General features: G+C 41.1%; 1 protein-coding gene across 1 annotated transcript; it reads right to left on the reverse strand.

Moving 5' to 3' along the window:
- Positions 1-2,037: 2,037 nt before the first annotated feature.
- On the reverse strand, positions 2,038-46,559 carry znf236 (zinc finger protein 236). Its single transcript, XM_079164989.1, has 32 exons — positions 46,476-46,559; positions 44,690-44,826; positions 41,936-42,100; positions 41,649-41,827; positions 40,564-40,694; positions 39,155-39,327; positions 34,475-34,597; positions 33,615-33,788; positions 32,301-32,478; positions 31,625-31,897; positions 30,675-30,878; positions 30,410-30,542; positions 28,658-28,918; positions 28,248-28,480; positions 27,507-27,593; positions 24,993-25,135; positions 24,081-24,184; positions 22,216-22,367; positions 21,444-21,620; positions 20,687-21,020; positions 19,564-19,667; positions 18,542-18,976; positions 16,677-16,822; positions 14,809-15,040; positions 14,529-14,720; positions 13,449-13,607; positions 10,557-10,714; positions 10,194-10,313; positions 9,515-9,709; positions 7,807-7,936; positions 5,372-5,545; positions 2,038-3,087 (listed from the first exon to the last, which is right to left on the reverse strand). The coding sequence occupies exons 1-32, from the start codon at positions 46,525-46,527 to the stop codon at positions 2,972-2,974; spliced, it is 5,574 nt and encodes a 1,857-aa protein (XP_079021115.1). The 5' UTR covers positions 46,528-46,559; the 3' UTR covers positions 2,038-2,971.
- Positions 46,560-58,660: the final 12,101 nt, after the last annotated feature.

Genomic DNA, 58,660 nt, shown 5'->3' on the forward strand with positions numbered 1-58,660 from the left:
TGGGACATGCTATATATACTATAACCTTTTTTACTTTTTTCAAATCGGTATAGTATGACTTAATTTTTTTGTATATACTATAGTTCAATCAGGAGTGACTTCATTAGAATTCAACAATAATTTATTACACATGCATAAAATATGAATGGTGCAAAGTCTTTGGTGATTGGACGCCATCCTGAAGTAGGATACTCGAGGGGTAGGGATGCTGGAGTCCATACGCTGGTTATGGTGGTGATGAAGGGAGTTGCTGCAATCCGATGAATGAGGAGCATGCCTGTGATGTTGACTGGGGTGGGGGAGGGTCGCATCCGATTTGAGCTGAAATAACTGACGGCAGCACAGAGGACATTTTTAAAGTTTGACAGCAACTATGTGATTGGCTTAAGAGTAATCAGAGGGAGAGAGACTGAGAATGAAAAGTGTAAAGAGTCGTCCTTACTGAACTTCCGCTTAAGCTTCATTTTGACTTTTTGTGAATTTATGTTACTTTCACTTTTTTGTGACTTTATTTTTTTGACATACTATACTATGACTTTTTTTCATGATTTTTTTCCAACATGCTATAAAAGGATTTCTTTTCGTTGCTTTTTCCCACATAGTAGCCTATACTGACTTTTTTTCCCCACATGCCATACTGTTTTTACAGTCTGTATAGTGTGTGTGTATATATACTATGACTATTTTTGACATACTATACCAGGGTTCACTAATGGGCGGACATGGTCCGGACCCAGACATCGTTGTATCTGGACCCTGGACCTAAAAAAAACAGAATCATTACATTTTGATGCATGCGTTGTAAATTATATCACGTGATGCTACTCGGCTAATCAAATATGTGTATTCCTATAATTATTGACCTCGACTTGAGTGCGATCAACACACACACACACACACACACACACACACACACACACACACACACACACACACACACACACACACACACACACACACACACACACACACACATGGCAGAGAGACCCAACAGTCGGAGAGAAAGTGAGTCAGAAGTTATTTCACATGGCGTTTTCCAAAAACAGAAAAGTGGACGACGAGACCAGATTAACCAAGAATGGATAGACTTTTATATGTTAATTCTTCCCACGGGCAGTTAAAAAACCGCACGTCTCATGTTCAGAGACCGTGATGATTATTATAAGCGGCGAGGTAAACCGCCACGAGAGAAAGCGCACATCTTTTGAGCAAACGTACCGACTCACATCCAAAATGAAGACACAGAAAAATAAACCCAAGAGCCCAATATGATCAGAATCCTAACGTAACATTTTTAAATGTCCAACATTGACGTTGACAGAGAATAGAGCTGAAACAAGTGGTTTCAATAACCAAATATGCACAATTTTCTCTTTTTAGAAGATGAGAATAATATATCGTGGCTTCTTTGGCGGACATCCCTTCACCTAAATGACCTGAATTTAAAGCTGCAGGACAATTCAGTTCATTTTTCGGAAATGATATACTTTATTTTAAAATGCACTCCTTGCAGTCCTTATTTTACTTAAATTGAGAGATTATTTATTATTAGTATGTAATATCTATAATTCATAGTTGAATTAAATCTGACATTACGTATTGTTGAAATATTATTCAATTTAACGTTCTATATTTGAAATGACATCCAGTTACTGATTACATACAGATGTTAATACAGCAAATTAGGCTAAATTATAGTGCAAATTAGGAATTGTGATGTTCCGGACCTTCGCATCAGGAAATTCTCTCTAAATGGACCTCGTTGAATTTTATTGAATGACTTTTTTAAACATACTACAATATACATTTTTTCGATATACTGTGACTTTGTATTTTTTAGACATACTATGACGGTTTCATTACTTTTTTCGATGGACTATACTATGTTTACCTTAACACACAGAATAGATTTGTATATCGACTCCTCTAACTGCATCTAAAGAAAGTGATTAAGCAGTTTTCTCAAATGTGAAACTATTCATTTATTAGAGGGGAATTCAGAGATACAGTAAAAACAGATGAAAGCTTAAATTAGTACAAAAATTACTTTAATCTTAATTTATTATGGACAGTAGAAAATACAACTGCAAAAAAAGCTTGTCTGTACATTGGCTTTGCTTCATTATAAATGTAACATTATGTTCAAATTACATATTTCCAACCAAACCATATTGTGGCGATTCATCAGAAAATAGATGCAATCTAGCTACACTATTTACAGAATGAACTGAAGTAAACGATAATGTCTGTACTTTTGAATCTAAATGACAAAAAAGCTAACGCTCGCACGTCAAATACCTCGTACAGCATAAAACCCAGGTAACAATTGACCTCAATCGTTTATTATTAACATGTTTGGAACACCACTCTGGGCACTGGTTTCTAAGTAAAAAAACATGTAACGAACGACATTTTCCTTCAAAATTATATACAGTACACATGTAACAAAGAAAGTGACATTTCTTCTAGACCCATAAAAAGAATGTTCTGTTATTGAAGTCATGACAGCAGTACAATTGTTTTCACCTCCACTTAATCCCCGTGGGCACAACGATAATGGACAAACACACTCGTCTCTTAGGAGTATTTTCGCAGAGTGCAGTTTCCTGTCTTTACAACAGGGTCAGCATGAGAGGGACCTGCATCTCCTGGAGAATTCCCTGGGATGCCTGTTGTTTATTGAGCCAAACCTCTCCGGAGGCTGTCAAATTGATGACGATCAGACGGTGGCAGAACAGATCAATCATTAAGCCAATCGCGGGGAACTAAACTCTCCTTACATCAATCCAAATTTGGATGAACAGCAGGCTGCTACTAGGTCAAAGCCCTCAGTGTACAGTGGTGCTGATCTATAGTCGCATCTTTCTAACCTAGTAAGCATTTCGAGAGGAGGAAAGTGTTTGGCAAAGCTTTGCTGCTTAGTTGTAAAACTCAACCAGCACAGTGCTTTCTGGCACTGGGACGTGTGTGGTCAGTGGAAGACATTGTGCCAGTCGCCGGATGGTTCAGGAACCACTTCCAGGTCGAGTTCAGGCGTTACTTGGTGCACTGATTCTTCTTGGCTCAGGGACACGTCTTGGATCTGACCTGAAGGGAGAGAAATGAAGAAATAGAGTTTGCATGAGCTAGGTAACAGTGTTAAACCAGAGGAAAAGCACATTAACATACATTTACAGAGCTGTGCCAGCAGCGGCTGTCATACAAATGAGACCATTCGTCAATGCTCTTGTCCATCACCCAAACTATAATAATACAACTTGACGGATGCAAATAGGCTTGTTGTGACTTAACTTGCACATAACGATAAGTCACAGGCTAAAAAGGTTCAAATGTGCTTTTTCCCTGCTGCTGCAGGCCACACATTGCATTGAGTCATTTAATTACCTCCCTCTACTTCTGCAGTCTATATCTGAGACACTTTAAAGTTGCAAGTGCTTGAATCAGCCAGCATTTTTCACAATCAAAATGACTAAGAGGGGGTCTTGAACAGCCCCACAAATAAAGAATTCATGTGATCTTTTTTTTTTTTTAAAGCATTTCAACATCATGATGCCAGATGGAATACTGGGATTTGAAACCCTGGGATTTCTCAGGAATTCTTGGTTCAGTTTCCAAAGAAGAATGCAAAACCTGTAAACTATGTAGACCGTTGCAGTCCTCAAACCGCCACATTTGCTATGTCAGACATATTTATTTCATTTCCGGACATTGCACGCAGTAAATACCTCAGGGCAGCTTTATGAAAGTGGTTTTAGGCTCTCATGAATGGTAAAGGGACTTGTTTTATCAACCACTCAAAACACTTTACACTACATGTCAACATTCACCCTTTAACCCATTCATTCATACACTCATGGCAGGGGTTCAAGGGCAACGCGATCTACCTGCCCATCAGACAATGTAATCATTCATACAGCCTATGGGAGCAATTTGGGGTTAAGTGTATTGCCCAAGGACATCGACTAGCGAAGCCGGGGATCGAACCAGCGATCCTTTGAGGGAAAAGCTCTACAACTGAGCCACAGTCGCCCCCATACATCAGGACAAAGAGGAAAAAATACCTAGTGATCGTATATAGTTCCAAACAGATCGCACATCATTTAATAGATCTTGCCCTGCACCATGTGGAGACATCATATTGCCTGAAACTTTACACTTTCTTCTAATATTTATAGTTCAATTTAACGAGTGTGTTTCAGACGCTTCTGTTATTTTCTCGTGAAAACATGTAGATGGAAGTCTAAGGATGGCTAGATCAGCAAGACCTCCGTCACAAAGGCTAGCGAGGGGTTGTCTTTTCAAAAAAAGGTCGACCGATAGTGGATTTTTAAAGGCCAATATAATAATAATTTGGAGCAGGATTAGCTGGTCGCAGATTAATTGGCTGATACCTAATGAAGCACTGATATAGTGTCGCATTATATAGTTGAAAGAAACTGAATACGGGTCAGATATGACTTGGAGCCCAGTTCTGCCGATAGCGATAGTGAGCAAAGCGTCCTATCGCCGCATATTAAATCGGTTCGACCTCTACTTCTCAATCCCACCTCAGTCGGCTGTCGCTCCGGGAGGTTTTAACATTGAGGTTTGTACTCTTCATTCAGATCCAAACACAAAGTGTGTGGACACAGCTGGTTTGTGTCTGGGTCAAAGTTATATTTAAAACTGAATTACTTTTCCAGATGTTAAACCGTATTTACACATTTCTAAAACATTATCCGACCTGGAAGCAAAGGTTTTGATTTCAACAGGTCTTCCAGGATTTGCATGGCTGTAGAAAACCATGAAAAAGTAAAGTCAGCGTGCCCGAACCTTTGCGAGCCTGGTGGGCCTTATCCCCAGCGACACAAGAGAGGCCAATGTTTCAGACACGACTTTATATATTATCTACATCCACCCAGCAGAGGGAACCTGAGTGGAAGCTTCTGTGGCAGTATTAACAGATCTGTCAGAATTGTTCCCCTCCTCACCAGCAGGTGCCTGCCGGGCTCCAGGGTTAGCTGGAATGAAGGAATAACAATGTGCGTCACACTCTTGGCCAATGATAACCAAAAGGGGTGCCATGGCCTTAACCAAGGACGGCAGGGAGATGTTGATTTTAAAATGCAGGACCTGCATCTGCTGATACCAAAGGGAACTGTTCTGACAGCTTCGAACAAAGTGCGTGTGCGTGCGTGCGTGCGTGTGTGTGTGTAAACTCCAGAGTGAGAGATCTAAGCTCTGATTAATCAGCCAAACCGACAAAGGCCTAACAGAAAGACAAGAGAGAGCTGATTACTGACGTTTGTTGCCCTGCAGCACAAACAGCTGGTTGTATGACCTCTGGCTGGGTTTTGCTTGTGCACTGGCGTGGTGCCCGTGAGCTGCTTACCGTAGCCGTGGGACCTCTTCATGTGGTGTTTCATGTTGCTCTTCTGGGTGAACCTGATGCTGCACACCTCACATTTGAAGGGCTTCTTTCCAGTGTGTTTGACCATGTGGACCTGCAGAGCACTCTTCTGGTTGAAGGCCTTGTCGCACTGGCTGCACTTGAAGGGCCGCTCGCCTGCACCAAAAACACAGAGCCGCAGGTCATTTGTAATTCAGTCTTGTTGCATTTCGTTTCTTCATGCATTATGATGATTAATTGTGATATACAGTATTGTACTTTGGGAGTAATTAGCGCAAATAAATGAAACTATGCTGGAGTTGAGGTTATTGGGCTCAATAATGCAATAAGTTATGTGGCAGAAAGATTTACCGGCAATCTGTAAATCAAAAGAAATTTCAAGCCATACGTTCCATGAGCCCCAAAAAAAATGGCGCTACGAATATATTATTTATTTATTCCATTGAGCAAATAGTGGCCTCCCATATGTCCATACCCACATGACTGTACAAACTAGGTGTTAATTGTGCTCTACCATTTTCATATCCATAAAAACATTATAATATGTATTGGCCATAAATGAACATGAATATTTTTCTATAAAAGGTCAATGTTGTATTTGATAAAAGTATTTGGAAAATCCTTCTAATGCCTAATCTTTTCTTTGAACCCTCGGCTAAATGGTATTGTCAGTATTATTCAATGTTATCTAAGCGTTTGATTTTACGGTTTTATGAAGAAGAAATATTGAAATGACTCAAATGTAATTCTCGATAAATCAGTTGCTGGAAGCTTATTGGTAATTGTCACGTAGTGGCTGTGCCCTGACAAGACAAATCATTATTAGTCCTTCATGCCAGGATATGTTAATATATTCTCACATTAAAATGACAAAGCAGGGACACACACACACACACACACACACACACACACACACACACACACACACACACACACACACACACACACACACACACACACACACACACACACACACACACACACACACACACACACACACACACACACACACACACACACACACACAGCAGAGATCTTCTCTAATTCAAGGATAAGTCACTTATTCCTATTCATGCGCATTATTTAAGCTATACATCTAGACATGAGAGAACAGGAAGCAACACACACTATGCAACACCTTGGAATAGACGGGGGATGGAAGATTTTTGTTCTTCAATGTTGCTTTGAGAGAAAAGAGAGAAAATGTTTCCCAGCATTCAAATGGTAATAGGATTGAACAAGGTCAGTCAAGGCATTTAGTTGCTTATTAGCTGAGTTTGTATGAATATATGAATGGGTGAGTTTCACTAATGAATAGGTTTCACATTGGGTTCTTTTTTCACTGTGTTGTTCAGGACTGCATCAGGACTCTTTATTGATTTTGACATGTAAATCTGCAGTCAATAATTATAAAAAATGATACTTCTGAGGTTTGAAATGATTATATAACAGGGAAGCTTATTGTCAGTTAAACATTTTTATTGTGAGCCTGTCAATGTAGTAATTCACTGTGGAATTTGTGACATGCAGTACACAGTTCATGGACCAAGTCACGATACACCCATGATGTAACGTATGCACGCAGAAGTCTAAAACATGTTTCCATGGTGCTCAAATGTTGCTCCTCATTCACACAACTTTCCTAAACTTCACCAAACCAGATCATGCAGGATAACCACCGCTCCACCCGGCTTCATCTTAAATAATGTGCTGGAAGTATCGAAAAAAGCTCAAACTGATAGAATAGATATCCGCACACTTAAATCTATGCAGAGAACACTTTAACCAGATTAAACCGGATTATGAAATGCTGTCCCTTCATATCCATAATAGCACAGGGGCCTAACAAGCTAAACTTAACTGACTCAAACAGCTATAATTATTCTTAAAGGAACAGTGTGTAGGACTAAGGGGGGATTTATTGGCAGAAGTAGAATATATAACATTCATGACTGTTTTCATAAGTGTATAATCACCTAAAAGAATTGTTGTGTTTGTGTTACCTCACAATGAGCCTTTCATATCTACAAAGGGAGGGGATGTGTCTCTGAGCACCGTCAGTCCAAAGAGCCACAGCCACATATGAGCACAGTCAAATATTGGCTTCTCGCTTCACGAGAGAAGAGGTAAGGTCTGCACAGAAGGTTGCTTCATTGGTCACTCATTGGGGCAAAAAAAGGGACTAAAAGGAGTCTTTGAAGTTGTCAAATTGAGAAAGACGGTGGCTAAGTTGGCAAGACTAGCCGCATCATTGTCATGAAAAGTGTCATCATCATGAAATGACATGTAAAAAAAATAAAATGAACAATACAACTTTGGGGTAGTGTGTATTTTTTTTATTATTATATTATATTATTATTATAAAGATAAAATACATTTAGATTTCGATCACAATGTTTTTGTTATAATCCTCTTACCCGTGTGTGTCCGGTTGTGTCTCTCCAGCTGGCTGCGCTTGGCGAAGGCCTTCACACAGGAGGAGCAGTTGAAGACTCTGGGTTTCTGGGAGCTGGGTGACGGGCCCGGCTGGTGCACTCGTTCGTGTTCCTGTGGACAGATCCAACACAGATTTGAACAGTCTGGCGCAATAAGTCCCTCTACTCGAACGTGGCTAGAACAGACGTGTCAGTTATTTTGGCCCTGGCAGAAGATGACACGTTGATTGAGCCACAAATCAAACGGATTCAGGAGAGTCTGGAAATGTTGGAATTATTCCTGTGAAAATGTCAGAACATCAAAGTTATTGTGTCATGGACAAGATAAGATGGGGATTTTAAATAACCAATTAATCATGATAGAGAGCCTAAGGCCATGGCTGCACTTGTCCAGCCTAATCGGATAGTGATCAGATATATTTCATGGACAAAGGAGCGGCTGTAATAATTCACAATTCTTCCGCATTAGTTTTGCTGCTTACTCTTCCTCCCTGCGGCATTAGTAGACTAGCCGCTAACAAATCCCCCATTATTTCGTTATTCAAAAGCTGTTATTTTGAGGCAGCATAATCAGGAAAAGTTGGGTTTTCTTCAGCAGTAACTTAACACGACTCAGACAGTGGATGTTGGAGCATATAGACTTTACAGCTGATGTGTCAGAGCATGATCCAATCCGACAGAAGTTGCATGTGTAACCGCTGTCTGATTCAAAGTGGGCTGATACACTAAATCCCCTTCATTTATCGCTCCGTTTCCCTCACTATGATGATTTCCCCAACCCATCCAGCACTGAACCGTCAAGCAGAAATGTCTGCAATTACTTCTAAAACTTCCTCCATAAATGCTTTTCCTCTGTTCCCAAATGATTAAGTCATGGCTTTTGGTTGTCTAGCTATAATTGAATGTCAAAAATATTATCCACAGGCCAACACCATGAAAAACAACAGCCCTACCGTTTTATCTCTCTAACCACTGGGGCTTTAAAAAATAATAATAATCTAAAAACAGCATCTGAGTTCTTGTTGCAGACTAATGAACAGCCTGGGGACCTGGAGAGGGGGAAGCTCGGTCACTCGCACTGTGACACCCACCTCATCTCAGTGTCATTACTTTTGTAAAAAGACAATTACTGCTCAGTATAATGAGGCACATTTACAGAAATAAAAGGCTTTGGCACAATGGTCTTTTCCCTTAACACATGGTGGGGAAAGAGCTTGTGTATAAAGCCATATCGTCCTCTTTCCTCCCGAGCTCGTGTGTCTCAACCACATGAAGAGGCTCGGCAGGAAAGAGCAGCACACATGCTCCTCTCCCTGAAACACATGCTCCTCTTCCTGAAAGGAACCTCTCAGTTTAAGTGCTTTGTTTTGCTGTTGAGGGTGACAGTTTAGAGGAGTCTCTCTGAAATGCTACTTGATGAAATACTCTTATTTTGGCTTCAAATAGTGAGACGGAACTTGTTTTTACAGCCTGAGGTACCACCGCGAGTATATTTATTGTATTCATAAAACATTTTAGTCATTCACATACAACGCTGATTTCTTAAAAGGAGTGTGCAGGTTCTAGGTGGATTTATTGTCAGAAAGGGAATATAATATTCATAACGTATTGTTTTCATTTGGGTATAATCAGAAGCTTGAATTGAAAGTTGTTTATTATCCATGTCTACTGTCTTTACGCGAGTTCTTACCTTCAGGTGTGTTGCTCGCTTAAAGGCCTTGTTACAGAGACTGCAGACGTGACAGCGGTCCTTGCCGTGAGCTTGTCTACAGTGGCGTCGCAGAGTGTTGGCATTCTGGCACACCTGGTTACAGTAGTAACACTGGTTCCGATTGTCAGCCTCCAGCTGGCCATCCTTCCCACCCTTATGGCCGTCGTCAGTAATCTGGATCAAACACAAAGATGAGTGAGTGACGTGTAGAGTTACTCCCAAAAGCTCACACCTACACAAGCGTCGTAAAAGTAATAATAAAAGCATGCTTTTTTTTTTTAAAGAATAGAGTACTTATGCTTACAATACACAATGGTCGTTTCGTTTCATGAACTTGGTTTAATCTCAAAACTGTCTTAAAGTCTTAAACTCACGGTGCACGTTTCCATAAAAATCCAGTCATGTTTATTGAGATTGGTGAATGTGTTTTTGCATCTTCCCGGCAGCCCAGTAGTACCATTCATGTTAATAATAACAATCGACTGGTAGATACTATTTGCTTGAGAGGGGTACTCCATCACAGTGGATTATTGTGATGCCATTTTAAGCATTTGCTCAATTCATCACTGTAGAACTTACACATTGCAACTCCACATTTGTTTGACAGTGCCTCCCCTGAACATCTTAAATAGCACAGGACACACACACACACACTCACATTGTATCCATTGTCAGACGCTCCGTTTGTGGATTGCGAATGGTGGCTGACCAGGATGACCTGCTGGCCTGAGCTGGCTGGCTGTCCTGGGTCACTCAGCACTGCGGGGAATGTCTGACCCTAAACATCAAAGGACACTCTGGTAAGGCAACTGACAAACTTCATGATGTCAGGTATGATCATCTCACGTGCTTAATGACGTCATTGTTCACATTGTATGTATCTGACAGTGTCGACAAATACTTTTTAAACCAAGCTCGTTTTTAAATCAGTCAGGATACCAAATAATGGCAATAGATGGCCTCTACATTTTGTAGCGCATGTGTCTTTGTGTGCATTATTGTCTTTTTTTTCTTTTTTTACCTGCGTATTGAGGTTCAGGGTGACACCATCCAGCATTCCCTGAGCATCTGCCAGAGTCAGAGTAACGCTGTCCTCGCTGGCAACACCCCCTGGTGACATCACTAGGCTCTGGGACACAGCAGTATGTGATAGGCTGGTGCTAGGTGGCAGGCTGGAGACTTGACAGGTGAGAGACAGACCACAAGGTTTAGAGTTCTGTGACTTTTGAACAGCCAGTTCCTAAACTGGTTTAAGGCTTTATTTTTCAACAACATCCAGAGTCACATTCCTTTTGTGGCAAATGTAGTAGAATGTATACAAAGTGTACTTGAATTGAGTATTAAACCACACTTGATGTTTAACATTTATGAATTTAGCTGCTAGTCGTTTACGTATCTTTTACATTAAGCAAAGGCAAATTTGACCTAAAAGGTTACAAAACAATGTTTCAACCATATTTGCTTCTTCCTCAAGTTAGACAGACCCGTGTACCTGTATTTGTTGAAGTGACTGCAACCAGCTGGCTACCAAAGCCCTTTTGGTGCTATGCTCCATGACAATAATAATAATAACGATATTTTCAATAGTTTTGGTCAAGGAGGAAACTCCATGATATTAGCGGTGAATAACACCAGACAATATTTCATTATAATAAAAGGGCCGATATGACCCCGTACAGTTTATCAGGCAAAGTGCAGGTTGAACCATATTAACATAGAGAGTGTCTGGAACGCTTCAGTCTAATCAACAAAAGCAGAGATGCTCTCGGTGTCTCTGTGAAGCGGTGGGAATGTTTTCCACTTGAGTTGAGAAGGGAGGGTAATGAAGAGAGAGATGAGAGACTGGAAATTTGATTATGCCTCTCGGTGACTAGCAAACCAGTAAACAGCAAGCCGTCTGACAAAACAAATCACGGTGTGTCATTTCCAGGCTTCTATACTAATTCTCTCTCATGAGATGACGTTCCGGAGCTAAAACGTGTGGCCTAGCTCAATTTTGTCCATTTCTCCTTATAAAAGAAACACTTTTATAGGGCCATATATATTTTAGAAATGGCAAATTGTGAGGAATACATAAACAGTGCATTTGGCTGCTCTGAACTACACTGCAAGTGTTTGCTGTAGGCAGTAAACTAGTTTGCCGGGCATGCTCAGTACTAACCTGGAATTTCTTTCAAAGTTTGGAGACTTTTTCCCTGGGACATGTAGCTTTACCCTCAGACTGTATTTATATCATGTAGGCCTATTACAAGGTTCTTAAATCAAATTAAAAAACAAACAAACATTAAGTCGTCAGCTAGAGACGCAGGTTGTAACTTACTCACAGTTGGCGTTAATTAGCTATCTAGCTAGAACTAGCTTACGAGTAGTAACCGGATAAAAATGAAAAGTCTGCTTCTGTTGACTGAACAGATTAAATAGAAACCACATTGTTTCAAAAATCACTTTGACTTTCGAGTGCACCACCGTTGTGTAAACAGCATATTGTGTGTGAGAGAATGGAAAGCTTGACATGGGGAGCGACAGGAACTAAGCAGGACGGGGCCAAGAGCGCAGGATCACCATGTGATTTGATATTTGGTGTCAATTTCCACTGCAGCAAATTTTTGCATTTCTGTAAGAAGCGTGAACCCGGTCACGTCTTATTCAACTATGAAAGTCTATCTGGCAGCTATTTCAGCCTCCCAGATGCCCTTTGGTGACTCCATATGTGAGGGACATGCACCTTAGCATGCCATTTCATGTAAAAGGGCATTTGACTGTTCGAGCCTCTCCATCAACGCTTTGGTTTTATCCTGAGATCTATCACTGGTAGTGGAGGCAAGGGCAGCTCCTGTTGAACCATTAAACGTTATTCAAGCTAAAGTTTCTGTCCCGTGGTGACATTCATGCTCCTCTTATGAACTACAAACACTCATTCTCTTGTCACGTTAACCCTTCGTATCTGAAGTAGCTACAGCTTACTGCCGTTTTATTTTTCTCTACTCTTCACCAGTCATATCTGACAAACACAGACGGCTTTGTGTCGAGTCACATGTATAGAGAGTGAGTTCAAGTCCTTCGGCCAATGTGATCTATTGTTTGTTGTTTAAACCAGCAGGTGAGAGGTGAGACTCGGCCTACGCAGTGTCTCATTCTTTTATCTGCTGGGAGCGAGTGCAATGGCTAACAGCTGTGCAAGGACGTCCCACTTGGTGTGCGCGGTCAATCTGTTAAATGGCTGGCAATTTAATCAGTTCTGTTCAAGTGAGTTATAGTGGTGCTATTTTTTGCAACAGCCAGTCGGGTATCTCCAACTTTGTTGCGATGCTATTGGCTTAAAGTGGTGGCCCCTGGGTCAAGTGGTGTCATGAGTGAGTGGAGCGGGTCACTAATGACGGCTTGGTGCAGGTCAACGATCCAGCTTTTGTCGTGTGGAATGAAGTTGACTGATAGAGAGGGGCTGGTTTCTTTGTGAAGTTTTTCAGAGGGCGATACAGTATATAATTCTAAGGAAGGAAGGCCAGCAGATCAGACAAATTAATTTCAATAAATGAGGGACTGAACTGTACTGATCCCCTCTTATTCACTTATCATTGAGTCCGATCTGATTGAAGACTAACTAACTGATGTCTGGCAAACTTGAGAGACAAGGTGGGATTCACTTCTTCTAGAGTAAGTTGTTATTCCTTGTATCCTTCTTTGTATGTAAATGCCTTGTAAAAGAAAACTAGTAGCAGACTGGAGATACGTTGCATGGTTGGCAGTGAGTGCAAAGACAAGGAAAAGCAGTCTGTAACCACTTTTTTGAATCGTTAATATAAAAAGTCTGCAAACATAAAAGCCACTTCAGGTTTGCTTTGAATACTCTGTAACTTTTCAGAACAAAGAAGTAACCTAGATACGAAACACATTCATCTATACACGTCCTAACCTGTCATCCCAGTGTTTGCGGGGCTCTGAGGTAGGAGGTGATCATTGGTGATAGTCAGGGTTGCGCTGGTGGGATGGCTGTTGAGTGGCGACGCCAGCCTGATGCTGCCAGTCATCTCAGCCCCATTAGGGTGGCTATGCTGGGGGAGCAGATCCTGACCTGGAAAAGTATAGAGAAAAGCCGTTTATAGTCCAGAATTGAATAAATGAGCTATATTTTTCACAGTTATTCACATTTCAAGCTCTTTTTGTTTTTTTCTTGTACCAGGGTAGGATAGAATGTAGAATGTTTTGGTCCATTTGTGTGTTGTTCTGAACATCTCCAGGGATGACAAGACATAAAATCTAATTTTGGATTAACTGAGAGAGTCATTTTTTTCTTGGAACCCATGCACTGTGAACCATCTTCAATTCTTTTCCACTGCCTAAGAAAAGAACAATCAATAACTTGTGGAAAGAATCTCCACTAAATGTCATGATGCAGCTTCAAGAGAAAGAAAAACAAAACATGAAGCTATATATAACAATAGCGTGCTTTTGCATTAACCTAATGGATTTCAATCGCAATACAGTAATATATATATCCGAATGTTGATTGAAAGATGGTCAAAGTAGTGCCTAGAGGAAACACTGGGACTGCTCCAGTGGTAAAGGCAGGGAATGATCTATCTGGATTCAAAGGGGCTCAGAGAGGCTCTTACCTCTACACTGTGGGTACAACATGTATCCACAGATGATTTACGACCAGCTGGCTTTGTGCTGGAGACGATGTGTGGTGGGGGAAATGGTTTGTGAAGAGGACATATCACTCATAACCTCTAATACTGTGGCTTTTAATCATTATTTGTGAAGCGGCTTCAAAATGAAGTTTGAGTTAATATTGCATCTGGGTTTCTTCTCTGCTTGCCAACGTGCTCTCCTGAGTGAGGAAATCAATAAATGTGTTCCAGATCCTTGAGGGGATTTCCATTTCATCTTTCCACACTTGTGAAGAGGACAAGGTAACTGTATACAGTAAACAGCTATGCATTTGTACGTTGTTGTTGTTTTCTTTGGACCTGCATTATTAGGTGCTCCATACCTGATATGGTGAGGGTGATCTCCTGAGGGTTTCCTGCTGCGTTGCTGGAACCAGAAGCTGAGGCCTGCGCATGAACATGGGCAAGGGCTTGAGTCAGGCTGGAATTGTTGATGGTCAATGTGATCTCCTGTCCACTGGTGCCTCCCGTTACCAGTCCAGAGCTGCCTATGACATGGCTTAGGTCCTGAGAACCTGCAGAATCCACAGGAAAGCAACAATCAGCTATTTCAGCTCATAACAGAGAGTGTCTTGTTCTGTTTTTGAGGCCACACACACATACCTGTGGCATCCTGCTCGGAGAGGCTGGCCATTGTGACCTGAGTAGATGTGATGGCGGAGGGCTGCAGGGCCAGGCTGGTCAGCGGGTGGATAACAACATTGGCAGACACTGAGGGGTCAGTGACGGACATGAGGTGGTTGCCAGAATGGGTGACGAGGCCAGCGTCGACGGTCAGGGGTTGAGAGAGGAGGCCGCCTTGTTGTAAGGTCTGCTGGAGGAGGGCGTGGTCAATCTGGAAGAGAAAGCACTACTTCAGATGAAGAGGAAGGGTGATGTCGAGGAGGAAAAGGAGAGAGAGACTTGTAGAAATGTATGGCCACAGCCTAAGGATGGTTGCTTCAAAAATGTTTCACGGTCATTGGGGAAAATTCCACCCTATGATACTTCTACTTTTGGACAACTTAAATCTGTGATTGACAATATATTCCAAGAATAAAGAGGAAAATTGGCGATATAATTTTTGGTCTACACACTAAGGCTGGGAGGCTTCTGTTGCTCTATCCTAGAATGAAACGTATAGACGCGTCTGAAAGGATATGAACACTATCTGAACTAATTTCAATATCCAAATCATATCAGTCGACCACACACAAAAAAAAACTGATTGGATAGGAACCCCAGATCTGATACGTTGAAAATATTTATTTTAATTAATTTTACAGCCGACTGAATAAAACTCATAATGCGCTCCCAGCACAGCAGCTTTGTTTAATCATGTTCTGGTGCTCTTGTGGTATTGTAGGATTTCTCTTCTACTAGACTGCTCATTTGGTTTAGTGCATATATGCTCACAACACATATTATGGTAAAAAAAAACACCCAATCTTCCATTGTACAGCTACTGCCAAAAGATGCCCCGGACAAATACAGGGGCATCATTACAGTGCCACTATGGCAATGCAGCTGCAGCAAAAAGCAACTCATTAATAGTTGTTGAAGCCCTCCTAACCACATCATTGCTGCTCTGAATACATTTGCAGACAAATCCCCTGGTTAAATCATCAAATGACTCATTAATTAGGCAATGTTGACACGCTGGTTTTACATTTTAGTTGTGTAAATGAAACGTACAAGCCCTTGCTTGTACGTTATGCACAATTTTATGCACAAACTAATCTGTTAAATTGAGTGAAATGGTTCGGACAAAATGATCTGCAACCCAGGAATATTTTTAAAGACGACTTCGGCTCGATTCAATTATGAAAATTAAGCCAAGCAAGGTACTGCTGTGGACGGATGCCGCAGCAAAACATATTTTAACAACGTAAAAAGAGGCCTACCTAATCTTTTTTTTTTATATATCTCTTTAACTGTTACAAAGGTTATAGAATACTTTCACCACTTTACCTTGCCATCAGACAGCCTTTTCTGACGGGGAACTGAAGCCGTTATCTATGCTCTCTTCAAAAGACACGAGACTCCTTTCACAAAAACAGTCATTTTACTTCACAACTCCCATGTTCTGCAAGGAAAAATGACTGTTTTTGAGGATTCTGGTGGCTTTGAAGAGAGCCTAGATGAATTTAACGGCTTCAGTTCTCCACCAGAAAGGGCTGTCTGAGGTGTGAAAATCTAAAAAAATATAGCGTACATTTAAACTAACATGGATGTTTTGTGATGGGTCTTTCTTTTAGTTGGCTAAAATACGTTTGGCTTGTGCACAGCAGTACATTGCTTTGCTCCCGTGCCTGTACTCCTGTCTTCTTCTCCAATCTGGGGGCGTGTCAACTGCCATCTATGGCTAAGTAGCTCATACAACCCCGCTTCAGAACTATCTCTTTGAGGTCACGGTGATGACACGCATGGGTAATAACACAATGCTGAGTAGCTGGTGTGTGTGTGTGTGTGTGTGTGTGTGTGTGTGTAACCTGTAGTGTGATGTTGTTGATGTTGCTGGTATCGATGCCAGAGATCTGGACGTTGGGGCAAACCAGGTTGGCAGGCGTCAACTGCAGGTGGATGCCATCTAGTGTGGTCAGGCCATCTGTGAGAGACACGGTCAGGTCTCCTGCAGCTGCAGCGTACACACACACACAAAGACATATTTAGATATTTCACATTTTTCTATTAGTACTAAACTTGTGCTAATGTTAAACCCTAATTAACCTTCCAGGCAGCAGAGGGAAAGAAAGTACAGTTTGTTACAGCTTCAAGATGTGTGCGTATTATATTAATAACGTACCGTTTAGCTCAACCAGCTGTTCATGCCAGAAAATGTAATGGTTACAACGGTTTTATTCTCAGATTAAAAAAATGAAATCACTGCAGTGAATAGGAGGGTTGTGGCAGGTATAGAAGCATGAAGTCATGAACAAAGTGCAATGCCTGAAACTGTTGATTTAAACGGGGAAAAGGAGCTACTTTAATGGTACCAGACGACGATGACCCTGGAGGCACATACAATAAACAGCTTGTGTCAAAGGCCAGATGTAAAGGCGTGACATACAGCCCATTATATGCACTGCTAGGCCTCTGAGCTGTGGAAGTGACCTGATGGTTTCTGCTGCAGCAAGAACATCCCTGAAGTGAGGGCATTGAATATCTCATGAATAAGAACCGCCAAGAGATTGAGAGATAACAAAGAAAGGATTTCAGTTGTTCCCCAGATGATGAAAGGATAGAGGCTTTTGGGAGAGGTTTGCCTGCAGTGTACTATGCACTTCCACTTTTCTCAAAAAAAATAAAAAAGGAAGGAGAGAGTGAGAATCTGGAGCAGTAAGCTTGAAGAAGAAGGCAATGACTGGAAAACCTATTTAGCCCCAACTTTTGCTCTCCGGGAGCTGTGTGGGGAAAGTCATTTGATGGCTGCAAACCGTAGCCAGACTTCAGTAAACACATTTGACTTAAATGAACACGAGTGTTCTGGAGAAAGTTTGTGCATAGCGGTGCATTCAGAAATCACAGCTGCCCTGTAACACCCTTATTATGCATTCACGTAGCATTACAAACCCAATCGAATAAACAATTTCATTGTTTCTTACAATTTAGAAAACTGTTATTTCAATTTTGTGTAATACAAAAAGCAAATCTGGAGTGCACACATTTGCAAAATGTTCAGTGAATGTTACAAAAACGTTCCATTAAAGGGGGTTTGTAGTGAATATAGACCATAATCTAGAATTCTGCCAAGCCGTTTTATCAACATTTGATACAGCAAAACCTGTGAAAGCCTAACAATGATGCTCCTTCTGTGGCACCAGGGTGCTTTATCACATCATAAACCTCCTCTTTTGGTAAAAAAAGCAGATTTGTCTTGAAAATGTGATCCTGGGATTTGGAGGAAAGGGGTTACACAGAAGGTGGCTTGGCTGATAAAGCACCTTCCTCCTCAAAGCATTTGCCACATCAGGCATGGTGTTGTAATTTATGTCGCGTGGAGCAACTGATTACCGACTCACTGACCGACTGTCATTAGAATTAATGATCCCTCGCTGCATTTCAGTCACACCCAGAGCGGTGAATTAATCATTAACCTGATATTATGACCAAAGTAAGTGCCAAATTCAAATAAAGATGTGTTTTGGGTCATCTATAACACCACACAGCGACTCTTTGGGATAGTAAAATCCAGTGCTTTATGCCTGATGACGATGGCTGACTATGACTTTTGAGGTAATAAAATCAAAGCTCTTTAACAAACAGATGCCTGACTCCCTGCTCTGCATCCATCGCAGTAAAATATGCAAATGTTCTTTTAATTACAAGCTATCATTTGTCCATCCATAATCCCTACCTGACATGGAGGCGGGCAGGATGGTTTGTCCTACCAGACCCGGTTGCAGTAGATTCTGGTCAAACTGCCCTGTCAGGACTTGATTGGCTGGGAGGTAAATGTTGGGGTCAGAGTTGGACGTTTGCAGCAGACCCACAGGTTGAAGAATGTCTGAAGATGCTGCCTGCTGCCCCTGGCCCAGTCCCACAGTCTGCCCAGTCTCTGGGTCTTGACCCTGACCGATAGATGAGGCCGACCGCTTGGACCTGCGGCTGTCGAGGCTCGGCCGGAAGTGGCACTGGATGTGGGTTTTGCGGTGGCCCGAAGTTCTGAAGCGGAGCTCGCAAAAGGGGCATTTGAAGGGCTTGGAGCCGGTGTGGAGGCGCATGTGCACCTTTAAGCTGCCCTTTGTAGAGAAGGAGGTGTTGCACATGTGACAGCTGAAGAGTTTCTGACCTGCAAAGATACGGTAAGGAGAGTAAATAAGACGTGTGGCTCACGACTCCAGGCTTCACCAGCTTGTTGTCTCTCTGTGTTCAAAATGTCAGAAGTCCTCTCCGTTCTGTGTGTAAGATGGATCTGGTAAGAAATCAGTCATGTAACTGTCCTGATAGTTGATAATATCAAACAGCATTGAAATGAAAAAGGACAGCCCCAAAAGAGTCTGCAATCAGCTCAGGAGGCTTTTATTGAACCGTTTCTCTCCCTGCAGTATTTAACAAGGTTTCAATACAGTTGGGCTGGAAACCATTGCAGAACACCTACACATGTTAACTGCTGTTCAGCACATTCTGATAAACTCCTGCTGAAGAAATCGTTCAACTTTTTGTGAAATTGGCGTATTTGCTTTCTTGCTGAGATTGATATGAGAGAGAGAGAGAGTGGTTTCAATCTAACATATTTCCCAAAATGTGAAACTATTCCTTTCAAGTAATCTAAGATTCCACTTCTTCAAATACCACAATGTTCCAGAAATTCCACCACCAGTAGTAACCCTGTAGGAAAGTAAAACGACTTCAACCTCAATGTCGTTAAGCTCTAACCTGTATGTGTCTTCACGTGGCAGTCCAGGGTAGATTTCACTGTAAAACTCTTCCCGCAGTCATCACACTTGTACGGTCTCTCTCCTGTATGGATCCGAATGTGCCTGGACAATGAAGCAGATCGTCAAAAGGAGCACAAGGACAGATGAGAGGTTTAAAAGTGGACTCCAAATATGGAAACTTCGATAATAAATGTGGCTCAATGTGATGAGTGTCTGACTTGTTCGGGAGAAGACAAGTCAAAGCTCAGTTCTAAAGAGAAGTGGCCCAATAATATGGCCCGGCTTCTGGAGAGATTTTAAATATATATAGTTTCAATTATATATTTATTTAAAACAATTCTTCTCCCTAATCTGAAACCATTTCAAAGCTATTTTCTGAATGTCAGAATGACCTAGTGTATTTTTGTATTGACTCTGTCATTTTCCCACTTTTCATCTTTAATTAGGAAGTCTGACACATAACTGCCTCTGTTAATTGCATGGGGAGTTTGGACGACCTACGACACTTTATTTAATAGGTCCATATTTCATCTATATGGGTACAGTATTGTAAGAATGATAGCCATGATAGTGGAATGACATCTGAGCAGTTTTACAACATCAATTAAAACATACTGTAGGACTGCCAGAAAACGAGAGTCTTTCTACTACTGCTGTAGTATTACAGAGCTGCTAACTAGATCAGTTTTTCATGCTACTGTTATAATAGCCATGGTGACAGGTCAGAATGTGTTTATAACAATAAAATAAACATAAGTTGGCGGAGTGTTGCTGTTGAAAACGCTTCATCTGAAGTCTGTTTAGTGACACACTGTCCAGTTTTCCATGACTGGACATCTGGGGGCTAATTTCTTTGTTTACTGTCTGTCGGACTCGGACAAGTGTTTGAAATGATTTGTGTAAAATGTAAGTACATTTAGAAAGCTTTTAGGAGGCTCACAATGCTTCTTATGATGTGTTGTCTATAATGAAGGTGGCGGGTGATCCATATCAGCCACAATCGTGAGAATAAGACCCGGGTTGAAAAATACTAGAATTTTCTTAAAGTGCTCGTATGTAGTGTATTCATTGTAATCAAACGTTGCGTCATTGAGACCGTGGCCAGCTGACGTGATATTTACCTGACCAGGTCACTGGGCTTCTTGAAGCTCTTGGGGCAGAAGCTGCAGCAGTTGGCAAACTTGGGTTCCGTTTCCAGTTCCACGGCCTTGTCTTTGATCTCGCTGATTCGATCCCTCTCAGCCGCCGACTGGGCGAGGATCCGCTCCGACACCGAGGCCTCCTCACCGGGATCTTTCGCCAGCTCTGCCGCCTGCTCCTCAGTGAAAGTGATGATTTCCAAACCCCTCCTCTTTGACTTTTGCTCCCCGTCCTCGTCTTCTTCGTCATCTTCTTCTTCTTCTTCTTCTTCTTCCTCTTCCTCTTCCTCAGCATCTTGACTATCCAGACCTATAACTGTGAGAATCGGGGTCTATTGTCACTATGTGTATTTGGGTTACACTTCATGCTGAGTAAATCGAAACACTTTCTATGTGAGTAAAACTCATACCAACAGCAGGAAATCACTTCCACACACACACACACACACACACACACACACACACACACACACGCACGTTACTTTAAACCTGTAGTGTAGAAACAGTCAAAAGAAAAAAAATCCATCTGTTGCATGCTGATAGACTCTAGCATTTTCCCCTTTCTCTTCTTTTTTAAATCAGTTTCATCTCCCTAGAATTTTGGATACGTTTTTAAACGAACTTCCTAACTATGGACATACAATAGAATTTGAATGACCCTGTGTGTAAATAATCATGTAATGACGTAATCATGTAAGTCATGTAATGACACGTCCAAATAATGTCTAGACGTCCTTACTTTGATCCTCCACGGCATGCTCCTTTTTCATATGCTTTTTACACAGCAGGCTGGTCCTGAAGCTCTCGTCACACATGGAGCATTTGAAGGACTTGATGTGGATAATCATGTGGCGGTTCAGGCTGCCATTGGTGGTGAATGAGGCGTCGCAAACATTACACTTAAAAGGCTTCACTCCTGTCAGCGAGAGATGAGAGAGGCAGGGTTTCACACAGTGTCTGCAGGAAGTTTTATTTAAAAGGTTTTTGGGGGTTTTACTAGAAGAAATGATTTTTGAACCACCAAAAAAATAAAAATTATAAAACTCCATAACCTCATTCTCATACTGCTAATTTACCTTATGTTTATAGCTAAAAGTCCCTAAAAAGAAACTTTATTGTCAATGAAGCATTGTCTGTATCTAACCGATTTGAAGACATTTAGGTACTTTGTAAAACCTTCATTTCATGACCTTATTTTTATTATGGTACCTTGGGTATTTTCCTTTTTCCAATTGTCCACATATCTTGGATTTATGGGATGAAATAGCGTAACAAGTTTGATTCAAAAAGTTGTATTAATTTGTAATCATAGTGCGAATGCAATGCACGTCCAGGCTTTGGGAAATAAGGCAATTCACTTTGTTGCCATTTGGATTTTAATCATTTAAATATTCTAATTTAAATACAATGGAATATAATATATTTAAAAGTGCCAATAACCTTTATAGGTTCTAATAATTAATTTATAATCGAATTAATTTAGGGAGACATGTGGAGATTTCCCAGCTCACCTGTATGCGTGTTGAGGTGGGACTTCAGCACTCCAGCGGATACAAAGGCCCGTCCACAGAGATGACATCTGTATGGTTTCTCCCCGGTATGGGAGCGCACATGCTGCTTCAGATGGCTTGACTTTTTGAAGCCCTTATTACACCAACTGCACCTAAAAAGGAAGAAAATAAACTTTGTTGCTATTATTTACAGTATGATTTGATGATAATGACAGACAGACCAGAACATGTGGGCTGACGGTGGACATGGTTTATTTTTAATGGAAAAAGATAAGTAGTACGCCAATGGTGTAAACTTTCACAAAAACATTTCTATAGGAAAAGATCCCCTCTACCGTTACCATCATCCCTCACTAGACATGCATAAACATGAAGCTGATGTTGGGGAGGAAAACATAGAGTGTGGTAATGATCAAAACTGGTTTTGCTATTCCTCTCCAAAGTCTGTTCTTGTCAGAGCGGTAAATATTCAGGGTGAAATATCCAACTACGTATGATGCAGAGGACCTAAGTTTATTTATTGCATCTTAATCACATCCCATGAATGAATTCATAAAACAAGCATGGACGGTAACTTGATTTCTGCCTTTCACAAAGTTGTGACAAAGTTCTTTGTAGGTCTGATATACAGAAAGAACAGTGACTACAACACATTCAGGAGACGCCTTAGATACCTGGGCAGACATGAAAGTATCTCTGGGGCATGTCTCTAAATGCTATTGCTTTATGGGGGAAAAGCTTGAGATGAAAGATGCCGATAACAAACGTCAGGTAAAGGTATTAAAGGCAGTCATTTGTGAATGCTGTAAACAACGCCTTTCATTTCCCTGGTTTCAGTGTTTATGATTGTGCCTGTCATTATTTCCGCTTCAAGCCCTGAAAAAGATTGTATTGTGGAACACAACGCAATACAAACACTGATTTCAGATAAGAGAGTTTCTACAGGAAGTATCTGGTATTAAACTACTTGAGTACTTGTGCATACCTGCCCAACTCTCAGTATTTATATCCGGTTTAGACCTGCTATTAACCTTCACAATGATCAATGATCACGGCCCTTTGAGATAGAGTATGACCGGCAAATGCCAATCATCTGGCAAAAGGGGTCGTTTGGTCAAGTAGGTGACTGAGACAAAAGACAAAGAGGAGGCCAGCAGCAGTTCATGTCCAGAGATAGGAGAACCTGTTGGGACAGAAACCCATCTCTGCAGCACCACAGCTCATCAGGCCAGAGAGCTGCGATGCAATCAGGCCAAAATGGAGGCATGAACGCCACTCCTGAGTAACCTGGAGTTTGCTAAATGGCTCTCAAAATACTCTGAGAGCATGTTGAAAAAGATTGTCCTAGTTTGAGTTGACAAAATTGAAGTCTTTGCTGAAAACCAGGTACGTTCCATGGAATGATTAACACCATGTCTGGTGAGACATGAGGTTATGGCAGCAGCATCAAGTCATGAGGAGGCTTGATGATCGGTGAGATTTGAAGGGACATTGAACAAACATTAAAAAACATCAGAATTAGCCGAGATTCACTTTTCAATACAAATAAAATCACTCACCCAAGACAACAGGAGCAGGTATGGGAAAGTCACAGGGTGTCCTTGAATGGCCCACCCAAATGCTAGACTAAGACCGTGAGATCAATGTCCACTAATGTTCTATAACTACTCAGAGTTTGAAAGGATCCATAAGAAAAGGAAGATAAAACTTCCCGATGGAAATGAAGGTGTGCCAAGATGGCAGACGAAGAACCAGAAGTTGAGACTCAAAAGCTGAAGAGGTGGAAGTACTTTCTAATGCCCACTCACACATATACAGGCATGGACCCACACATACACAAACAAATAAACTATTTAGAAGTCAACCTGTAGGCTCTCTTGCAGTTGTCCTCGCTGTCATCCTGGTAGTCCTGTGTTTCAGAGGTCAGCTGAAGCTCATCCTGACTGCTCTGCTGAAGAAGCCCATTAGTCTAGATCATACAAGACAAATCAACAAAATACACCCACATTAATGCAGATTGACATATATTCATAAATACATTGAATCAAACATAAACTCTTGAAAGTAACAGATATGTCTTCAAATAAATAGTTCAACTCTTTGAGAAATATTCAGTTAGGCCACCTACAAATAGTTAATAGATTATTACCAACAAACTATTAGTAAACCATTTCATTCATCTAAAAAGTTGTATATTTCTTGCAATATTTATTATTGGAGTTACAAGTTAATCTTCTCATTCAACAAATGTTCAAAAATCTAATTACTAACATTGAGCTGGACGAAATCAAACCCATAATTGCATTTAACTTGATATCAATGAATTACTAAACAAACCATGAGTGGACTAGTGCCTTGTAGCTTTTACACTCATTGTAATGTATGTAAACATGAAGTTGAATATCCCTTGCATTACCAGTTAGCGTTTGTAGATTTTCATTTGGTAAAATATACTGAGTATAGAGGTTTTTGTTGTTTTAACTGTTTTTAGAGACGCAATGATTCAACTTTATGGACATTTTGGAACCAATATGCAAATCTTGGAGGTACTTGCTCCAAAATGAAATCAAATGATCTAATCTAATGATCTAAGTGGAGCCTGTGGTGTATGTTCAAGACAACCCATGGGACTGAAGTCAGTCTCAAATATCATCACTAAAAACAATTACAAAACTGTGAATTATTATTATTTAGAAATCAGCTTTCTAAATCTGAGAATTGAAGTTCAGATGAGGGCACGAAAGGGCTAGTGGTACATGTGGAGGCCCAGGACTCACCACCTCCGCACTGGGAACGTGGAGCAGATTCGGGGGGTGGTAGCTGGAAGACAGGGCCTGAGACTCCAGGGTGCTGGAATCCTGCAGCTGCTGGACGGTGGAGAACTGAGACTGACTGTAGCTTGAATCAGTGATGGTGAAGCCTGAAGGAAGCAAAAAGGGAATAATCAGTCTCTTGAAATGTTGATCAGACGTGCACTTCTTATGTACAGCAAACTATGAAATCTCAGTCAAAGTATCCAACTTCTGCACAACACGGCAAAACAACAGGCAGAACCGTGGCCCGTCAGCAGGGAGGATGGCTTTCATTGATTTTAAAGTACTGAACTGCCTGCAGCAGAAGAATGCTCAATGATGTACAGCCTTGAGTCTGCTATTCTCTGCTAAGGAATTGAATGTGGCCACAATAGCTATTGAAGTTCCAATTAATACATTTATTAAAAGACCAGAGACGAGAGAGCATTTAACTCCTGCTTAAGTGTTCCTGTAACCGAACATTGTGTTCATATTTAGCCAACAATATGTTATTAATACATATTTTGCCTGATGTTATTATTGCTAAAAGTAGAGAAAACACATGCTACATATAATCAGAATCAGCTTTATTCCACTTCGCTCTCAATGTACATACACAAACAGTAACACATAAGTATTTATATTTTAGAATATATATTTATTGTTTTATCTGCTCCTTCCATAGTGATTTTAATATATTTTTTAAATGTATTCTTTTTGCCTTTGGTAATCTTAAACGTTTTATTTCATATTTACTGGCATTCAGGTGCATCACTTATGATCTGCTTTCTTATTTATTAATACATTGATTGTATTAATATATTGTCTTTTGAGTGTTTTTGATTTAGTGGCTAAGTGGGCTCCTGAGCTCCACTAATTTATGTTGATTTGAGTGTGTTACACTACAGTATTGTGGCAGCATATTGTTTATAATGTTGTCTGTTGTGAGTCGTCTGTAAATCTCTCGTTATTTGTTATTGACTGCATTTTTACATTTATTTGGCAGACAATTCTTTCTAAAGTGACTGACAATCAATGCATTGAAACCAGAGGCTATCTATCAAGAGCTCATTTATGGGTTGAGAATACTAAAACTATCCTTTGAAATTATGTGTTTAAATATTCAGTAAAAAACTAAATAAAAGGTTGTTTATAATAGATTACATTTAAAAATGTATATTTGTCCATTAAAAGCTATGATTTCAAATTTCAAACGCTTGCAAATTGTGCCTACGACTGGATATTTCAGAACGAAAGTAACCACGGCATAACCCACAGCAGTTTGTTAGCAGTTTGGCTGTCTGGGGGCTCATTATTTATACATTCTTTGGCAGTTTAAGAGACTTTAATTTTGCTGCAGAGCCATGTGAACCTGGAGCTGCAGCAATTTACCAAGTGACCAAGACTTTGAGATAAGTACAATGACTGCTGTGAGCAAACACAGTAAAATGACAAAACAACACAGGGTTTCCCCACATGAAACCCAAGGGCGCAAGGTTAAAGGTGATATCATCAACAATTACATTATAATATATAATACATGGCAGTGGTATACTGGGGGTTAAAGTATGATTAGCTGCCCAAGTTACCCCTTTTGCTCAGTCCCATATATGCTTTGTGCCCTTGAAAATGTGATGGCTCTCAAGGCCACATAAGAATGATTACATTTCAGGTCTGTTCTGGACAGGTACTTGCGTTTTCAGATATAGGCTGTAGTGCCTCCTGAGAGAATGAAAAAAGGTGTTCTATTTGCTCTAAGGGTGCTATGCTGCCAGTGCACGCTATTCTGATTCCACAGAACCCAGGCGGCCAGCACCACTAAGTTATGCCAACTGGCTTGGAATTGTGGTCGGCGCTATAGTGATTTAGTTGGTGTTGGAATAAGGCAGCAACCACATGTTTGACTGCACCACACTGGGTGAAGAGTAACACGATGCAGAGGAAGAAAGCATTGAGATGGTACAAGTACCATCTGTGAAAGTATCTTGTATCGCTCTATGACCAAATTAACTGTTTGAATTGTATTGAGTCTGGATTTTACCCACAACCAGCAGCTGCTGTGTCCTTTGAGTGATGCTGACAAAAGTTTTTTCTTTTGTTAATGCTTGATTTCTTTTTAATGATACTCTAAAATTGAAAGATTTCATTACTATGGTGATTTATCGAGGCCAACATTTGTACACCGTACAATAAATGTGCTATTTTAGCAGAAAACCCCTGCAGGGTAATTACTGGAACGATAAGCGACTTGCTACAGCTCATTGTCTATTCACTTTTCAATCAGAAAACATATGTTTTGCACAACAAGAGATGACAGTAAACATGTTTTACTTCATTGTCATACATAAACCCTAACTCAATAGTGTATCTTCATGCATTACAGACAAAAGAGTTTAGAAACTTTTCTAAGGGAAGGTAAGGGGGGACAGAATGGAAACGTCTGCATGCGTGAAATTGGTTAGATAGAAAGTGTGTGTGTGTGTGTGTGTGTGTTTGTACCTTGTGTTAGAGCTTGCTGGTCAAAGGCAGGCTGGGGAAGTGTTGGTGTCTCAAACTGACTGATATTCTGAGTCGTCACATACGAGTCTGTCAACACAAAGAAAGAGACGCACAGCAATACAACAGGTTAGTCTGTCACTCACAAAGCTGGATAGAGAGGTCGTCTGAACTGTTCTGCACCTAGTTAAGGTCAAAAATAGTCTAGTTGAGGTTAAAATAATGCTATAGCCTTAAGGCGCACTTGAACAGCAGATTAAATAGTGTAATTGTTCTGGTAAAATTATAATAATTGTATTATTGTGAAGAATAGGGGTTAGATTAGGTCTAGCGAATTAGAGTAGGAGCTGCTTTTGAGAACAATATGAACATACTATATTCTATAGACTTGTATCCTCTGTTAAACCTTTGTATGAAGGGTAGAATTTCTAGTCTATACACTATTAAAATGTCATCAAATATAGATAGCTGAGGTCAAGAGTACTGAACCTGACCACGAGACATGCATTTTAAAACTGAGGTAGTTTTAGAAAAGCCAATTCTAAACTAGCAAGGCGACTCTTTACAGTCATTTTGCACCCATTTGTAGTCTTTTTGTAGATATTTGGTTGACTTTACAACAAGAAATGTTAACAATTACTTTATATATGCACTCTGGTCCAGGGACCTTGGCCCTGTACCCAGTAGGCCTGTTAAGTAATCAATCTAGGATGTGCCACATCTGGCCACGCAACTCCTGCTTACCTTCTCCTTGTACAAGTGCTTGGTCTGTCAGGGGTTCCTCCATTGTCACTTGTTGACTTCCATTCACATCCTCTGACTGGCCCAGTCCCAGCATACTTTGCTGCTCTACTGAGGTATCAGGTTGTTGCTGGAGGGAATCTCCCTCTATTTCCACCTGCATATCGTGGTCTACCGTGCCCCCTCCTAAGGGGTCATCTGTTGACTGGGGCTGCAGCTGTTGGGCCAGTTCATACCTGGTTCGGCAGAACAAGACAAGCAGAACCGAAGAGTTTATATATTAGTGTTTTATTACATTTTTACTGGTTTGTTCATGACTTCCTTGTCACTGCGTATCTAATGCTCCTTAACTATTTGGCAAAAACAGTGCACAAAGAACACAATGACTAAGAAACACACAGCAAAGCCCAAACCTGTGTGTCTTCATGTGCTTCCTGCAGTTGGGTGATGACTTGAAGGTCTTCTGGCAATAGGGGCACATGTAAGGTCGTAGGTCACTGTGGGTGGTCATGTGGCGTCGCAAGCTGCCGCTGGTGGTGAACGTGGTGTCGCACATCAGGCACTTGTACGCCTTTAGGCCTGAGTGGGTCCTGATGTGAGCCTTGAGGACTCCTGAGGAGGCAAAGCCTCGACTGCACTGCACACACTTGTAGGGCCTTTCTCCTGTATGAGACCTGGGATGATAAAAGGAAGTTTCAGAATTTAGATTTAAGGGGGGGGCATAATGTATACGGCAGCAGCATGTTATTAAAAATGTTCTTGCTAATGCTGATATTTTCAATTGAAATGATATCAAATGTAGTAATATTATGTGGGCAAAACCTTTTCCCCAACATTGCTACCTCTGCAGAACACTTTGGAAAGTAACGATGCATTTCTTGGTGCAAACTTTCATGACAGTTTATTGCTTGGCCCGATTGAATCCAACTCCAAGGTTATTACAATGATGCCGTTCCAGATCCATCAGTGAATCATGGGAGCTGTCACTGAAAACACTGCAAGGATGACAGCACCATTATTTAGATTAAGCTCTCAACGTTGAAAGGAAGACAATTGCCTCGGCTAGAAAATTATTCGGCAATTTATCATACTTGCTTTCATTATTTTTTGTTTTATGCATGACTGTCAGAGATATTTTAGAGTAAGTTTAAAAAAAAAAAAAGTAATTGTACTGTTCATTTATGTCAGGTATTACAAGAGCCAGTGATGTAAAGGTAGATGTTCAACTGACCCCTCTCTAAGCCCCGCCCCCCCCCACTGCTTCTCCTTAAGCTGCATGGAGCCCACACTTTCACTAACTGCACTCCCTGCATACAGATGATCTAATTTCTGGAAGGGAAGCAGACAGAAGGGTCTATAATGTGCATTTGATATGAACAGCCGGGTAGCAATTCATTCACTGTTACAATTAATAAATAGCCAGATCAGCATGGGTATACATTTAGTATACCCATTAAGGACAAGGCTAGAAATGTTTATATGAGAGTGTATGGAGCGGAGCTGTATAGTTGTCGGACCCAGGTCGGAGCTGGTCACTTCGGCTCGCTCTCTCTCTCTCTCTCTCTCTCTCTCTCTCTCTCTCTCTCTCTCTCTCTCTCTCTCTCTCTCTCTCTCTCTCTCTCTCTCTCTCTCTCTCTCTCTCTCTCTCTCTCTCTCTCTCTCTCTCTCTCTCTCTCTCTCTCTCTCTCTCTCTCTCTCTCTCTCTCTCTCTCTCTCTCTCTCATCCATTTCATCCTGCCTCCCTTGGTACTTTATTAACAAACCAAACACATCACTTAAAGTAAACTTGCCGAGCTCAACACTATTCTCTGTAGTTCTCTGACATAATTATATAATCTCCCAATAGCACAGGTGAATCCATTAGACTCCAACAGAAAAGGACACCCTTACGGTAAACTTTCCTTGTCTTAGCCAATTATTAGATAAATAGATAAACCCACAAAAACATGGGTTGGCTTCAGGGGTATGACTGGTTAAAGTCATATTGGTCAAACGGAGGCATTGGTTGTTGGTGATGCCCCTCTTTGGTGGCCCCACTGATCTGTGGTGTTCCCCAAGACTCCGTCCTCGGGCCTTTTTGTACTCTGTATTAATGCGTCCACAAAGTCACATTATCCATTAACAAAACATTCAATACCACTGGCAATGTCATAAAGAAGCTTTACCTGACATGTTGTTTCAGATGGCTTGATTTCTTGTAGGCCTTACTACAGAACTGGCACTTGTATGGCCGGTCACTGCCCACCACCTCAAGGTATTGTTGGAAAGCCAAGCGATTGTTTTGGGATGGGATGAGGCCTGTTAAGAAGCACATGTGTTCCTTGTGAAAAGACATTTCATTTTGTGCAGAGCCACACAGCGCGAGTGAAGAAACTCAAGAAATAACAAGAGAAAGCAACTACGCATGTGACTGTCAACCAGTGCTCTTACCAAAGTCAGTGATGAGGATGGGTTCCTGCAGGGGGATATCTGGCAGAGGTAGGTTACTCCTGGACACTTTGGCTTTGTTGGTTTTGCGGGGAAACTTGTGCTTTTTCTGCTGCAAGCTTTTAAAGTGAGAAGCAATGTGTGTTTTCCTGTGGCCTGATGTACGAAAGATCTTGTCACAGTGAGGGCAGGGGAAAGGACGCACACCTAGGGAAAGCGGGGAAAAACAGCACTTATGGAAAATTTGTATTTCGAGAATTAGACTGATTCTGACGTATGTACTTTGTTACAAACAGCAAAAGATTCCAAAAAATAAGCTACAAATAAGACAAAATATATAAATATGAAACCCACACATAAACCAAAAATGTAAGCAAGCTCATGGCCTCAAAGCCTTTCAGTTAGCAGGAGACAATATGTATTTCTTTGTGAGAAATACAGCTGAGAACATATCTACCGAAAGACTTAGCTTAGAGCTAACACATAACCAAAGCTAAAGTAAACACCTAACATTGACAGTGCCATTAAATAGCGATTTGAGAAACAAAAACTAATGCACAGATGTACATAATAATTGAACTGTTACAGTCCTGTTTATTCACACGAATAATGACATTTCATGTCCAGGGGGTGATTTTGTTTAAGGTAATCTCTCTAAAAGGAAGAAAATACAAAATGATTGCAAACACGAGTGCAAATGAGGGCTCTAGCTCCAGTGACACAAAGGTCCAGCTTTTTTCATTTCCTGCAAAATGAATTATAGCATATAGCTGAATACTAAATGACATAGGCTGCCAGGAAACTGAAAACATTATGTTGAAAGCTCATGTATGTCTCCTTTTGCTTCGGTGCATACTGATTATGTTGGCATACAGTGAAATAAGTGCATTCAAAATGTTGAGTTCAGTTTGGCTATGAATGTAACCCTTTCATGAAGTGGACCTGCTTCTCACCTGTATGCAGACGCATGTGTACCTTCATGCTGCCAGAAGTGGAGAAGCACTTGAGGCAGCACTGACACTCAAAGGCCTTAATCCCCGTGTGCGTTTTCATATGTGCTGTGAGGGTACTCTTGACAGCGAAAGCTCTGAAGCACTGTTTGCACTTGAAAGGCTTCTCGTGAGTGTGGATGCGGATGTGGCGCACAAGGTCGCTGGGCTTCTTGAACTCCTTGGAGCAGTATGGGCAGCCGTGCCAGCGGACGCCATTCTCCTCTCTGATGGAGCCTGTGGAAGGAGGACAGAGTGAAGCAGCTGTCCAGTGTTTCTGTCAGCCGACAGCTTGGCGCTCCAACTGAAAAGCTGTTTCCCTTTATGAATGTATCATCTTTGTAAAGCTTCATAAATGAAACGACAGATTTTCTTATTTACATTAAACATCATCCAGTAAACAGAGAATGCATTATTCTATGAGTGCAGATAAGAAAAGCTTATCTTTTGCATTGCATTGCTCAAGCTGCAAATATACTAAACACGGTTCACAAATTTACAGAAGAGAGAAGTCACATTTATGAAATATGAAAATGAACTGAGCTTCAACACTAATCCGTAAGGACTCAATGTCTCATTTGATAATTATCGTGACTACGATACAATGCTTGCGTTAATGTCCTGTAATGTTCCCCTCTACCTGGCATTTGAATAGGTTTCTTGAAAATGCTCCTTTTCTTCTCCCTGGCCGGTTTGTCGGGACCGTGCACTTTCTTGCTTTCTCCTGCAGCGCCGTCGCTGGTCTGGTTCTGTGACTCTCTGGATGAGGCGTCGCTCTGCGGCTGGACCACACTCAGCCCACTGTTCTCCAGAGCTTGCTAAAGGAACAGAACAAAAATCTGATCGGATACCACGGCTTACAAAACGTCTTTGTGTACAAAAAGCTGCAACTAAACACAAGATTGATCGTCGAATAATCAATTGATTATTGATTGAATCAACTATTCGGATTGAGAATCACACAATTACTCAATGGCTCTTATTTAGCTTTCAGTTTTAAAAGCTTGAGTTTGTTTTAGGCATGTGATAACTAACAATAAAAATGAATACATCATTTAAAAATGCCTTTTTTTAATGAATGTTCATGCTGATACAACAGAATGTTCAACTGATATCAAGTCCTGTCATGGACCAAAGGGGTTGCTATAACAGAACATAAACAATACTAAACCTATTGATGTAAAGAACTATTATTATTAAAAATTCAGCAATTTAAAGTATGGCTTGAAATAATGTGACAAATAATAACAAAACATTGGCCAAAAACATGATGACCCAGAAACAAATCTCAGTGATAATCACATCCCTTTGTGTTTGAGAGCAGAGGCTCTATCCAACTCTCCAGCAGTACTCATTTATAAAGCTTCCTGGAAAAAATCTATTATTTAACTGTCTCCTTTCCCCTGGACGAATAGTGTTCCCACAAGCACCAAAATCCTGCCATTCAGTCACCAAAAGAGAGAAAATGAGAATATAATTTAGTTTCAACAGAAATGATTTCAGAGACTTTAAGTGAGTTCTTTTCATCTCCTCCGGTGTCCAAATATATTCCCACAGTGGGTCCTCCATTCTCCAGCCGAATCATTTCCACATAAAGGGTTCCACTAACTTCTAGGTCTAAAATGAAAGATGCTGATCTTCATGATGTGTATGTGGATGTGTGCATTTGTGTGCTCCTGTGCCTAACTGCAAGCACCTTACACACACAAAAAGACAAGGAGAATTTTCAGAATAAGGATTTTTGTCCATCCTCATATGTTCAAGAGTGCATGTCACATTGATGGATTGGAGTTGAAGCGGTGCACTCGTTTAAGTGTTGCTTTAAGATTAATATTTGAATCATACTGCAGATTCGGTCAGAGGCATGTGGTTCCCAGTGGGTCTATGGAGCCCTGAATAGCACAGAGTCTAGTTCTCATCATCTAATTTCCTTTCCTTAATGTCCTTTGCTCACCTGCAGGATGTCCTGGTTGATGGCAGTTTCCATGGCAATAGCTGGCTCTGGAGGTTGGGGCTGGTCTGTCTCCCCGCTGACCTGCTCAGACAGCTCGAGAAGTTGCTGGATGACATCTGTCACCCCCTCGCCGCCCTCTGATCCCCCAGGAGCCTGACCTGTCACCTCTGTCTCCTAAGAGAGAAGAAGAGGGCGAACGCAGCGAGAAGGAGAGGAGAAAGAAGATGAGGACCAATTTGACGAAGGGCCATTCACAAGATCACGACAGGCTACGATTTGAAAGCAGACTATTTTTTTAGCAGGGGCTCTCTAAAACAGAAACTGGCAGGATCCACGCTGCAGTTTAGACTGTAGGACGGTTCAAATTTGCTTCATTTATAGGCAAAATGGAAATTGCACTTTTAGTGCAAATGAAGCAGAAGCTTATAGAGTTTTTGGCAAAGGGAAATGGTGAAAGTACTGAAACGCGATGGGAAAAAATAACCAGCATCATTATCTACTGATAAGGAATACGATTATGACATCTTTGACAATGAAGCAATGGTTTATAAAGGATATCAATGATTTTGACTTGTTCGCACTACATAAAGCAACTAACAAATACTTTGTGGGAAACAGGGATTTATTTAGAAATATGAAATAAATATAATTACATATTAAAACTAGAAGCCCTCTGTTTATCTGCTGTTGAGTATACCTGCGGTACCCTGTATCTGTCCCTGTGTATAATACTTATTAATCTCAATCACCAGGTCCAAAAAATAATTAACATACTTGAATGTACTCAGCGGAAGCGGGGCCGATTAAGTGCAACAACCTTGTTGCTCATCTGTTCTGCATAGTGCATTTTGTTTGTTTACCGGAGTGCTTGAGGGCACCTCAATTACAGAGATGTGCATCTTGCTGATGTGGGCATTCAGACTGCCCAACTTCTTGAAAACACAGCTGCAGTCCATGCATGGGAACAGTGGTACGCCTTTAGCCTGTCAGAGAACATAAAACACATACAAAGACATTATCCCTGGCTGCTAAAGAAAGCTACCATCCAGTGACTCATTATAGTCACTGAAAATCTTGTATATCAGAAACGTACGTTCCTATTATCTCTATCTCTTAGTTGGTAGAATTCAGATGATTTCACTGCTTTGCTTGCTAAATAAATGATTAATCTGCAAGGCCAGGGAAATGTATAGACTGCTACAAGAGTACCAACAATTAAAGCCACCCAGGTTCTGGAGCTTGCTTTTAACACAGTGATTAGATGGCAAACTTGACTCTTTGCTCTTATTAGGGGTCTAGACATGAAGGCATATCAATGTACGTCGTGATACAAAGAAATAAAGGTTATATGAATATAATTGCCTTTTTCCTGGTATTTTGTTCATCAACAGACTTCTGGAATTTACAACTTTGTTGGCGTGTGAAATGAATGTTCTTGTTGTTAACTCGGGAATGTAGACAGAGAGTAAAGTTGGAGAAGGCAACAATGAGGAAAATATCATGACAGACATCAGGTCTACGGAGATAGGAGAGAGGGGAAGGATGACAGAAATTGTAAACATAGAGAGGTGGAAGGTTTTTGGAAGTGGTGTTCTGATGTCATTGATTGTGCAAGCACGGCTGAAACATAGTTGGTTGTTTATGGAGCGAGGGAGATGTAGGGATAAGGGATATTAAAGAAGGTGGGTGAAATTCATCATTTTTTTCAGGAAATTGAAGTTAGAATGTTTTGTGGGGTCCATAGACTGTTTATAAGAAGTGGACATAGTCACCGTGACGTCACCCTTTGGTTTGTGAACTACAGTTTTTAAGCCTCGACATGGGCGTTTTCGCCATCGCCATCTTGGTTTTTGGGACCAGAAGTGACACGAAAGGGTGGAGCTAAGTACAACCAAATGCTGAGTAGGGCATTTTTAGGCAAACAAAACAGTAACAATTAACTTTCACAAACTGAAAACACACTAAAAAGGGTTAAAGTTGTAAGACGAAAATGCAAACAACTCCCAGACCAGACAACGCCATGGCAGTCAATCACAAGGTAGCCACGCCCTAAAGCACACCACTCGTTGTAGTCTATTTTACTCTAAATGGGACCATAATTTACGAAGTGAACATCATGCTTTCTGCAAAAACAGAAATTGTAATTTGTTTGATATACAGGAGATGTAGTTGAAGCTCAAGCACTTCAAAGCAGCTGAAGTATCATTTGAAGTGTAATATTTGAAAGCTGAACAAATCAGTTGAGGTGGCGTTAGATTTATATTCTGCAGCGGATTCATGCCATTTATGTGCAGATCTCGACATGCCTACACCACCCTACATGACCAAAACACTTCATTGGATTGAAACCATGATGATTTTAGTTCCCTGGCTCCCGAGTACGCATCTGCTCATGAAATCTATTATGAAGAACGCCTGACCATAATTTATTCATAAAGCCAGTCAATCATAAGGACAAACTCTATGTGGAACAGAAAAGCTGAAGGACACTTGTGAAAATTAGATGCATTATTGAAATAGTCCTGCTGTTTGGATTTTCAGAAGTAATTCAATCAACTGGCCCCATCATGGGCTTTTAGCATGGAATACTCAATCACGTTTGCAAACAAGAAAGACAAATAAAATAAAATCCAAACTGCAATGAGTTCTAACTAGGGGGTTCGGTTCAATATGACACAGTGGTGCCACGGTTCGGTATGTTTTCAATGGCTCTTCATCCCCATTCAGTAGTGAGGTAATGTGTCGTTACACTCAGGTAGCTTTGAGTAGTCCGTGACGTCCAGCCGTCTGTTGTCAGAGCAACAGCGGGTGCTTCGGACATTTGATTCTCTGTTTGGGCTTTTGTTTTCTTTTTCAAAGCAGGAATTATGGTCTGACGAAATGGGCTCGTGAAGGAGTACTGCCACGGGGCTCTAGCATTAAGCGTGTTCGTACAGCCAGAGTTGCCATGTTGAGCGCAGTGGCTCCACCGAGAGAACATTATATTTCACACAATTTAAGCTTCTGCAATTTCCAAACGCAAAAGTATTATTCAAACGAATTGTTCGGTTTGAAATGCGTACCAAACAGAAAGCCTCGTACCGAACGGTTCAATACAAATACGTGTATTGTCACACCCCTAGTTCTAACCTATTTTGCTAAAAAAGAAAAAAAGTAAGTTTAAGAAAGGCCATTTGACCAATTAGAACCCCTAAAAGAAGATTATTATATAATATTTAAATTACACATACAAATACTTGCCTGGAACACAATGAATGGGGCAAAAACAGCCATCAAATGTATACTCATAAGCATAAATTCAACCTGACTGCTCATCATAGTGAATTTATTGTGACTGAAGTCTAAAAGAAACACCGTTAAAACATTGGTGACATCAATTTCCTGTCTTTTTTGCCCATTACATATGTGCAGATGATTATAAAGCAATTGCCAATTAAGATATCATAACCCATGATGGACACTCACGTTTATGGTCTATGATTAAAGGCTAAGCTTGAAAGACCTTTAATCTAAAAATGACAGACTTTATCTATTCCTCTAAAATGGAATCTCTATCACTTTAGATTGTAGATCAGAATTTTACTCGGATGTAACATTAACCTTAAAAATAAAAAAACAGAACTACTAGAACTAAACCAAAACGACTCTCAAGTAGCTCACACAACCTGCAAGATTAGAGATTGTAGTGAAGAGGCTCTTTGCTGTGATATTGTTCTTATCTGCTAACACAAACCAAATTACAGGAGCGATTCATCCTGTGGTCACATGAATCACTTTCTCTGACAAAATTGATGGAAAAATAAGCCCCCTCAATTAATGTGTTTTTTGTTTGTTTGCCTGAATAAAGTAATTATAAGATCCTTATATGTAGCCTCACTGTGTGTTGGAAACAATCACTACAAATATGTGTTACATTATGAGTAATCACTCGGGGTGGGTTCATAACTGGAACACAGTATTTTCCCACTGAAGACTGAAAGGGAGAGTTTTACTAGCAACACTAAGAGTCTACAGTTATGCTAGCAGCTCTCTCAAGCTGTAAAGTGATGCTAATGCTAACACACTAACTTTCATCACCCATAATGTCTAGCATGTTCAACATCTTAGTTTAGCATGTAGCATGTTCAACATCTTAGTTTAGCATGTAGCATGTTCAACATCTTAGTTTAGCATGTAGCATGTTCAACATCTTAGTTTAGCATGTAGCATGTTAAACTCGCTCATTTGAACTAAATACAAAGTACAGCTGAGGCTGGTCAAAATATCCTTAGCTTTACAGGTATTTAGTCACAAATTCTGAATATTATTTCAGTAAACATAATTATGTCACTTACTATGGTTTAAAAACAGGTACATTAATTTCTCAGCTGGCTCTAGCAGCAGTTAGCCAAATGAATGTGGAGCTCGGAGTGGAAGCACAAAGCATCTTTTATACTTTAAGGCTTTGTTACCGTTTTGCTAACATGCACTAGCACTGAGCTTTGTGGCATTTCCACTGATGGGGGACCCACCGCACCTCCTGTGATGGAGATCATTGTGTTGCTTTACAATCAGGCTGCCAGAAAGCTGACCCAATACAGACTGCAGACACATTATTGGAAGCAGTCATCAACTAGGAGCTACTCCCACCACTGTCAGTCCACCCAATAATGGTCTTTGTTAACAAACCCTCACAAAGCACATCTACACATTCATTATCTGTCAAAGTGGACATTTGGGAACCTAGGGAGGACTTTGATGTGAAACAATTCTTTCAACCTCTCAACCACTGTTCGGCACTAAGAGGACGTGATCTTAGTGACCGAGCATCGTAGGAGACCAGTCCAGACTAAATCAGGATGGATAAATCAGAAGGGCCCTTTAAGATTGGCTGCTGTGAAGTCCTTACAAAAGGAAAAGAAGCAAATGAGGAACAAAAAGCTGCAATTCCACCTCATTCCCTTCCCAACAGACAAACAACATGGCAATGTGACCTGTTGCATTGAATGTAACAAGCTGTGAGCAGGAAGGCAGGCAATTTAGTGTGCGAGTGAAGGAGGTGTACAAAAAGAATATCTTGGACCGCAACCAGAATCAAAGAAAAAATACTGATTCACCAAAACCTGGTTAACCGCTTGAGATCATTTCGTTTTTTGGTTTCTTGCTCACCTTTAGCAACCAAACAACAAACACTGGATTATCATACTTTTTTTTTTTTTCAATTTAAAACCACTAGCTCCTTTTCATTCAGTCCTTGAGCTCTGTCATTCTAAACACAAGTATTTGTGTAACAGCCCCAGGGTTTTTTTCTTTTAAAAACTTGTCGTCCGGGGCTGTGTATGGTTTTAAAAATATGATACCAGTCCCAAAAGAGTACTCGATTTTATATCCTTTTTTTTTTTTCATTCGATACCCATCAGTGAATGGAAGCCTTGAGTTGCGTAAAAGGTAACCACAGGAGGATTCAGGGAGGGATTCAAGTACTCTTTCCATGTCAGACTGAGTTGAAAAAGTAAGATGTGAAATGAATTTTTTTTTAAAAATCAATACTGTGCTCTTACCTCAGAGTGAACTCTCTGAACGTGCGAGTGCAGGTTCCCTTTCTGGGAGAAGGAAGCTGGGCAGAACATGCAGAGGTGAGGTTTCTCTCCAGTGTGCCTCACCATGTGGGTCTGCAGCACCACCTTCTGGTTGAAAGCCTTTCCGCAATGTGTGCACTTATAGGGCCTCTCACCTGAAAGGAAGGGCAAGGTCGGGTGAAATTACAGCTCAAAAAGCCAGAAACACAGATGACAATTTCCCTTAACTGCATTTCATAGAATCTAAATGATCAACTTCAAGATAAAAGATAAATAGTGAATGCTCGGCGTAAATACCGGAGGCTTCCTTGAGACATCCTCACTTACTCCGCTCTGTTGTTACATACAAGTCACATACACACATTCCTTAAAGCAGCTGAAATGCACAGGACAACCTGGTTGTATCCATAGTCAGTATTCATTACTTTCCACTAAGTTTGTTTTTGAGGTAGTTCATCTTGAAATATGAATGAAATTTGAAAATACCTCATTTTTAAAATGGCACCAACATAAGGTCATCTCGGGTATTAGCCTAAATAAAGATGACTCAAATACGTTCGTGTACCCTTATCAACTGGTCTGTGCGTCACAGAGAGTAAGAGAAGGAGGAATAGGGTGTGTGCGTGTAGGTGTGTGTGTGTGTGTGTGTGAAATCTCCCGAGCCACTCGTAACCTCATCAGCTTAAGGGCTGTTTGAGATTCGAGTCACAGGGGAATAAACTCCATCTACCATTAGTCATCCAACCAGACAGGCAACCAAACAAATGAATGTGGATGACGTTAAACAACATGCGAGTGCAAGCTACTGGCTACGTTGCCTGATCCCAGACGGCTGAACAAGCGCAAAACCACAGGAGAATACTTCAGATACTAATATTGAAACTTATCCCACACAACACCTTTGAATGGCAGCTGAGTGATGAGCTGCCCTGAGGCGAACAGTTCCCGAAACGGAGGACAAATTCAGCAAACTGCTCAGAAGTTGGTGTCATAGAGTCAGTTAATAGCGGAAAACCTTATCAGACAAAGTCCAATTCAATAAGACAAATGTGAGACTTTAGTCATACAATACTGCCTGTGATTACATTTTGGAGCCATTGAAAAAAAACTACAATCAAGACACAAAACTCTGCTGTTCGTGGCACCACTGCCCACACACATGCAGAGTCTCCTGCTGCAGTCACGACCTACGGCGTCAGAACAGCAGGCTACTGAGCCCCCAGCAATTACAACCGGTGCCGGTGCCCGCCCACACCTTACAAAACATCCACTTCAGGTTTTGTGGAACATGCAGGACACACAGAGCAATTCCTCTGAACATGAATTATTTAACAGACATTAGATCTACGTAACCTAAAGTTGTGATCCCTCCTTCTGTGCTTTTCGCTCACCTGTGTGTATTCGTATGTGCCTGACAAGCTGGCTGGGCTTTTTGAAAGCCTTTCCGCAGTGGTGGCAGCCGTTTTGGAACCCGCTGCGGTCAATGTTTTTCTTGTAGTTTCTGGAACTAGAGCTGAGCGGCCTGCGGAACAAGCAAACACACCAAGAAAGAAGACAGGAGATAAAATGAATATTAATGAAAAAGTAGTCATTTTGATAAATACTAGAGTATGTTTAGATTAGTAAATCACTGTACAGCAAGCTCACAGTTAAGCATATTTTAATGAAATTAGAATGAGAATAAATTCTTAAAGTAGTAGAAAACATACTTATTTTTCCTTCGACATGAAGTTACACAGCTTATTTTGACACTATGGATCTATGGCACTTGATCATGTCAGTTGTCTGTCCACTTGGCATGTCCCCAACACTGACAGATATTACTTGGTGTCTAGTTTCAGATCATTGTTGCTAGGCTCTTTTTTAACCTTTATTCTAATGTTTAGCTTTAACTAGAAATAGCCTATAGAGGGTTTGCACACAGCACTGAGGACTGCTGTCCTTGTATAGGCTGTACAACTGCATGTTATGTGCATTCAATCAACGAGGATGAATGACAACGTATAAAACTTTCTGTTGAATCCCATGGTATACTGAGCATGTCCTCATGCAGCCAATGCAATGTTCATCCTAAACCACAGCTCATTTCATTTTGAACAGAAATGAATTCATGTGGAACGAAGAATGTGTCTTTCTGTCACTCTTTCTGCTGTTATGGCAGTTCCCGTCTCTTGATTAGTCTAACTGCTGTTTCAGACGCCCCTCTGTCTCCATGACTCGCACACACTGCCTCTGTGTAATTCATGTGTCGTAAAAAATTGGAAAAATAAAATGAGATGCAAAACACTCCCCGTGGGCAGCTTTAATCCCCAATGTCATTATCACAGTGGTCGACTTTTGACTGTAAATGGCCTTGAACAAGGCCCTCATAGTTACTTTTGATACCCGTTAGATTCGTGTTCCCCTTTTAACTTCAAGCACCTTTCCGCCTGACCCGGTCAAATGAAATAAATCAGCATTTGCAGCCCGGCCTGACCTCATCTTGACGTGTCTCTTCATGTGCTCCTTGAGGTGTGCGGACGTCTTGAACTCCTTATCGCAGGTCTTGCAGGTGTACACCTTGACGCCCGACAGTTCCTTGCGGTGCTCGTCCAAGTGCAGAGACAGCTGGCTCTGAAGAATGAACTCATCTCCGCACTCCACACAGATCAAATTCTGCATGGCGGGTTGGCAGAGGTGGCAAAAAGGGTGAGAGATGTGTTACTCCTTAACTGGTAGGAAAATGCGAATTAATGAGGGTTTCATGTTGTTCGTCGGACTAACCTCCTCCTTCTCGTGCAGCATGATGTGAGATTTGAGGCTGGCGATGCGGGAGAACCGTTTATTGCAAACGGGGCAGGTGAAGTCGGAGGTGGTGTGCGTGGACTTGTGGAGTGTGAGGTTGAACTCCACATTGAACGTCTGTGGGCACTGGTCACATCGATGAGGCTGCGAGGGAGGGAGGAGAGATTGAAGAAAAGTAGTTAATAGTGTGAGGGTAAAAGATGTCAGACGTCTCCCTCTGCAATCATGTCCTTGTTGTCTATTCTCACTCTCTAGACTTAAGGAACCTGCATTTGCTGTGGAAGATTTCTCCCCATACTCTCCCCCCGTCCTACTAAAGTGTCTACTAGCATCTGCAAAACAACAGGTGTGTTAAAACGTAATATGTCATCATCATAAACAATGTTTTTTCTTTGTTTTTTGGTGTCTCAGCTTGAGAGAGAAGGACAAACAGAAAGAGAGAAAAATCATTGTGGTATACAAGCACATAATACTACCAGACAGCGTAGAGAATATCTCCTGTGAGGCAGAAATGGCTCCAATATTAAATTGCATTTCTATTAGAGGAGCTGACTGACTTAATTTCAGAGTACTCTCTGACAGCGGTGAAGGCCGCTGACACGGGTAAGTATTACTCAGCGCGGCAGAGCCCGAGGCTGCTGCTGTTCGGCCTGGAGAGTGTGTCTATGTGAGTGAGCATAGTAGCCATAAAAAATGTAAGTGGTCCTCAAACGCAGGTGCTGCTGCAAATTAAGCAACGTAGTGTCCGAGTATTGTGTTTTCGTGACAGAAGAGACAGTCAAGAGAGGACAGAAAATGACAGGAGTTGTCTTTACTTTCACGTTCTTGTTAATAGCATGAAGTGGAGGACCTAGCCCCTTCACTTGTCTGTGATTATGTGTGTGTGTGTGTGTGTGTGTGTGTGTGTGTGAGAGGGGGGGGGGGGGGGGGGGGGGGGGGTTACTGTAATAGACAGACAGACAGATGGAAAGCGAGTGCAGATGGATCTTTAAAAAAGGGAGACAAAGATGTGTTGCCATAAAGCTATCAGCAGATATTCAACAAATATTCAATCATGAATTAATGACGACAAAAATCTGCAATATTCACATGAATTAAAGTACATTTATTCTGTTTGTGTACTTTTAAAAACATGCGTTATTTACGCATTATCATATTAAGTATGCCACAGAAGAGTGAAAACACATCATCATACGCCTTCACACAGTATCTTAACACATGCTGATTATCATACATTACAAAGCACATCACGCTGACTCATCTGGTGACTCAGTGGATGGATGCTAACTATGAAGATTGATGTTTTTGAGTTAGTGCAATATGTATTTTAAGATGTTTCTCATGTAGGGCCACAAAATATGGGAAGAGGGAATGAAATTCAGACAAACAGCCACTGAAACTGATTTATTATTACCGGCCGGTAAACACTGCAGCGGAGGAAATTGCAGCTGTGATTCAACATCTACCAGATAAGGGGGTATACTATTTGCTGTGCTATTTAACATTTTTATTGGGCACCAGAGAGGGAGAGGCCGCACCATTAAGCAACTTCATAGCAAAGTATCAGTCATAGTTCTGCTGTAAGTGCTCTGCACCAACACAAAACAGCAGCAACGCAACAAAGTAACTGAATTCACTACTGCCTGCAACGGCTCACCACAAATCCACCCAATGCTTTTATGACTGATGCAGGCAGTAACTATCGTCCACATTGATTTTTCAATCATTCGGGGAGCCAAGACTGTACCACTGCAGTTTGACAACAGTTTCCGCTGTTCAAAGTTCAGGAGCAGATGACACGACATGTGTTGCTTTTGTGCTCCACTGCTTTCCAGATATAGCACAAGACATGTCTTAAAACAGTCCAGCATCAAGTCTTATTTAGCAGCAGTTTATCTTATCAACCCAACTGAGGCTGTGCTTATTTGCATCTTGCCCTGTTAAGTGAAAACATGTGGTGATACAGAATGTTGTGGCTCTAATGTGGTGTTGCATAAGTAAATAATAAATAAGTAAATAAGCCCAGATGTGTCTGTGTGAATGAAAAAGAAAACATGCAGCTCCTGGTTAACAGCACAGTGCAGAAGCTTTTGAAAGCCGCTGGCACCAAACATTGTGATTGGCAGACTGTGTTGAGACCTGTGCTAAATCTGTCAAATAACAAATGGCATTCATGGCAGCTTTAAACTTCTAAACAAAAAAAAACATCTGTGCTGAAAAATCCAGGACACCTCCAGCTTTGACGGCAAGTTACTAGCTTGGCCCAAATCCAACTCGTAGCTGGGACATATCGTTATCTTCATCACTTGCACAAAAGTCAGGTGAAGAGTTGAGTTTTTGTTGTACTGTAAAATGTTGAAGGTAATCCACAACAGGTCAACTACCCCACGGGTGAATCTCACGGCTCCTGTAAAGGCTCGAATGCTCTCAGCTCACACCTCCAGCCCAGCTGCACTGTGACAACCACTCTGTTATATCCTGGGGGCCTGGCTTACAATTGCAAAGAACTACCCTGAAGACTAGCTGTTGAAAGGCTTTTGAATCTCAACTGGCTGTTGAGAGGTTAATAACAATAATAATAATGTGGCTCTACTGAAGTGGATGTGGTTACACTGGCCTGATTCAAGATCTGAATGGGTGGAATCATAAGAAAAATACAAATACATGTGCTGATGATAGAGAGCAAGCATACTCTTCATGGGATAAATAAAGGCTCGTGTGCGCTGTACTTACCTTATCGTTGATCTCATGTTCACGGCGATGCCGCTGCAGCTGGCTCTCAGTGGTAAAGATCTGGCCGCATATTGTGCACTTCTTGTCCTTGAGTTCTCCATCACTGAAACGCCCCTTATTGGTACTGGGATCTGCATCTGATTGAGTACAAGAGAGATCACTTCAATTTATTAATTTGGTGCAAGAGGCTTTCTTGTGACAGGAATGGCTGAAGTACATGATAAAGGGCCTTTTTTACTTCAATTACTGTGGCTTTGTGTTTTTGTTTTTTTTAACTATCTAAAACCAAATAGTTGCATCCAAACTGTATTTTTCTATACACTTCATCATATGACAATCCTCACTCAAGTATGGCAGATATTGATGTGGTAGCATACTAAAAACACACACAGTGACTTGGCATCCATATGAATTCAGTGGTTCTTAAAATGGGGAATAGGTTCACGGTTTCAGATTTTATTACATTTTTTTTCAGAATCCCAAAGAATGTATGAGAAGGTTAATTTCATTTGAGTTGTTTTGTTTCATGAGATCCACATTATTTGTTGTTAACTTTGCTAATCAAGGCTAACAATGACTGCAATACTTGTGAAGTGAGCCTGCTGGTATGTTTCTTGTATTCTGCATTTTTAAGCTCGACTGCTACATTTCTTTGTTGCATGTATGTATGGATGGATATTAATCTGACACAACCTTGCCCACTATACTAGTCATTTACTGTATTCCACTAATACCTTCGAGTGTTTTCAGCAATGTCACTTCTTAAAATGAGGTCTGTGAACATAATGGAGGTTCGCTCGTAAAATAACGTTGAAGTTGTTAATTCACCTTATAAAATATATCTATTTTTAATTTGGTTTCACTCTCTTGGACAGCGACCACACTAATGCATTTGCAGTCTTACGTAGATAAAGTTTCTATAGTTTAGTGTCCGTCTGTGAACATGTTGGGGTGCTTTTATCAACTGTTAGATGGTCAACAGTTTGGTTGCGTCACGCCCATCTTGCCATTCATCAGCTGCATATAGGAAAGTAACCCACTAACGTGTCGCTGACGTTAACGCTAATGTGGTGCTATTTTGTTGCCAAGTAGTTAACGATAGCTTAGCCCACATCCACCAGCAGAATCAGGTGGTTCACATACCGCTCGGGTTACCCAACTAATGTGTCATAACAACTAAGATGAAGATACATATTATATTCCGATGATGACACCAAAATGCCAGCACACTGAATGCATACAGGCAGCACATCTCAACATGTGTAAAGGGCCACGTGAATACGTGAATGTGATATGAGGTTCTGAACACGTTAGCCCAGCACAACGGATCCATCAGCAGCATCTGCACCGCGTCGCTGGTAACGTGCCTCACGGGATCAAAACAACAGTGGCAAACATGTTGGCGTGTTAGCCTCGAAGCTAGCGGTAGCCAGGCGAGCTAGTTAGCAACATTAAGCTAACGGCGAACTACTAATAAACGAATATTAAGAGTAAAAGCCGTGCACTGACTAACGCTACACGAGTCCGTGGTTGTTCCCCCCGTGGACACCAATTTAGACTGGAAGCCAATAAGAAGAGCCACCGAAACCTTATTAATATCATTCCGCCTCAATCACTCCTTCGCCGCACAAAGCAAAGCCCACCCGCAATACCATATCCGGGGACTATATACACTACATTGAAGTGTTATTATATAAGACACCGAGATGTTTGTCCCGATAATAGCCGGTTATTTGGATAGCCCATATTCTGTATTTTTTATTCGTTGAATTTTGATACTTGTTACCTGTTTCGTCGTTGCTTTTAACTCTCAGTTTGCGAGGCCGGCCCCGCGGCATAGTTCCAGTACTCAGGGCGGGTGTGCTGTGAACGATTTGCTTTTCAAAATGGCGATTCGGTCATCTGTAGACAGCATCGTACCCATGCAGACACACAGCTGCGCGGAGTAGGGAGACATCTACCGTTTAGTTCAATGTACCTGCATCTTTAAGTGGACATACAATATCAACTTTTTGTTTTGTTTTATGCTACTGATAAGGGAGTGAGTTGCTCTATAATTATGAATAACTAATACATTTGATATTTATATAAAATAAACTACACCTTCAGTGGTGGTTTAGTTTGGTAATTTAATACTTTTCGTTGTTCTGAAATATCATATTTTATTGTAAATACCCTACTTAAATACTAAAGGTTAGGGACATATATAAATGTATGTTTAAATTGTTTTACAGTAAATTATATACCACCTGTAGCTGTTATGCTGTAGGCCTACTGTATCTCCGGGGCCCTGAAAGCCCCATTGTTTTGCTGTAGCTTTGAGGTAGAGAATATCATTTAGCAAATTGTTTGGCAATGGTCTTTGCACCACAAAAGCACATTAATAACTGAAATAATAAGGCCCTACAGGAGAGTACTTTATCATTACCCGCTTTGTCTCCCATACTTGAAAAAACACACGTAATCCAAAATAATTGTAAGTTTAACTAGAGAGAATTAATTAATAGGGGCCTATATCTCATTTTTGCCCCGTAACCCTCTACCAGCAGTATATAAACTGTCAAAAGTAAATATTGTCTGAAAGTAAACATAAAAAATATACCCATAAAAGGAAACTGTCAATTAAATAACAAGACCACTTCTAAAAATTCAAAAAGTAAAACTATTCGCAAATGTAAACAAATAAGATATTGATAAAGGATAGTTTGTTCCTATTGATTTTGTTCTCAATTATTCTTTTCACCTCCTTTACTACCACTACCAACGCACACACACACACTCAATAACCTAGATTAAAGAGTAATTGTCATTGATAGCCCTTATATTAACTATGTTAATTATACTAGACAGAGAGTAACTTATCCTGAGTTTTACAAACACACTATAATGCAAGAGGAATATTAATGGAAAGTGGTACCACATATAGGAGAAAAAACACCAGATATGATTCTCAGTATTGATTGCAGTGACTCATCATGTAGACTACCTATAGATATATTACTGAAATATTACTGATAGCATAGCAAATAAAAAATACCATAAAATACAGTATGATAAAGTGACTGTAAACTCACCCATTGCATAGTTTAAAGCCCTTAGATGTATAAGGCACAAGTGTGATATGTTAGTTTTGCACTCACAACTGAGTGCCACAGACAATATCATCGATTTTATTAAGACGGTATGAGGCATGTTGTAAAACGACTTTAATGTCCACTAACACCAGCAGAGGGAGGCAATGAGTTATGAATGGCTTTGGTCATTTATGGGCCAATAATCCTGGAGATGTCAATACGCTGGCTGTGCTGGTGTTCCTGTTTAGGACTGTGCCCCTGATCCAAGCAGCCGGAGAGACTGTGTGTTTCACTCAGATCTCCTCTGGACCTGAATGAGTTATTGACTCCCAGCAAATTGGTATGCGGTGAATATCCTACCGAACGCATGAAACTGATCTTACCTTCCAACAGAAAGACATACAGGCAGCTCACACACCCACACACAAATGCACACAGGATGAGTTAGGTCATGTTTATGACTCCACGCCTCATTTAAAATGCTTGGTTGTTTGGAGTCTGGTGTTGGTATTGATAACATCTCTTCTATACATTGACAATGACAGGAAGTCAAGAGAATGCATGTTTTCAATTCACACAAATATAGAATAGAGACCACTATGGAGCAGGGCTGTGTGTTAAAACAAAGCAAGAATGAGCGTATTGATGTCCAGAGTGATTGAAACAAAAACACTGTGTGTATTAATGTGTGAAGGTACATTTATTCTATCATCGTGGTGACCAAATATAAATATATCTCACAGGGTTCAATCCTGTCATGCCGCTGGTGGAACACCATACATTTTTAGATTGTCAAAAACAAGAAACAAGAATTTATGTTCATGTTTGTCTCTCTGGGCTACAGTATCTGCAGATGTGATGGAGTGTAGTATTATAATTCAGTCCTTCAATTGAAATAACTTTGGTTCAAACCTGCATGTCCCATCTGATGGGCCCCAAGTTACTGTTTCCACCAGTGTCAAGTTACACAAAGTTGCACTGGAAAAAATAACATTTTCCATTTCACATGGGACAATTGTTTGGTGATCTAGTAGATGAGAGACCGCAAATATTCCATTAAGAACAAAACTACACACTAAATATAGCACGTCTCATACTGCAGTTGCATGTAGTGTTGTGTAAACAGTCTGGAGTGCAGTGTGATGCTTCAAGGAACCATCAAGGAAACATCCAGTTCGGAATAAAGTTATAAGTTATAATAGAAATAGCCACTTTGTCTGAAATGCTAACCATCAAGGAAAAAAGAGTGTTTGACCTCTTAAAAATGTTGAAATATCCCACATATACACATAAACACACAATAGGATTATGTGAAACTTCAACATATTATCTAGGACTTAATCCTACCGTATAGCAGCCTGATTGCCTCAGCAACATTTTACCCTGATATGGGCCTACAGGTGGGAAGCCTTGGCTCTCTGCTGTATTCATCTTTGTATCTAAAAATGGGACGTCAGCCCCTCGACTTTTAGTGAATAAGCAACCAACCAAAATACATGTTCATTGTGTAAGAACATCTGTTCCTGCCAGGCTGCCAGTTACTCTGCCTGTCCCCTCGCGGCTGCACGGGCCACTGATCTCACCACTGAAAACAAAAGGCTGGACATCACTCTGACCTTGTGGGATTGTCCACGCCCCTCTTTGCTCCCTCTCCTTTTCTTTTTGCTCTGCGGTCTGCTCTCTTCCCTCTCACCGCAGTCAAGAGGAGAGTGATCAATCATTAAAATTGTCACGGACTCTGGGAGTGGGATTGTCAGGAAGCCCACCTCTGTAGGAGACGCTCTAAACTGCGAGAGTGTGAGAGGGAGCCGCAGTTGTTGAGTTACATCTCTAGCCTTGTCGTTCATGGTAACAAGCCTCACCAACGGCACTGACATCAATGATACTGGCTACGCTTTTCCACAGACCGGGCTAGACATGAGTCAGACTTGAAAATGCGGTGCTTGTTTGCAGCACTTTGCAGATGAGGTATCTAGAGGAAAAAAAAAGCTCCTGTACAGTCAGAAGCCTCCACTGCAATTCAATGACACCAGACTTCACAGTTAGAACAGAAACAATCATAGCCTGGAGGGTGTCCTTGCTGATTTCGGCTTGTGCATTTCCCCTTTTCAAACCAGGACATTGTTGTCTGCAGATTCACCACCACCTCACGCAGAGGGCAGACAAAGCCCAAGTCGGACTTGCATCTCAAACAAAGGACAAATTCAGACACCATATTCTCTGAATGTAGCACGAGGCCGGGCTGTAGATTCCTTGATGGCGGGGGAGACGGGGTGACAGGTCTTACAATGACCCTTGGAACGACCTTGTTCAGTAACATTTCCCATCCTGCCAGTGTTTCTTCTCCCAGGTGAGGCAGAGTCTCCCACTGCGCTGTTGCAGAGCGCTGTCCGGATCCACGAAACCAATCATTCTTCGGCTATCGTGGAAACAACATCTGACAGCTGTGGTTGCCATGGGCGTCCTCCCCTGTGACCATCCTCAACAAGGCACCGGGGAGGTAAGGCCACGCTCAGCAACACTCACTGGTCTGCTGGCTCTCTGCTTTAGTTCAGAAGCGTTTGGCCCTTGCGAAAAAGGTTTTTATGTTTTATTGTAAAATTGAAAACAATAGAAGCATGTCATGTAACCTTTTGCATGTTGCAGCTACAAAAGAGGAGCCAGAAATATGAAGATTAAATATGAACAAGCAATCACATGAATGTTAAAATTACACAAGTAGAGCACAGTGAGACAGAGGAATTAGAGGTTTAGAGTATGCGAGCATATAACATGTTCATTGAGGTGTGAACAGACGTGTGAGCATATGCCTGTGCAATACACACTATATGAACATTCTTGTGCTTGATATGCATATGTACTCAAAGGGCCTCACTGCTCGGGCATGCGTTTTAATAACGGCTGTACGGCAAAGCTCAAAATACTGTCAAATAAATGCTGTTAGGTGTGACAGAGTTGGTGTGATAACCATTAGGTTGTATTTTTAACCACCCATTGTTCCACACTGGTGTGTCTTTGCCTACCTTTTGTCTTTTGTCTTTCGCAATTGTCTGTCAGCGTACCGTGTAGTGGGATGTGGAGATAAGGGAGTTGTTTCTGCATATCTACCGTTAAGCCTCCCTCTGGGTGTTATATGTAAAGAGGTGAGAGATAAAGGAGGGGGGGGGGGGGGCAAAATGCAGCCAATCCAAAAGGTGCACACATTAATAAAAACTAAACCGGAAAAAGGTAAAGCCCATTTTACGGTCAGCTGTGCTGGAAAGATGAAATAGCATTGCAGGAGTGTTTTGTAATCAATAATGCATGGCTGTCCATCTTCGGAAAGAGAAAGCCCCTCCAAACACACCAGAGGCATCAGACACTTTTCATTTCATGCTGAAGGTCAGCAGAGCAGCATGGATGTCCCCACAGTATATAACACGTGGAAGTAAACACGTACAGAAAATCACTTTTACATCCTTTACTCCTTCCATACTTAGATTTGTGTTCATACGCTGTCACGAAGGGACACTTTTAACGCAAGAGAATTTCCTGATTAAGTGCTTGTAATGTAACCAGGGTTGTTCCAAGATAGTCATGTAATCCGATCCCTCATGTTATCTTATCTTTTCAATAACATGCTTTAGATGAGTACATGGGTACAGGGTACTGGAGTACGTAGAAAATACTTATTGGACACCTGCTGGTGCAAGTGAAGTACAGGAAACAACACTTGCATTTACGGAGGTACGTACTTTTTTATTATATATCAAAGAAATACACAAACAGGCTACCAGCAGACTCAGCATATGACTATTAACGTTGTCATGAAATGGAGCTAAACTACACACTTTAACTTGTTTTTTATAAAAAAATATGAAAAATGTTCAAACAGGTACTCAGTGATATAAAACATGCTAACATTGTAGTATTCTAAGTCCTTATTAGCACAAGGTTGTTACCACTTTATTGCCTAAACGTTTCTCTTCTTCCCTTTCGCTGATATATAGGTTCGAAATAAGTGTTTTATTGATATCCTCTACCCTGTGCTGAATAATTACATAGTCATTTTACGAGCCGCAATCTAAACACTAGTTAATTATTTTAAGTTATATTGCTGTTTACCTTGGTAACTTGGCCTTGATATGAATTCATCCTCTCGCTCCTCAACGCTTTTATGGACGTCCATCTGTTCAGTCCAGATTACCGTTAAATATTAATCCCTCTCCATCCTTACTGCATTATGACAGTATGCTCATCACCTGCTTGGGAGCCATCGTCTGTATCGATTTCCCCCAAGCTTCAGCACATCTGGACGTTAAATTATTCTGACCGCGGCGCAGCCTCTCCCTCAAACACACAAGCACACACTTATAAAAAAGTACACACATACGCAAGTCACTGTTTGTACACACAAGAATACGGTGCATACTAATCTATGACTGCCTGAATGCAATGCACACACAGACACAAGCACAAACAGGACCCCCCCCACCCCCCTTCACCTTTCAGTCACACAGATGCAGAGCACATGTAAATTATAGTGATACTTGCCCACACATCATCGCGCACACCTGTATGTATGCACACACGTACGTGCACCCACCTCGTCAGACTGTAAAAGCCTGAGCGCTGAGCTAATGCTTGTGCGCTGAGGATGACACATACGGATAATCAGCCTCCTACCACATGAAGCCATGGCCCCATAGCAGCTCAGATCAATTAGACACCATTAAAGGCTGGTCCCAGAACAGCCATGGAGACTTCCTAATGTCTTCTTTTCCCTCTGCAGGGTGCTAACAAAATCCATCTTCTCCCTCGCCCAAACCTAATTACAGGTAGGAGACGCACTGTGTGAGATGAAAAGCTGGGAGGCGCTTTGATGGATGGTGGGCTCCTGCAAAACAGAGCAAACAGGTCATTAACATGACAATAGGCATGAGGCAGGGGTCTGATACAAAGACAGAAGAATGGTGGTGGTGTGGGAGCAGAGGCGTGCATATGTGCAGTTGTTTCGGAGGACAAAGGCCCCAAAGTGCAGAAATAAAGGCTGAAAACTTTGATGTGACGTGGAATCCTTTCACTGTGTGTGTTGTGGTGAAGTGGCATTGATAACAGCCCTAGAGGGAGTGACCAGACGCTTAATGGAGGTGTTGAAACCTCGTGCAGAGATAAATAATGTATCCTTTGATAAAGTATACCTCATTCATTTTTCATTAGAGCATATTTATTGTTGGATCATAAAGATGTGATGGCTGTATCAGTTTAAATTGTCAGGCCTAAGAGCTATACCGCTCCCCCTCAAACAGCGTATAGATCAGACCAAATTATCTGTTATTTCCGCCGTCAGTTTGCAAGCTGAGCTCAAGGAGAACGTGGCTCATTTGTCTCATTAAGACAGAGATAATACAAAAAAAGGTGAAGTGAAAGCAACAACACAGACTTCCCTGCTGTATTTTATGGCTTCTGAGAATAAAACGCACGCTTAGTGTCCTGGGGGAGTTCCATACAGTAGTCAAATGCTGTGCAACATGATTCCTCTGTGCGTTACTCTTTTGTCAGGGTTTCTATGTGAGGATAGCAACTTCTGCTTGGCAGCCAAATGGTTAGCTAACCAGTGTTGTTTGTTGTTATGTCACATGCTGTAAAACAATTTACAAAACACATAATTCACAGTGTCACTCAGCGTGGTCACGGGTAGCCTATAACTAAGAAATATTATAATGGGTTAGCAAACCCACAGTGATCTATAAATAAGCTGAAGCTGTGACCATATTGTTGATAGATGACATCATTTTAGTATAATTCAACATTTTGTATTATTTCTCAAATTTTTTTGAACACACACACACACACACACTAAACTATAGAAGTTGTGATCCCGGTAACATTGAAGCACATATAAGAGATCATGGACCACCTGTGACTAAAACGTTTTTAGAGTAAGTCCAGTATTTTAGGAGTTTGTCTTTGTTTGATGCAAGGACTGGCACCAAAGTCTCATCTTGTGTCTGTAATGACTGTGTAGTCTGTAGACAGACAGTCAAACATCTAGTCGTTGTTGACAGCTAGCATTGTTCTGAAAGTGTGTGGTTACATATTTGTAATCATGTAATTACATGTGCAAGGCTTGTCTACCAGCCAGTGGTGAAACAGTTAAAAATGTTGACAAAAGTCTGAAGCGTCACAAGATGATTCATGGGATAGGGAGGACAACAAAAAAAGACTAGATTAAAAAAAGAATATATAATATTAGATAATTTCCCCTATTTTGGCGACAAACAATTATCTTAATGAAACCATCTGAGAAGTTTAGAACTCTTAGAACTTTTACATTAGGGGTCACAAGACAAAGAGGTTTGAAACCGCTGGTTTAATCCCTTAGTTATAATCTTTATTGCATGTTTTATGTAAAATCGTATTATCTAAAGTAACCATTAACTATAGCTGACAAATAAATGCAGTGGGGTAAAACAGTACAACATTGCCTTCTGAAATGTAATGGACTAGAAGTATAGAGTAGTACAACTTCCTCAAAATGGTACCTAGTGCAGCACTTGATCAATGTACTGTGTGTATGTTCCACTGGGCTAAGAAGTGGAAAAGAGAACCTGACAGTTTAAGATTTTGCCTTCTCTACGTGAAATGGTTTACATTTTTGTTCTCAAAGATAATGAATATACAGACCAGGGACTGAAAGTCAATGTCGACCCAAAACCTCTCTTCCCGTATATATTTTTTAATGAACACATATATTTGTTTGCCTGCAGTGGGAGATATCTACTTAATTTGTGAACCCTAGTGACCCATTCGAAATCTTCCCACTGGTGGCTAATTTTGAAACCAGTGCTGTAAATGCATTACCCCTCCCTTTCCTGTACTCTTATTTTTCTATGAATAATATGATCCCTTTACATGTTGAAATGCACTACGTTTCATTTAGTACCTCGATTGTAAAATACTATCACGGTAAATTCCTTGCCGCTGGCCATCAGCTCAGACCCAAACACACAAGAAAATGCTGTAACCCCCTGCTTGATGGCCCATCACATGATTGAAATACAGAGTAATTCCCAGTCTATGGCAGAAATGTTCCTGTGGGATTAGTGTTGTGGACAAGACTCCTTTGTTTTGGATTTCGGTCTAACATTCTCTGGCTCTCAAATCATTTCACAACTACAAAACTCCTTTTCTGCTCAGCTACTAGAACCTCTGAATGTAATCAGCCGAATCACACTGACCTGCCACCATCCCGATAGCAATTAAATGACCATAACCATGCGTCTAAACGCCAAGCTATATTCGTAGTTAGTACAATGCGGCGGTGTATCGGAGAAGAGGTGCGAACGAGAGACTTTTCAAGAGGGACGCTCTGAAACTTCCAATGCACATTTGTCATGCTTTTAAGTGATTTACAAATGAGAGGCATGCAGGCTTTGTTGAGAGGGAGACGGAGAGAGAGAGAGAGAGAGAGAGAGAGAGAGAGAGAGAGAGAGAGAGAGAGAGAGGGGTTTTCAGTGAGAGGCTTTGTGTGTCCCTGCCTACCCACAGCATATAGATGGAGTTGGAAATTGTGTTTGTGCGTCATCAGTGGTCATTAAACCAGGAGATACACCAGAGCCACTTGTAGTATGGTGAGGAGGAAAAAAGAGAGATGACGATGATTTTTTTATTTATTATTCATTGCAGAATGGAATTAAAAAGAGTAAGAACGATGCTGTAATGTAAACAAAGCAATACAGGTTTTGCTTCGGTTTTTAAATGTCTAAATATGTGTGTGTGTGTTTTGTCATTCATTTGTGCTCACTTTACTGCAACTCCCCTGACACCACACCAACTCATTTCCATGTGCACACACACACACACACGCACACACACCACCACCACCACAAAATAATAATCTACAATATCTCAAGCAAACACACCAACTCACAGTCAGTGACAATGTTTTGCCGACCACTTTTGACTCGTTTATTATGACTTTCCTTCAGTGTGCAGGGGCGGCTTGTTTTAGTCAGGCAGCCCTTGAACAAAGATGAGAGGGAAGAGAAAAAAAAGACAGAGGAAGAGGGAGGAGGGACAATCTAAAAAGCCACCCATCCCCCATCTTGCTAAAAAAAAAAGAAATGCATGCCTTGCCATGATTTCCTCCCTCACCTTCCTATTCGAGCCCCGTGTTTTTCAACTCAAACTTTCCTCTTCAAGTCTTCGAGATAATACAGAGACACTCAAAACGATCCTGATTCACGCAACTTTGTTGACTCTCGTTTGGATTTTAAATAAATTAGCTGGCAGGTTTGCTGCTCGGGGCAACAGGTTTCTGTGTGTACAAGCAGCCTTGATATGCCAGTGGACTGTGATGAATACTGCCTCAGTGTGATTCCACATAAACATACACCCCATACGTCCTCAATTCTTTCGGAATGAGGTCACAAACTGACACTTTTCAATGTCAGCTGTTTTGAACATGGCTTCTGTGTCGGAGCTATTGTTACTGGCCGGAGCTGTGCGTGTGTGTGGATGGTTCAGGCTCGACTTTGCAGAAACGATTGGGGGTGGGTAGGGTGTTGGGAATTGGCATGGTGCTGGTGGCGTTGGAGGTGGGGAGGGGTCGTGTGTCTCTTCCAACCCCCCCCCCCCCCCCCCCCCCCCCCCCCCCCCTACACACACACACACACACACACACACAAACACACATCACTGGAGTAAAGTAAAACACAGATAGGCCTAATTACAAAGTCGCTTCAAGCACTCGGGGCAATACAAACAACAGCTGTCTGTGGCATAAGTAGGAAAGTCAAACACACAGTCGCGGACAACACAGGCACACACCAACACACACGCCTTGGATATAATTAGCAAGATCAGGGTAAGTGCAGGGCAACTCAAGATGTCTGCGTGTGTGTGTTTAGTGTGCTGCGAAACAACTACATGTTAAGTTTCACAATTGCAGACGAACTTCGAAGTGAATATACTGTGCATAGTATATTTACCATGTAAAGCTGGTCAATGTAAACTAAGTTGATGGAATGGAGAACCAATACAAGGCTCTGTCAGCCTAAAGTGTGATTTGTATGCACTGTTCAATTCAGGACGCCATGTATGCAGGTTTCTAACCAACGGCCGGCGTACAGCAGGCGGTTAACTGCTTCAGCTTCAACCTGTTTGGTTGGAATGACAGATGCACACACTTCGCCGTGACACTATATTTGTAGCGAGCTAAGTAAGAGCCAACCTGACAAGGACATCACTATTTTAGAAGATGACTTATCTCTGAGGACCACCGACCAACACGTCTGAGAAACACGCAGAGTTTCTGATATAGACACAACGGTGTCGATATCAGTTATTCTCAACCTCTGGACCTCAGAGCGCCATCTAGTGGGCTGCCGGGGTAGGCTACTGCCAAATGGTTAGATTAAATGAGGAAGAAAAACTTCTTTGGTAATTTACAAAGCTAGCTATTTTCATATCCAAATGTGCTCAGGTATTCACTTAAATGTCAAATGTCAAATTAAAATGCATAACCACCACACATCATCAGGTAAAGACGAACGTCTTTGCCACTGTTAGCTAGCTAACGTTCTCTTGGATGCAGTGATACAAGTGATTCTGGTTTTTTGGAAGAACAAAAATGACCTTTAACGGCAGGCAGTGATGGGTAAGGGTATAAGCAGAATATACATTTTGGTCATTACAGCTGTCAGATGTAAAACACATATTCACAGACCAGTTTATTATTTTTAAATAGAAATATATTTCGCACATACAATTTTTTTATTTTACACAACAGATCACTAGAACTACTAGTATGCATCCATACTTAGTTTGACAGCTCTGTGAAAATGAAGGCAGTATAATGTCTTCTGCTGCTCAATACTGATGTAAACAAGGTTATCTCAGTTCGGGCTTAGACGCTAGAATTTTAGAAAGGCTGTGTTTCAAACGGGCCGACATAGGTGTTAACCATTCTTTCTTTAATCTGTCTCTTGAAAATCCCCCGAGTATACTTACAACACTGAATCACTGGATTGCTGATGTTAGTCCTGACAGTGTGAACTACAACAACTACTACTGTGGTCAGTTTCAACAGCAGTAATAGCAGTAACTGTTGCAGTAGTACTATTAGTTGTAGTGGCAATATCAATTTCAACTTTTCTGTACAGACAGGGAAGTGAGTGAGTGTGGAGGTGGGTATGATGGTGAGTGAGAGTGTTTGAGGTGAAGGTTAGGTGAGTGGGTGTGTTAGCAGGTTTTAGATATAGTACTATTTCAGATGTTGTAAGTGTCTGAAAAGCAGGTAATACGGGTCCTGACCTTGATAGCTCCTCCAGCTGAAATCATGTTTCATGGACTGTCACTACTCCTGGGCTTTAAACTGGAGAGAAACAAGTGACACTGGGAGTCACCTAAATTCACTCATGTCCGTGTGTTTACTTGACGCTTTTTCCCAGGTACTTTTCAAATGGCAACGAAAAATTCCAACTTGCCATAATCTGGCGCATGCCCATCTTCATTCTCTGTCTTTCTTTAAAACACAACCTGAGGGGCACAAATACAAACGCTTCATCAGATTATCTCATGCAGGTTCATAGTTGTCAGGGAGCCTAAACTGTCGTTCAAAACCATGTTTTTGAAAAGTGATTTTGACTTTTGTGTCTTGGGAATGGGATACGTTGTACACTTTTTAAAGCTGTCTACAATTTCAAGTTATGGAAATATTCTTAAAATGAAATTTTGTAGAAATGTTGGAATTCATGAGTATGCACATGAGAGTAAAATTGTATCTTCACTTGCATAACAAAGTCCTTACATCACCTCAAACGCACACACACACACACACACACACACACACACACACACACACACACACACAGACACACACACACACACACACACACACACACACACACACACA

The sequence above is a fragment of the Pholis gunnellus genome, assembly GCF_910591455.1.
Source record: "Pholis gunnellus genome assembly, chromosome: 8".
NCBI classification, from domain to species: domain Eukaryota; kingdom Metazoa; phylum Chordata; class Actinopteri; order Perciformes; family Pholidae; genus Pholis; species Pholis gunnellus.

Coding starts and splice junctions, on each gene's coding strand:
- znf236 (XM_079164989.1), bottom strand. CDS start 46,527: ATGCCGCGGGGCCGGCCTCGCAAACTGAGAGTTAAAAGCAACGACGAA. Junction 21,021..21,443: donor GCATGCCGTGGAGGATCAAA/GTAAGGACGTCT, acceptor CGATTCTCACAG/TTATAGGTCTGGATAGTCAA. Junction 16,823..18,541: donor CCTGCCCGCCTCCATGTCAG/GTAGGGATTATG, acceptor TGTACGCTGCAG/CTGCAGGAGACCTGACCGTG.